General features: G+C 35.7%; 4 protein-coding genes and 1 non-coding gene across 9 annotated transcripts; 4 read left to right on the plus strand and 1 right to left on the minus strand.

Annotated features, from left to right (window-relative positions):
- Nucleotides 1-25,474: 25,474 nt before the first annotated feature.
- On the plus strand, nucleotides 25,475-27,813 carry LOC109156411 (heat shock cognate 70 kDa protein-like). Its single transcript, XM_019304261.1, has 2 exons — nucleotides 25,475-25,859; nucleotides 25,979-27,813. The coding sequence occupies exons 1-2, from the start codon at nucleotides 25,646-25,648 to the stop codon at nucleotides 27,700-27,702; spliced, it is 1,938 nt and encodes a 645-aa protein (XP_019159806.1). The 5' UTR covers nucleotides 25,475-25,645; the 3' UTR covers nucleotides 27,703-27,813.
- A 9,788-nt stretch (nucleotides 27,814-37,601) lies between these two features.
- LOC109156426 (U-box domain-containing protein 13-like) lies at nucleotides 37,602-41,504 on the plus strand. The gene is made up of 4 exons (XM_019304289.1): nucleotides 37,602-38,188; nucleotides 38,718-38,834; nucleotides 39,117-39,563; nucleotides 40,066-41,504. Exons 1-4 carry the CDS (start codon nucleotides 37,919-37,921, stop codon nucleotides 41,206-41,208), a joined length of 1,977 nt encoding a protein of 658 aa, XP_019159834.1. The 5' UTR covers nucleotides 37,602-37,918; the 3' UTR covers nucleotides 41,209-41,504.
- A 7,134-nt stretch (nucleotides 41,505-48,638) lies between these two features.
- On the minus strand, nucleotides 48,639-48,710 carry TRNAH-GUG. The gene has a single exon. It is a non-coding gene; the product is annotated as a tRNA-His (tRNA).
- Nucleotides 48,711-51,680: 2,970 nt separating this feature from the next.
- Nucleotides 51,681-53,683, plus strand: LOC109156413 (actin-97-like). 2 transcript variants are annotated; one of them, XM_019304268.1, is made up of 4 exons: nucleotides 51,681-51,707; nucleotides 52,064-52,141; nucleotides 52,337-53,344; nucleotides 53,431-53,683. In XM_019304268.1, the coding sequence occupies exons 2-4, from the start codon at nucleotides 52,082-52,084 to the stop codon at nucleotides 53,494-53,496; spliced, it is 1,134 nt and encodes a 377-aa protein (XP_019159813.1). In that variant the 5' UTR covers nucleotides 51,681-51,707; nucleotides 52,064-52,081; the 3' UTR covers nucleotides 53,497-53,683. The 2 variants fall into 2 exon arrangements, with proteins under 2 accessions (XP_019159813.1, XP_019159812.1); XM_019304267.1 differs by having other exon boundaries at nucleotides 51,689-51,707; nucleotides 52,054-52,141.
- Nucleotides 53,684-65,838: 12,155 nt separating this feature from the next.
- LOC109156412 (actin-like) lies at nucleotides 65,839-68,612 on the plus strand. Of its 4 annotated transcripts, none has more exons than XM_019304266.1 (5): nucleotides 65,839-65,954; nucleotides 66,470-66,542; nucleotides 67,126-67,519; nucleotides 67,641-68,254; nucleotides 68,340-68,612. In XM_019304266.1, exons 2-5 carry the CDS (start codon nucleotides 66,483-66,485, stop codon nucleotides 68,403-68,405), a joined length of 1,134 nt encoding a protein of 377 aa, XP_019159811.1. In that variant the 5' UTR covers nucleotides 65,839-65,954; nucleotides 66,470-66,482; the 3' UTR covers nucleotides 68,406-68,612. The 4 variants fall into 4 exon arrangements, with proteins under 4 accessions (XP_019159811.1, XP_019159807.1, XP_019159810.1 ...); XM_019304262.1 differs by lacking the exon at nucleotides 65,839-65,954 and adding an exon at nucleotides 65,980-66,075; XM_019304265.1 differs by lacking the exon at nucleotides 65,839-65,954 and adding an exon at nucleotides 66,006-66,111.
- Nucleotides 68,613-72,089: the final 3,477 nt, after the last annotated feature.

The following is a 72,089-nucleotide window of genomic DNA, read 5'->3' on the forward strand; positions in this document are numbered from 1 at the left end:
ATAACGATTCAAATATTCTTAATATATTATAACAAATTCATTCCGTGCATCGCACGAGTGAAAATACTAGCCTTAATAATATAGTACTGTTTTAGGTGAAAAGTTAAAATGGAGGATTTTATTTTTATATATAGTATAGATTTGTAATTATACTTTTTCTACTATTAAATGTCAATCATAATTATTTATTTTTAGTATTTAGACATATTAAACACAATTATCTCTCAACAATATCTGATATTACAATAATGATTATATACTTTTATCATATTATTATTGTAAATGTTATAACATGCAATTACTAATATCAACTTAGAATATAACATATGCCGTGTATCACACGGGAGACATACTAGTATATAATATACACTTGTAACGGAAAGCAATAATGATAAACATAAATATTTGATCGTTACACAATCAATCTTCATAATGTCTACAATAATTAATCTTTACAACATGATATTCTTTTTTTTTTCTACAACAATATAAACTTCACTTATCTATTTACTCATATCATCTATCCAACCACCTGACAATATACAATTACCATCACCTACATACTCTATCACCACCTACATCTACAAATTAGCATCACCACATTATTCATATGATCTACATGTTCACCACTATGACTAGATATAAATTGATGGGGATATGGGACATGGGGGTCCATTTTATTGGAAATTATGGGGTGGTGAAGAAAGAGGTTGGCCCAAGTCTTATTGGGCTAAGGGGATATGACTAGATATAAATTGATGGGGATATGGGACATGGGGGTCCATTTTATTGGAAATTATGGGGTGGTGAAGAAAGAGGTTGGCCCAAGTCTTATTAGGCTAAGGGGACATGGTGGCCCAAAAGGAGGAGAGAGAAAGGGTTTCGGGGAAGAAACCGCCGGCGGCCGGCCGGCGATGTGGCCCGCCGGACTCCCGGCGGCGAGCCTCCGGTCGTCCCGGCGGCGCCCCACCACCGTGGCCAGTGAAGGCTTATGGCCATGGGTAAAATGTAACAAGAAGTGCGCTACTGCCAGTGGGTTTCAAACACAGGACCTCCCGCACAGCAGGCACGAGTCTAACCATCAACTCACGCCATCACATGTGTACCAAGACGTGACAGCATATATTTGTTCCTATAATCTCGGCCGGGCAGCCCGACCACCGGCCGTTGGCCGGCCGGCGACTGGCCGGCGCCGGGTCCCGCCGGCCACCTCAGGCCGCGGCGCGGCCAGCGGGGGCAGTGCGCCCCCCAGATTGTCATTGGCAACCCCCCCCCCCCCCCCCTTCCCGAGGGGGTGCTGGGCGGGTGCGCCGAGCATGGTGGACCGGGGTGGTATGCGCGGGAGTTTTGGAAGTATGGAGAACGTGCCCACTTGCGTAGCGATAAATGGGGAAGTGGGGATGGATTGCATGGGACACATGGACGCCAGAGGAGGAGGGGGGCTTGCTATAAATAGGGGCCCTGGATCTCTAGCTAGGGGCAACTCAGACACGATAAGCACTACAGTCTAGTGGTTTTGGTCTTGTACTCTCAATCCAGTCACCTGGGTTCGATTCCTACCAGTAGCATAGTTCGCTATAGCCCATCCTGTGGGCCTTGTCCTTTGTATTTGGGTCGCTGTTCTTGGGCCTGTACCTCGGGCTTCTATACATATCGTGTTGGGCCTAGCGCCCTACCCCCCGTTCTGTATTCTCTGTACTCGGTTTATGGTGGACCCGGTCCTAATAAAACCATCATAAATATATAATATTTTATATTTTTAATCTACCCATGTTATTTGAAATGATAATAGGTAGGTACTTTTATATTTGGTCATTTTCAAATTTGAATCAGAATACATTTAGAACTACTCAAACATAAATGAATATTACCTATACATATATTCCAAACCCGTTTGACACTACCAATATAATACTCAAAATAACCCTAAACCTATTTAAACCACACTACCAATAGTTCAAAAATTAGGGTGTGTTTGGAAACCTGGAAAATGAGTTCTGGAAATCATTTTCCAAGTTTTCACTGTTTGGATGTGCCTGGAAAATCAAGTCAACGGAAATCATTTTCCGTTGACTTTGGAAAATAGGCTTGTTTTGGAGGAAAATGACTTCCCCTTTTTTTGGGGGGGGAAGTCATTTTCCAACTTTTACACCAACATCACACCACCACCAATATCATCAACACCATACCACCACCACCTCACTACCACCATCACCACCACTACTGCCGTCGTCGCCACCACTATACCACCGCAACCACCGCCACCACACCACCACCATCACACCACCACCACTACCACCACCAACACCATACCACCGCAACCACTACCACCACCAACATCATCAACACCATACTACCACCACCACCGCTGCTACCACCACCACCACCATACCACCACAACTATCGTCGCCGCGACCGCCACCACACCACCAACATCACACCACTACCACTACCACCACCACCACCATACCACCGTCGCCGCCACCACCACCACCATACCACCGCTGCCGCCACCACCACCATACCACCGCTGCCACCACCACCACCATACCACCGCAACCACCACCACCACCACACCAACGCCGCCGCCACCACGATGACCATACCACCGCCGCCGCCACCACCACCATACCATCGCAACCACCATCGCCGCCACCACCACCACCACCATACCACTACAACCACCGCCACCACACCACCACCACCACCATACCACCGCAACCATCGTCGCCACCACCACCACCACCATACCACCGCCACCACACCACCACCATCACACCACCACCACTACCACAACCGCCGTCATCGCCACCACCACCATACCACCGTCGCCGCCACCATCACCACCACCACCATCGCTGCTGCCACCACCATACCACCGCAACCACCGTCGCCGCCACCACCACCACCATACCACCGTTGCGGCTACCACCACCATACCAACGCAACCACCACCAGCATCACACCACCGCCGCCACCACCATGACTATACCACCGCTGCCACCACCACCGCCACCACACCACCACTACCACCACCACTGCCACCACCGTCATACCACCACCAGTTATTGTTATTATTATTATTATTATTATTATTATTATTATTATTATTATTATTATATAACAAATAACACCACTACCACTACACCACCATCACCATAATATTTTTGATATATTATTAGTTATTTTTTTATTATATTTAAAATTATTATTATATTATTATATATTATTATGCAAGTTGTAATATTCTAAATAAAATAATCAAAATGTTTAATTATACAATTCTACTCATTTTCCAGAAAATGAACCAAACACACAAAAATAGTTTTCCAGAATGCAACCAAACACTGGAAAGGAAAATATTTTCCGGAAAATGACTCATTTTCCAGAAAACATTTTCCAGAAGTCATTTTCCTACTTTCCAAACGGACCCTTAATAAGGAAAAATATTGACATAAAAAAAATTCTCAAAAGAGTTACTTCCTAAATTAGTCCCTCGACTATTGAAGTAATATGCAAAAATCATCCCTTAACTATTGAAATTACAATTTTTCCCTTGAATTTAAAAGTCACTTAACGATTAACGGGGGACCAAATTGGGTACAAAATAAATAGTCAAATGACCAAAATAGGTAACTGTTAGGAACAAAGTGTAATGGTTTTGATATGCCAAATTTGTATTTGTAGATCCCCCAATTTTATTTATAGGTCTAGTAGAGTCTTAGACCGTGATCGGGAAATTATTTAAATTAGAAAAGAGAAAAACAGAGGAAGATGCATGAAAATAGAAGAAGAAGATATAAAGCCTAAAATCAAGAATTTGTCTGGAGAAAATGACAAATTGAAGAAGAAGATGAATGATACAATAATTCACGTCAATGCTACTTAAAGAAATATCCCAGAAGAATTTTCGTGAAGAAAATTAAGGTTGGAAGAATGCATGAAATTGACTTGGAGATCAAGCATCTATGAAAAGAAAGGAGTACATCAAATGTGATTGGAGATTTAATCAAAAGCTGTACGGACGAAGTGGATGATGCTTGATATATTATGCGAAATGGCTCAAGTTTAAAACTCACCATCAACAATTTTACAAGGTAAAATTTGAGAAGCCAAATTAAATTAATCTGATGGAGTTGGGCGCTAGTTTAAGCTTTGGGCGCCGATTACAAGTGGAAATTGGGAAGCAAGCAATTCCACTTGGGTGGCAATTGAGATGCAATTGCACTTGGGAGCCAATTTCGAAGTCAAATCAATTCAAATTGGGATTCCACTTGGGTGGCAATTGAGATGCAATGGCACTTGGGAGCCAATTTCGAAGTCAAATCAACAATTCAAATTGGGAGCCAATTTCGAAGTCAAATCAACAATTCAAATTGGGAACCACTTGGGTGGCAATTGAGATGCAATTGCAGTTTGGGAGCCAATTGCAAGTCAAAGTCAATTGAGAGAGAAATTCAAATTGGGTGCCAATTACAAGCCAATTGAAATTGGGTGTCAATTACAAAGGAGAAATTCAAATTGGGATTATAAGCCAATTGAAATTGGGTGTCAATTACAAAGGAGAAATTCAAGTTGGGTGGAAGTTCAAAGCCAGTGAAAATATTCTCACAAGGAAAAATACTAGTTTAACTAGTATGGGATTAAATTGATGAATATTTTTAAATCCCAAAGATACAAGGACCACTTCAGAGCTAATCAAAGAAGCCGTTCTACACCTAGATATTCCCACTCAACGTAAAACCAGAGGAAATATCAGATGAAGTTTGGGAACTCATTTACATGGAGATGAAGATCCATCAAACGGCTAGCTTATCCTTTCTGACATCTTTGCAGAAGATAAGATAAGATCTCTGACAAAAAGATACAAGATTTCAAAAATGAGAGCGTCTCTTTCCAACGGACAGATTCTCATTACCAGCTATAAAATGATGAAGATATGAAGACTTGAAGAAGTGTGAAGAGCAATAGAGCAAGAGCAGAAAATTCGAATCCATAAAAGGATCGAATAGAGCAATTAAGCTTGAAAGAGCATAGAGCAAAAAATCTCATTTGGTACAGAGCATACCAAAAATCTTCAAGTGAGAAGTGAGAAAAGAAAAAGAACTCAGAGAGCTTCAAAAGAGAAATATTCTGAGAGTTCTTAAACAGAGCAAAGCAGAGCAAAAATATCAAGTGCTTTACTTGATATATTCAAAGAAAGAAAACACTCAGAGCTATCAAGAGAAATCATTTCAGAGTGTTTATCTTCATCAAAGAGACCTGCGCATCATTGAAGATCATCTACAGAGTCTCAGAAGTTGGAAGCAAGACAACACTTGTTTTGGAGCAAAACAAGAGAAGAGAGGAAAGTAGCACGGAGCTGTGAAATCCTGGATTGTCACACGGAGCTGTGAGATCCGAAGCAGCAGTGTCGGAGGCACTGAGCGTGATTGGTGTGGGCTTGGTGATCAAAGCACCAGATCACGGGATACGTTTCTACCGGAGTGTGGAAGACGGGGGGGAAAGTAACGCGGAGTCGTGAAATCCTGGGATAGTAGCGCGGCGACGTGAAACCCGAAGCAGCAGTGTGGTGTCACTGGGCGTGATTAGTGCGGGCTTTGTGATCAAAGCACTAGATCACGGAAATTCATTGTATCAGGAACCAAGAAGTGGTAGATATAGTGAATTGCTCTTGGAGATAAGAGCAAGTGGAGTAGGAGGATTACACCACCTCGCGAACCACTATAATTGTCTTGTGTTCTTTACTGCTTTCTTTACTTACCGCTCTTTACATATTCGCTCTACACGAGATATACTGCTCACACAATCTCACACACACTTTATGTTTATTTATTTCCGTTGTGCACCATACTCTAACAATCTAGTTAAGAGTTTTGTTTTATCTCTGGCTTAGCAATTGTTGTGCTGTGCAAAAAGTTTGAAAGTCTATTCACCCCCCCCCCCCCCCCCCTCCTCTAGACTTTCACCTTACCTCTTTTGGGACCAACAATTGGTATCAGAGCCTGTAGCCTATTTGAGTCAGCTTGTACCAACCTTTAGTATTAAAACACGTTGCCCAACTGGGTTAACTGTTTTTGACTGCTAGGCTGATCCATTCTACAAAGTGTGTGAATTGGATTAATCTTTCATATCTCTCGTGATGATGATGAAGAAAGATTTAGCTCAAAATCTATTATTCTCACTTGATAAATTTGATGATTGGAAAGTTCGTATGCAGGTACACTTATCGACCTTACACGATGAAATGTGGGAAGTTATTTCCACTGGCCCTATAGAAATATTAAGAATCAATACGGCGTTTGTCCTATCCCCGGATGCTCCACAGTACGTACAAAAGCCAAAACCGGAATGGACATCGGACGATAGAACGCGGAATAATCTTGACAATATTGCCAAGGATATTCTATTCAAAGCCGTAGATGATACAATATTTCCGAAGATCCGAAAGTGTGCCACTGCCAAAGAAATATGAGAAACTCTCATCAAGATTGGCGAAAGAGGTGAACAAGAAAAAGACAATAAGCTCACAATCGCCATGAAGAAGTTTGAAGATTTCAAAATGCTCTCAAATGAAAGTGTTGCAGACATGGAAGCTCGAATGATCAAAGTTCTTGGAGAGATTAGTGATCTTGGCAAAAATATTAGCCAAAAAGAAATTAATCTCAAAATCCTACGAGACTTACCATCTGCATGGGATATGAAGGTTACGGCTATGCGCGATCACCGAGATCTAAGAATGTTGTCTACAGACAAATTATTTAGTGATCTAAAGGCATATGAGTTCGAAATGAAGGCCAAAGATGATGATGTTCATGAAGCTCGAACAGTCAACCTCCAGGTCAGTAGAAAATAATGTTGATTTTATGATTGACGAACAGTTTGCTCTTTTTGTGAAAAGATTTAAAAGGTTTATGCGAAAAGGAGACAACAAAAATTCTGCTCGTGAAAAATTCATCTCTCGCATAACACAAGAAGAAAAAGTCGAAGAAAACAAGGATTTGTGCTACAATTGCCGCAAACCTGGACATTTTAAAATAAATTGTCCGTATCCGATCGTTAGCAAGTATCAAGGCAAAAATGTTGAATCTACGCCGAACAAATCCGAAAGCAAAAGGTTCAAGCACGACAAAAGAAAAGCTCTCGTTAGCAGCGAACCAAACGAAAATGATGATTCTGAGGATTCATCATCAAGCGATGAAAGTTCATGTTCGGATGATGATACGACGCTAATATGCAAATCAATTGAGTTGAGTACAAGTGAAGATTGTCTTATGGCTCTTGACGCAGAGGAAGAAGAGGTAACATCTAATTCTTTCAATTCTGTTAATTCTTCTTTTTCTCGTGAATCTATTGACAATCTAATGCGAGAATGTCAAGAGATTATGCTCACTCATCCTCAACTCAAGGAGCGCAATAATATTCTAATTCTTGAAAAAGAAGAAATGAATAAAAGTTTGCAAGATGCTTTACTTGAAGTGAGTAAATTGAAGAATGAAAATATTCATCTTCAAGAAGAGTGTAAAGCTAGAGTGGTTAGAGAACATAATCTTAGAGCTACTATTGCTACGTTCACTAATTCGTCTAAAATTATAGATAAAATGGTGAGCATGCAAAAGCCATCAGGAGATAGAACCGGAATTGGTTATGACTCCACATGTTCTCAAACCCCTCAAAATCTGACTAATTCTACTACTACTTTAAATAATGAAGTTCAAGTGGTAAAATTTGTTAAAAGTCAGAATAGCACAATGAGACAAGGACTTGGCTATCAAACAAATGCAAAGTTGAATGTTGAAAGGCCAAAACGATTCTATGATACGGCAAAACAACAAAAATTCAGCAAGCAAAGATATGCCAAAGAGTCAAGTGCAAAAAGATTTCATAGAAAAGAGGGAAGCTTTTCTAGAAATAAAGTTGGGAAATTTCATCCCACTCAAAAAGATTGGTTGTGCAATAGATGTAATACTTTTTATAGACCAAAGCAACCATTCTCTTCCCAGGTGCCAAAATATAAAAATAAGTTTCAAAACCCGGCGCCAAAAATATTTTCTAACATAAGTTATGATTATCGTGTCTCAAATGATTACAAATCGCCTCATCTTAATTCAATAAGATCAAGGTGGGTTTGGTTACCAAAAATCACTAACAGTAAAGGACCCAAGCAAATATGGGTACCTAAAGTTAATTAATCTTTTTTGCAGGATATTTGGTACATCGATAGTGGTTGCTCACGCCACATGACTAGAAATAAATCATATCTAGTGAATATCAAAGAAATCGATGGACCAAAAGTTATATTCGGAGGAAATCAAAATTATGGAATTACAAAAGGAGTTGGCACGATCAAGAAAAATGGTTTGAAGATTGAAGATGTTTCTTTCGTTGAAGGATTGAAATTTAATTTGTTGAGCACTAGTCAATTTTGTGATAAAGGCTATCTTGTAGAATTTTCTAAAGATAATTGCCTAATAAAAAATGAGCTCACAAATGAAATTATTTTATCTGGAAAATGGGGAAAGAATATGTATGTTGTTGATTGGAGCACAAGCAAAGATTCAGTGTGCTTAATGGCCAAAAATTCGAATGAAGCTAATTGGGAATGGCACAGAAAGCTCAACCACTTAAACTTCAAGACTATCAATCAGCTTGCAAAGAAGAATCTAGTAGAAGGCTTGCCAGATATTATATTCAAGAAGGACCAAGTGTGTGATGCATGCCAACGCGGAAAACAAATCAAATCATCATTCAAATCAAAGACACACGAGTCAACGTCAAGACCGCTAAGCTTACTACATATGGACTTATTTGGACCGGTTGATCCAATAAGTGTAAGTGGTAAGAAATATACTCTTGTTGTTGTTGATGATTTTTCCAGGTACACTTGGACCGTGTTTCTCAAGAAGAAAAATGAAGTTGAGCAAGTTCTACCGAAGCTGTTGAAGCAACTACAACATGAGAAAGAATTGCAAATATCAAAAATACGAACGGATCGCGGAACCGAGTTTGTGAATGGAGTTATACAAGCTTTTTGAAATTCACATGGAATTTCTCATCAATTATCTGCCGCAAGAACACCGCAACAAAACGGTGTTGCCGAAAGAAGAAACCGGACGCTCAAAGAAGCCGCACGAGTGATGATTAGTGCTGCCGGTCTCCCGAAACGATATTGGGCGGAAGCTATCAACACTGCTTGTTACACGCAAAATAGAAGCATGATCCATAAGCAGTACAAGAAGACGCCATATGAGCTTTATAAAGGGTGAAAACCAAATATTGGTTATTTTCATATTTTTGGATGCAAATGTTTTATTCATATTAATGATAAATTGCATCTAAAAGCTTTTGATGAGCGTGCAGATGAAGGAATTTTTCTAGGATATTCGACTACCAGCAAGGCGTACAGAGTTTTGAATAAAAGATCAATGGTGGTTGAAGAATCCATACACGTGGTATTTGATGAAAAATCACAGATCAAAAATGATGCACTGGACGAAGAAATTGCACAAAATGGTAACAAGTGTCATATTGATTTTTGTGATACAAATGATACGTGTGAAGATGATGTTTTGCAGGGAATGGATGAGTTGGAAATTAATTCTCTAGAAAATCTCATCCCTCATCTAGAAGAAGTTGGAAATTCCTTAAATAATAATTTTGGGAGTGATGCCGCACGTGAGAATGAGGATGCAATACAAGTTGGTGATTCAATTAGTGATCAAGCTACTGGTGAAGTTGGTGGTCAATTACAAAATGAATTAAATGTGGAAATTCGAACCAACTCTCTCAGTACACAACAAATGGATCCACCCAGTACCATGCATCCATTTGAACCAGATTTAAGATGGCTCAAAAATCACCCTCCAGAATTAATTATTGGGAATATTCATGAAGGCGTGAAAACAAGATCATCTACCATGGAAGCATTGTTCATGTGTTATCTATCTCAGATTGAACCAAAAGAAATTGACGAAGCCCTCAATGATCCGGATTGGATAAATGCTATGCAAGAGGAGCTCGATCAATTCAAAAGAAATGATGTTTGGGAACTTGTTCCAAGACCGGCGAACCACAATGTTGTTGGAACCAAATGGGTCTTCCGGAACAAAGCAAACGAAGAAGGCGTGATTGTTAGGAATAAAGCAAGGCTCGTTGCAAAAGGATACTCTCAAGAAGAAGGAATTGATTTTGATGAAACTTTTGCACCGGTGGCTCGACTTGAAGCAATCAGAATTTTCCTAGCCTACGCCGCACACAAAGATTTCACCGTTTATCAAATGGACGTGAAAAGCGCATTCTTGAATGGTCTACTCGAAGAAGAAGTTTATGTCGAACAACCCCCAGGTTTTGAGGTAAAAGGCGAAGGTGATAAAGTCTACAAACTTAAAAAGGCATTGTATGGGTTGAAACAAGCACCTAGAGCTTGGTATGATACTTTGTCAATGTTCTTAATAAGCTATGGATTCACCAAAGGCCTTGTTGACAAAACTCTATTTAGAATTCAAGATGGTGATCATATTTTATTAGTGCAAATATATGTTGATGATATTATTTTTGGAAGAACTAACAATTCTTTGTGTGAGAAATTTTCGAAGCTTATGCAGAATAAATTCAAAATGAGCATGATGGGTGAATTGAATTACTTCTTGGGCTTACAAGTCAAACAACTGAAAGAAAGAGTATTCATCAATCAAGCAAAGTACACCCGCGACTTGATAAAGAAGTTTGGCCTTAATGGAAAATCATCGATCAAAATTCCAATGAGCACATCAATAAGGCTAGACAAAGATGAAGATGGAAAGGATGTCGATCAAACAAAATATAGAGGAATGATTGGTTCACTTCTATATCTTACTGCAAGCAGGCCGGACATTTCTTATGCTGTGGGCGTGTGTGCAAGATTCCAAGCAAATCCAAAAGAAAGCCACCTCACCGCAACAAAGAAGATCATACGATATTTGAAAGGCACAATCAATGTTGGATTATGGTATCCAAAAGGTACAGATTTTACTCTAACGGGTTTTTCAGATGCGGATTTTGCAGGTTGCAAAATAGACAAAAAAAAACACTTCCGGGATATACCAGTTCTTGGGGGGAAGGCTTGTTTCTTGGTTCAGCAAAAAGCAAAATTCCATTGCAACTAGTACTGCCGAGGCCGAATATATTGCTGCAGGAAGTTGTTGTGCGCAAATTTTGTGGATGAAGCAACAATTGAAGGATTACGGAGTTAATTGTGATTACGTTAGTATTTATTGTGACAATACTAGTGCAATTGCTATCACTCACAATCCGGTGCTTCACTCAAGAACCAAACATATTGACATGCGACATCATTTTATAAGGGATCACGTTGAAAAGAAAAATCTGAAGATCGAATATATCCCTACGGAAAACCAAGTTGCTGATATTCTCACGAAGCCTTTATGCGAAACGAGATTTTCTACCTTAAGGCACGAGTTGGGAATGATCGAAATGAGCTAAGTATCACTGGACTCAATCTCTCTTTTTAAATTGATACTTGTGCTCAAAATAAATTGTTTTATATGAATAAATTGTTTTATGTGTTTATATGCATGTTTTTACTCGAAATTTTTATGTGATAAAACTGCAATATGTGTTAGGATCTTATTTGTGTATTTGCATGTGTTATTTAACGTGAGATCATATGCCATGCAAATTAATTTGATAAAATATGCAATTCGTGATTTATTTGATGTTTTGTATAAATTTGCATGTTTTAATGTGTCAATCAGTTTTTGAGTATGTGTTCATGTTTCTGTAAATTAACTAACTTGTTTGCATGAACAATTTGCTCTAAAAGTGATTTACCGTGTTTGTTTAATAATATATATGTGTTATGTGCAAAATGTGATTTAAAGTGTTAATTGTATGTGTGTTTCGTATATGTGCAGTATATGTGATATAATTTGGAATAAAATGCTTTAGAAATCTATAAGTTAATATTTTTGTCAGTTTCTAAAATATTTTGGAATCTGATTTGTGTGCTAATTTTATAAAGATGTTCCTAAATGTTGATTTGGAATATGAATGTTAATTTTGTTAGTTTCCAAAATGTGTTTAATTTTTGATTGGAAATTACCGTGTATGAGTTTAATATAATTGGTATGTGTGATTAATTATTTGTGGAGTAATTTTTGCTACTAACGAGATGTTTGAGTGTTATTATGTTTGTGGTACACGAATTTGAGAAGGAAATCAGGAGATAAAGGAGGAAAATTTAGAGTTTAATTGGGCATCAAACCTCCACCCATAAACTCCTACCCTTTCTAAACCTCCACCCAACCTAAACCTCCCCCCATAATCCTCTCCTAAATCAAATCTTTCCAAACAAGATTTACACCCTCTCTCAATCGACACCCCCATCTCGCCTGTCAGAAAACTACCTTCCTAATCGATCCCCATAAACAAATCTCAAGGAGATCAGAACCCAAATCCTTCATAAGTGTCTCTTCAAATCTCCACCCTCTACACCTTACGTGCATTGGGTATTTCTAAAGAGGTGTGAGCATTAAATGCTATTGTCTGCTCATGATGACATTTTCTCTTTCCCCGTAACACTCTCTATCAGATGACTCATCTACCCTAAACTCACCCAATCGACACACCTCAACCAAAGGGTACAATTGAGAAGTCTCATCTCTCTCTCTTAAATTCGAAAAACCCCTTCGAGTCATCCTCCTTATATAAACCCCTCACTTATATCTCAAAAACTCTTTCAAGACCTTCAGAAAACCAGAAAACTCTCTCTCAAATTATCTCTCATCGATCAATCGATCTGATCATCATGGCCCAATCTGGAAGAAAGCAAACTGATCCTATTTTTGCCCTCTCTCAACAAGTAACGAATGGGATGGTACTCAATCCTGAGTTTTTCAAACTAGGTTCTACCGACAAGGACACGGCCGAGAAAATTCTTCGAGCTTTAAAAGACTATGGACTGTTTGATTTCTTCACCTACAACTACTTTGGAACCTTTGAAGAAGATGTAGCCGAATTTTATCTACATGCAGTCTTTGAAAAGGACTCTATTAAATCTAAAGTTGGAGGATCAGAAGTTTCGATCACAGAAGATGACATACACAAGTGCTTCAGCTTTCCTGAATCTCAGATAATGCCAGAATCTCACAGCTATGTTGTTCAAAATTTTTGGAATGAGATTCGTGGTCCTACGGCTCCAATTTTCTCTGATATATCCGCTCATAAGAATGTATTGAAGTTTGAATACGAGATGTTGGTGGACATGATTTACAAGATTCTTGAACACAAACTGGGAAGTACTGAAGATTTGACTGCATCGACAGTGTGCCTGATGGACGGAATCATGAAAGGAATAAAATTCAAATGGGCAAAATTTATCTACAGGAAAATGGTTATTTTTGTTCATGCTGCCAAACCAATGAAGAAACCTGCTGTAGTGGATCGATTCTATCAAAATGTTGGATATGGTCTCATCATTGGAGAACTGCTAAGGAAGAAGACAATTCCAATGAGAAAACACAAAAATATTGGAATTTACAGAGCTCTCTTCAGAAAATTCAGTCCTAATTTTGGAAAAAGGTCAAGCCAGAGAAGATGACAAGAAGGTGGGAGTTCTACAAGTTCAAAAACACCTCAGAGTTCCAGACCGAGAAACAGCAAAGCAATCTCAACCTCAAGTAATCAAATGGGATCAAGCAATCGATCAGGAAGAGATCAAGAAGCCATCAGTATGGGTATGGCAGTTGTTCCGATCAAATATGCCGAACCAAACGTGATGGCCGAAGGAGTTGACGATACTATAAGAATGGAATTTGCAGGAGTTGATGTGCAAATTTCGAATGATCTACAAAGAAGACTCTCAAGTCAATCTGCAGCCGAAGGAAGTGCAGGACCTATAGTTTTTGACTCAGCTCTCATTCAAGATGATTCGGAGCTGTTGAAAGAATTGATAATGGTGCAAACTTGGAGAGAATGGAAACTTGAAAGATATCATTCTTTCATGTCAAAAATCACCCCAGATTTGATACGGAGTGAAGATTTTTCCTTGGAATGGTGCGGAACGAACGTGATGCTAGATGCACTCAACATAGATTTAAATCAAGTCTATCACATGAAGTTGCACGAGAAGGCAGCCAGACAAAAAGGAAAAGCACTAATAAAGGGAGGCAGTACGGCTCAAGACAGTTTAGCCGAACAAGAATGACAAAATGAAATTTCACTTCAGTTAGCTCTGCAAAGGTCAGTTTATGACACACATCATTATCCAGGTAACGCATCTCTTGTGGATAATGAAATTTTTGATGAAAGAACTGAAGGGACGGCACTCATTGATGTACCAATCATAAGTACTGAAAATCATATGGACATACCTGTGAAAGTCCATGATGCTTCTTTATTAATATCTGATCTGACCCCCACAACAACTAATGTGAATCTGGAGTGCAATGAACAACTTGTGGGATCCAATGAAGCCGAAGTGTCAGTACGAGAAGTGTCAGAAGAAAGAAGAAGAGATATACCAGTTGAAGTTGCAGTAGAAGTTGCTAATGAGAGTAGACTGCAAATCACAGAGGATTTATCCAGTGTATTGCCGGTACACCATATCGAGTCTACCATACCTATTGTGGAACCTGTTCTAGAAAATGAAGAATTATTTGCAGACAACTACACGAGAACAGAAGTACTACAAGAACAAGTTGGTGATCTAAATCAAGAAGCCGAATCACCTGAAGAAGAAGGGATGCAACTTATTGATACAGTTGTTCTCACAGATCCGAATAGAAGTCCATTCGGATCTCCTCAAAACTTTGTGCAGATGAATGATCAAGATGATGGCATATTTTCATCCTTATTTGCCAAAGTAGCCGAATCCAGTGATGTTGTTTGTCAAACAATTGGAGAAAAGTTGGTTGAACAAAATCAAAAGATGGATCAACAACACACGGATACACGAGTCAATCTGAAGGAATTAATGGAGCATCAAAACATTTTGAAGACCCAGATTGACAAAGCAGAAAGAATTTTGAAAGGAGAATTGACAAAAGGCTTACTTGAAGTGATTCAGCTCATGAAGAAGGAACGAGAAGCAGCTGAAAAGATTAACAACGAACGTCACTTGAGACAGATCAAAGCGATTCAAGATCAAGAAAGCCGAACCAACAAACTTGAAGCTGAACTCGCAGTTACAACAAACAAGTTGGACAACGTGCAAACCGTTTCCATTGAAACACACAACAGTGTTGAAACTGTGAAGGCAAACCAAGACCGAGATTTTAAGACCCTTGCATTTTTGGTTGATAACGCCAAAAGGGGGGAAGAAATTCTCAGTCACTTGGCTTTGCAACAACAACAGCCAGTAATGTCTACTCAAGGTAAAGGCCGAAGCCGCGGACAATCCTCACAAGGACCATCTCAGATTGGTTTTGCTCAGTTCGCGAATCCTAGTCTTGGTACGAGTACATCGAAGGTTGCTGAACAACGTGGCTGGTTTGAATGCTCTAAGGGTACCGCCGCCCAGACAACAATATGGGCTAAGGAAAATCTACCAAGCATGATCAAGAAATGGTCTGCAGCCGATCAAGCCCAATGGATCTCGGAGAAAAATAAAGAAGAAGAAGGCAAAAGGAAAAGAACCGAGATGTGGTATGAACTAAGAGATTTCACCGGAAATATGGGCATGAATCTTGGAGAAGAAAGAAGCTTCGAAGAATGTGTCTTATGGTGGGAAAACGGAGTTCTTCCGGGCAACAATATCAAAGAAGCTTATGGATACTACATGGCCGGACAGCTTACAAAGAAATTTCAGAATGCAAAGTTCAAAGATGATTTCTTCAAGCTCAGAGAACATGTCAAGGAAATTTTGAAGAAAGACTCTGGTGTGAAGAAACCCAGAAGGTAATATGAAAATTCTCTTAAGCTAATATTTTCTCTATTTTCGAACCTCTGTTGCGTTTTTCTCTATAAATTCGAAATATATCAATAATAATTTCCCATGGTCTATTTTGAGTCTTTAATTTTATTTGATTAATGTAATTAGACTTTCGTGAATTAAAAGACAAGAAATATGTCAAACGCACGACAAAATTAAAAATTGATGATGATCAAAATAAAAATAATTCAAGATGCGTTTAGGAGCTTGTCTAAAAATTTAATTCACAAGTTTCTTTTGATTGTGTCTAGAAAACCATTTGTTAAACTCATCTTGGCTTTGTCAAATAAAATTGAGCAAAAAGATTATTTTTCAAAGACTTAAAGCCAATGACTGAGTATAGGTGTTGGCATTATTAAAAGGGGGGAAATTGTTAGGAATAAAGTGTAATGGTTTTGATATGCCAAATTTGTATTTGTAGATCCCCCAATTTTATTTATAGGTCTAGTAGAGTCTTAAACCGTGATCGGGAAATTATTTAAATTAGAAAAGAGAAAAACAGAGGAAGATGCATGAAAATAGAAGAAGAAGATATAAAGCCTAAAATCAAGAATTTGTCTGGAGAAAATGACAAATTGAAGAAGAAGATGAATGATACAATAATTCACGCCAATGCTACTTAAAGAAATATCCCAGAAGAATTTTCGTGAAGAAAATTAAGGTTGGAAGAATGCATGAAATTGACTTGGAGATCAAGCATCTATGAAAAGAAAGGAGTACATCAAATGTGATTGGAGATTTAATCAAAAGCTGTACGGACGAAGTGGATGATGCTTGATATATTATGCTTGGGTGTTGAAATTGGGAAGCAATTCCACTGGAGCAATTGAAAGCACCAGGAGCAGTTTGGGAGCCAATTGCAAGTCAAAGTCAAATTGGGAAGCAATTGAGAGGAGCAATTGAAAGAGCAATTGAAAGCACCAGGAGCAGTTTGGGAGTCAATTGCAAGTCAAAGTCAAATTGGGAAGCAATGGGAGCCAATTGCAAGTCAAAGTCAATTGAGAGAGAAATTCAAATTGGGTGCCAATTACAAGCCAATTGAAATTGGGTGTCAATTACAAAGGAGAAATTCAAATTGGGATTACAAGCCAATTGAAATTGGGTGTCAATTACAAAGGAGAAACCAGGAGCAGTTTGGGAGCCAATTGCAAGTCAAAGTCAATTGAGAGATAAATTCAAATTGGGTGCCAATTACAAGCCAATTGAAATTAGGTGTCAATTACAAAGGAGAAATTCAAATTGGGATTACAAGCCAATTGAAATTGGGTGTCAATTACAAAGGAGAAATTCAAATTGGGTGGAAGTTCAAAGCCAGTTTGAAGTCTGAGAACACCCAGACGTGAAAATGAAGAAGATGAAGATGAACTTACAGTGAAAATATTCTCACAAGGAAAAATACTAGTTTAACTAGTATGAGATTAAATTGATGAATATTTTTAAATCCCAAAGATACAAGAACCACTTCAGAGCTAATCAGAGAAGCCGTTCTACACCCAGATATTCCCACTCAACGTAAAACCAGAGGAAATATCAGATGAAGTTTGGGAACTCATTTACATGGAGATGAAGATCCATCAAACGGCTAGCTTATCCTTTCTGACATCTTTGCAGAAGATAAGATAAGATCTCTGACAAAAAGATACAAGATTTCAAAAATGAGAGCGTCTCTTTCCAACGGACAGATTCTCATTACCAGCTATAAAATGATGAAGATATGAAGACTTGAAGAAGTGTGAAGAGCAATAGAGCAAGAGCAGGAAATTCGAATCCATAAAAGGATCGAATAGAGCAATTAAGCTTGAAAGAGCATAGAGCAAAAAATCTCATTTGGTACAGAGCATACCAAAAATCTTCAAGTGAGAAGTGAGAAAAGAAAAAGAACTCAGAGAGCTTCAAAAGAGAAATATTCTGAGAGTTCTTAAACAGAGCAAAGCAGAGCAAAAATATCAAGTGCTTTACTTGATATATTCAAAGAAAGAAAACACTCAGAGCTATCAAGAGAAATCATTTCAGAGTGTTTATCTTCATCAAAGAGACCTGCGCATCATTGAAGATCATCTACAGAGTCTCAGAAGTTGGAAGCAAGACAACACTTGTTTTGGAGCAAAACAAGAGAAGGGAGGAAAGTAGCACGGAGCTGTGAGATCCGAAGCAGCAGTGTCGGAGGCACTGGGCGTGATTGGTGTGGGCTTGGTGATCAAAGCACCAGATCACGGGATACGTTTCTACCGGAGTGTGGAAGACGGGGGGAAAGTAACGCGGAGTCGTGAAATCCTGGGATAGTAGCGCGGCGACGTGAAACCCGAAGCAGCAGTGTGGTGTCACTGGGCATGATTAGTGCGGGCTTTGTGATCAAAGCACTAGATCACGGAAATTCATTGTATCTTGGAACCAAGAAGTGGTAGATATAGTGAATTGCTCTTGGAGATAAGAGCAAGTGGAGTAGGAGGATTACACCACCTCGCGAACCACTATAATTGTCTTGTGTTCTTTACTGCTTTCTTTACTTACCGCTCTTTACATATTCGCTCTACACGAGATATACTGCTCACACAATCTCACACACACTTTATGTTTATTTATTTCCATTGTGCACCATACTCTAACAATCTAGTTAAGAGTTTTGGTTTATCTCTGGCTTAGCAATTGTTGTGTTGTGCACAAAGTTTGAAAGTCTATTCACCCCCCCCCCCCCCCTCTAGACTTTCACCTTACCTCTTTTGGGACCAACAATAACTTTTAAAGTCAAAGATAAAATTAGGTAAATGTGTATAGTTGAGGGACCAAATCAGGTATTAACTCTTCGAGGATTGTAATTCAATAGAGTTTCAATTTCTCCTAACCAAGACTCTATGGTCTAATGGTACCCGGGTTGGACTTCCATTTGGTTGGAAGGTTACGAGTTCGAACCTCAGTGGAGGTGTTATTGGTTCTTTGTGTTTTAGTAGGTTGAGAAAGTATATGAACAGATACTACAATGTAATAGGGCCAGTAATATTCAAAAAAAAAAAAAAATTCCCAACCAAACTTTGAAAATTACCCCTCCATCATGAGATTGAGTTATTATTATTACACATGAATATTTAAGTCTTTATATCACTTCTTCTCTTTCAATTCCATACACTATAATGGAAATTCTCACTAGTTATATTCATGCTTATGAAACAATGAAATTTGAATTTATACTTTATTCGGTTGGGAAGAAAGCTCACAAGAATATATAATTAGCACAATAAAATAAATAAACAGCACTAAAAGAACACCAAGAATTTTAACGTGGAAAAACCTCCTCAAGGCAAGGAGTAAAAAACCACGGGCACAAGCCAGTAAACCTTCCACTATATAGATAATGGGTACAACAGAGGAGACTTCTCTAATTCAACGATTAGAGGCAACACAATACAAGAGAAAATAACATACCCCGAGGCACAAGAATTTCTACGAAATCCACCAACTTCTTCTCGGCTAATTTTCTCACACTTGTATATCTCACACAAATTTTCTCTCCTCTCTTTTTCTTCTTCTTGAACTCTCTCATATCCAAGGTAGCCAAATCCATGGCCTTTATATAGGCTTTACAAAGCCAACACTTTTGTCTTTTCATTTGCCCACTTTAATCTCCCATTAAGTGGACATGAATGAAGCCATTAATCAAAAAACCTTTCACTTCATCTTCCAAGCTTAATTGTTAAGCTTTTGGTCACCACCCTACCCACATTGATGGGACCATCTAGCAACAAACTCCCCCTCACGCCAATGTGGGAGGGACTTGCATCCCTGCTGCTGAACGACAGATCTCAAGCTTTTCCCTTGGTAATGTCTTTGTTAACATGTCAGACCCATTTTCATTTGTATGGATCTTTACAAGTTGTAACTGGTTCATCTCTAAAACATCTCGTATCCAGTGATATCTTACATCGATATGTTTCGATCTTGAATGGAAAGAGGAATTCTTACCAAGGTGTATAGCACTCTGACTATCACAAAATAACTCATATTTGTCTTGTTTGATCCCGAGTTCTTGAAGAAATTTCTTCACCCATAGCAACTCTTTACAAGCTTCAGTTGCTGCAATAAACTCAGCCTCTTTGGTAGAAAGTGCAACACACTTTTGTAACTTAGACTGCCATGATATTGCCCCCTCTACAAATGTTATTAGATACCCCGAAGTCGACTTTCTAGAGACAATGTCACCTGCCATGTCTGCATCTGTGTATCCAACCAACATAGACTTACTAGAACCAAAACATAGGCATAATTTAGAAGTACCTCTAAGATATCTAAAAATCCATTTAACAGCCATCCAATGTTCCTTGCCAGGATTAGAAAGGAACCTACTGACAACGCCAACTGCATGAGCAATATCTGGCCTTGTACATACCATAGCATACATCAAATTGCCAACTGCTGAATTGTAAGGGACTTGTTGCATACTTGCCTTTTCTTCCTCTGTAGAAGGACTTTGCTTACTACTTAATTTAAAGTGATTAGCAAGAGGAGAACTAACCGCTTTAGCATTGTCCATGTTAAACCTACAAAGTATTTTCTCAATGTACTTCTCCTGAGACAACCACAACTTTCTGGCATTCCTGTCTCGTGTAATTCTTATCCCAAGAATCTGTTTTGCTGGCCCCAAGTCTTTCATAGCAAAAGACTTGCTCAACTGTTCCTTTAGTTGATTAATTTTAGAAGCACTCTTGCCGAAGATCAACATATCATCAACGTACAACAGGAGGATAATAAAATCATCATCAGAGAGTTTTTGAAGGAACACATAATGGTTAGAAGTAGTCTTCATGTAACCTTGCTTCGCCATAACTGACTCAAACTTCTTGTACCACTACTTTGGTGCCTGTTTTAAGCCATATAGGCTCTTCTTTAGCTTACAGACATAGTCCTCTTTTCCCTTGACTTCAAAACCTTCTGGTTGCTCCATGTATATTTCTTCATCCAAATCACCATGAAGAAAAGCAGTCTTTACATCCATTTGCTCAATTTCTAAATCTAGGCTGGCTGCTAGTCCAAGAACAACACGGATGAAAGACATTTTAACAACTGGAGAAAATATCTCATCAAAGTCAATACCTTTTCTCTAGTTGAATTCCTTGACAACCAGTCTAGCTTTGTACCTTGGCCGTGAGGAGTGTTATTCCTGCTTCACTCTATACACCCACTTGTTTGTCAAAGCTCTCTTACCCTTAGGTAGCTTTACCAACTCAAAGGTATTGTTCTCATACAAGGATTTCATCTCATCTTGCATGGCTTCAATCCACTTTTCCTTGTGTTCATCTTCCACAGCTTCAGCATAACATTCTGGTTCACCATTATCAACAAAATTAATTTCATAAATATCAGAAGAGTACCTTGTGGAAGGCTGTCTAACTCTTGAACTTCTTCGAAGCTGAGGTGGAGTTGAAGCTTCTGGAACTAGGAGTTCATCATCATTAATGGGAACATCTGTAACATCTTGTTGCTCAATTTGGTTATCGTCTCCAACCTCTTCAGGAACCACTGTTGGAGGTACTATCTCAGTATCAACTGAGTCACCGTTACGAGAACCCAATTATTTAACCTGGTCAATATCCTCTATGGTCTGATTCTCCACGAACACAGCATCTCGGCTTCTCACAAGCTTCTTTTCAACCGGATCATAAAATCTGTAGTCAAAGTCATCTAGACCATAGCCAATAAACACACACTGTCGTGTCTTAACATCAAGTTTCGATCTTTCATCTTCCGGAATGTGCACAAATGCCTTGCACCCGAAGACACGTAGATAATCATAGGAAACATTATTTCCTGTCCATACCCGATTTGGTATGTCAAACCTTAAAGGAGCACATGGTGAGAGATTCAACACATGCGCAACAGTACTTAGTGCCTCAGCCCAGAATGTCTTTGGTAACTTTGCATGTGACAACAAACATCTAACTCTCTCAATCAAAGTCCTGTTCATCCTCTCAGCAACACCATTTAACTGAGGAGTCTTTGGTGGTGTTTTCTTATGGCGAATACCCTGCTCTACGCAATACCTATTTAGTGGCCCAATATACTTTCCTCTATTATCTGACTTTATGCATTTTAGCTTCTTCCCAGTCTGTCTCTCAACTAGGGCATGAAATTGCTTGAATATGTCCACAACTTGACTTTTATGCCTCAAAGAATAAACTCATAATTTCCTTGAGCAGTCATCAATGAAGGTAACAAAATAGCGAGCACCACCAAGTGACCTAGTTTTGAAAGGTCCACACGCATCAAAGTGTATCAGTTCCAATACCTCTGGTTTCTTCTTAGTCTCAGCAGAACTTTTAAAGGATACTCTGTTCTGCTTCCCTGCTAGACAATGAGCACACCTCATCAAATGAACATTGTTCAACCCAGCTAAGCTCTTTTTTCTGACCAGCATGGACATCCTCTCCTCAAATATATGCGCAAGCCTTTTATGCCATATATCATTCGTATCATCGTTCTTAACCGTATTGACAATATTTCCTGAGATCTTGGCCTGTAAAACATAAAGTGTAGAACACTTTGTGCCTCGAGCCACAACTAGAGAACCTCTTGTGAGTTTCCATTAGCCATTTTGGAAAGTATTACAATACCCTTCATCATCTAATTTTCCAGCAGAAATTAAATTATACCTGATATCTGGAACATGCTTCACATTTTTCAGAAGCAACTTGGTGCCATTGTTGGTTTCTAACTAAACATCGCCAACACCAACAATCTTTGCATTACCATCATTGCCCATTTTCACAACTCCAAAATCACTTGTTGCATAACTAACAAAAAAAATCCTTTCGAGCTGTAGCATGAATGGATGCACCACTATCAATTACCCAGTTTGTATCATGACTTGCCAAATTAATGGCATCTGTGTCACCATCATAAAAGATAAGAAAATCATGTTCAACTGTAGCAGCTACGCTATCATCATCATCACTACCATTATTCTTTTTAGAGTCTTTATTTTTCTGATTTTCTTTCTTCCATAGTCGGCAAAATTTCTTAATATGCCCCTTTTTGTGACAATGATAACATTCAACATTAGCAAATTTATTAGATTTACCTCTACTGTTATCTCTGTTTTTATCTTTACTCCTTGGACCCTTGCTTTGACTTCTCCCCCTATTTGTTGTAGCCAAGACCTCTGAATGTCGAGAGGAAGTACCTTGTGACCTTCGTCTTATCTCTTCATTCAGGACACCACTTTTAACAAGTTCTCATTACAACACCGTTAGGAGCAGAATTAGTTAAAGAAATCTTTAAAGTCTCCCAAGAATCTGGCAATGATGCTAGTACCATAAGAGTAAGGACCTCATCATCAAAATTAACTCCCATACCTGGCAATTGATCAACAATCCCTTGAAATTCATTCAAGTGATCCGCAACAGAACTACCTTCGTTGTATCTCAGCTGCACCAATTTTGTGAGATAAAACAATTTGTTGTTGCCAGTCTTTGAAGCATATAAATCTTCAAGTTTACTCCAAAGTGTCCTTGCATGGGTCTCACTACAAATATGATTATACACATTATCTTCAACAAATTTCCGAATAAAACCACATACCTGTTCATGCTCAAAAACCCACTCTTCATCTGATTTATTTCAGGTTTCTGGGTAGCAAACACGGGTAAATGCAACTTCATCACATATAGTAGATCTTTTATCTTATTCCTCCATATGTGATAATTTGTGCCATTCAAACTTGCAATTCTATTGAACTTTCCTTCCATAACTTCGCACAATAATTAACTTGAACCCGGGCTCTGATACCAGTTGTTGGGAAGAAAGCTCACAAAAATATATAATTAGCACAATAAAATAAATAAACAGCACTAAAATAACACCAAGAATTTTAACGTGGAAAAACCTCCTCAAGGCAAGGAGTAAAAAAACCACGGGCACAAGCCAGTAAACCTTCCACTATATAGATAATGGGTACAACAGAGGAGACTTCTCTAATTCAACGATTAGACGCAACACAATACAAGAGAAAATAACATACCCCGAGGCACAAGAATTTCTACGAAATCCACCAACTTCTTCTCGGCTAATTTTCTCACACTTGTATATCTCACACATATTTTCTCTCCTCTCTTTTTCTTCTTCTTGAACTCTCTCATATCCAAGGTAGCCAAATCCATGGCCTTTATATAGGCTTTACAAAGCCAACTCTTTTGTCTTTTCATTTGTCCACTTTAATCTACCATTAAGTGGACATGAATGAAGCCATTAATCAAAAAACCTTTCACTTCATCTTCCAAGCTTAATTGTTAAGCTTTTGGTCACCACCCTACCCACATTGGTGGGACCATCTAGCAACATATTCTCGCGTTCAAATGAGAACGGCGCGTCTAGGAGAGAACTCAGAGCGCATGACATCTGTCCACGTGTCTAGATCTAACAGATGAGAATCATTGGTTTTTTAAAAAAATGCGATGGCAATTTCGTAAATAATCGAAATCGATGTGCAAGTAAAATGTATTACAAGTGCAAGTAGCAGTTTCATATAGTCAATGTTGCAAAAATCGGGCCTAGGTGCCGCCCGGCCGCGGACGATTTGGCCAGAATTGGCGTCCTCCGCGGTCGGGCGGCTAGGCGGCCGCCTAGACCGCCTAGCTGGCTGAACCGGCCGAACAATTTTCATTTTTTTTTTGTTAAAAAGTGTAGAAACTTTGACAAGGCATAACTTTTGACTCAGTTGTCCATTTTGGACAATATTTTTTCCAAATTGCATATTTTTTCGAGACATATATATTCTTTTTTCAGATCGCGTATATATACATATACATACATACATATATAACTATATCTTTTATATATATATATATATATATATATATATATATATATATATATATAAGATATAATACTATATACATATATCATTGGTATTCACACTATACAACGCAGATGTGGCATACTGTTTTGTTCGAATAATAAAGATTAAATTTCACTTTTGGTCATTTACTATTTATATTTTCAAATTACATGCATGACTGTGTAATTTGTATTACATTTAGTTCTACTGTCTAATTTTATAGCCAATTTTTCGGCTAGTTATTCTCAAAATTTTAACAAGAAGTAATTTTTCGACAATAGTTGGCCGAAAATATTCTTTTAATTAGAATATATTATTTTTTTAAAATTTTTTTAATAATAATTAACTTGAAAATTGAATTATATGATCAAATGTGAATTGTGATACAACTTACATAATTATATATTTAATTTTAAAAATATTAATAGGTAAGAACCAAATTCGATACACTTACGACCAAAAGTGAACTTTTTTTCATAATAAATTAGTTAAGTTGGTCACGTTTTGCAATTTGCTTCCGTACTCATAGTTCTAGAGTGGTCCCTCCTGAATATTCAGATCAAAATCAACGCTTCAGAGTCCATCGTCAAAGTCAGTTTAAACCTAGAAAATTCTCGAACCAACCAGAGCAATGTAGAACTGGGAAAACCGCCCACACAAGAAAAGAAAGAAAGAAACCGGCATGGCACGCGCACCATATCTTCATCCATTCTGGAAAAGAAAGGAAGCTCAGAACATTCTGGAAATCCAGCTCTTCCATTTATAATCTCCCCCACCCTTCCCGTCCCTTGCATTCTCAAATCTTCAGAGCTCATTCGTATTCCACAGATTCCTTGTTTCGTATTTGGCTTTTCGTTTTTTTGTGATTGTTTATTGAGAGAAAAGAAGAAATTATGGCCGGAAAAGGTGAAGGACCGGCGATCGGTATCGACTTGGGCACCACATACTCCTGCGTCGGAGTTTGGCAACACGACCGTGTAGAGATCATAGCCAATGATCAGGGGAACCGAACCACTCCCTCCTATGTCGCCTTCACGGATACTGAGCGTCTCATCGGCGATGCCGCCAAGAACCAGGTCGCCATGAACCCTACTAACACCGTCTTTGGTACGTTCATCTTCTTCTTATTTATTTTATTTAATAATGTTGATAAACATAAGTATAAATGCGTTTTATGTGATTGATTCTGATGTGATTTGGAATTTGTTTAATTGGAATTGATGTAGATGCTAAGCGTTTGATTGGGAGGAGATTCAGCGATCCATCGGTGCAGAGCGACATGAAGTTATGGCCATTCAAGGTGATTGCCGGCCCCGGCGACAAGCCGATGATCGTAGTGAGCTACAAGGGAGAGGAGAAGCAATTCTCGGCAGAGGAAATCTCTTCAATGGTTCTTACAAAGATGAAGGAGATCGCAGAGGCTTTTCTGGGAACCACGGTCAAGAACGCAGTGGTCACGGTCCCTGCTTACTTCAATGACTCGCAGCGACAGGCCACGAAGGACGCCGGCGTTATTTCCGGCCTCAATGTCATGCGTATCATCAACGAGCCCACCGCAGCGGCGATTGCGTACGGGCTGGACAAGAAATCCAGCAGCTCCGGCGAGAAGAACGTGCTGATTTTCGATCTGGGCGGCGGCACTTTCGATGTTTCTCTGCTCACGATTGAGGAGGGGATCTTCGAGGTCAAGGCCACCGCCGGCGACACGCATTTGGGCGGCGAGGATTTCGATAACAGAATGGTGAACCATTTCGTTCAGGAGTTTAAGAGGAAGAACAAGAAGGATATCAGTGGGAATCCCAGGGCTTTGCGGCGGTTGAGAACGGCGTGCGAGAGGGCTAAGAGGACTTTATCCTCCACTGCCCAGACCACCATTGAAATAGATTCTCTGTTTGAAGGGATTGATTTTTACACCACCATTACCAGGGCGAGGTTCGAGGAGCTAAACATGGATTTGTTCAGAAAATGTATGGAGCCGGTGGAGAAGTGCTTGAGGGACGCGAAGATGGATAAGAGCAACGTCGATGATATCGTCCTCGTCGGCGGCTCCACAAGAATCCCCAAGGTCCAGCAATTGTTGCAGGATTTCTTCAACGGGAAGGAGCTCTGCAAGAGCATCAACCCAGACGAAGCCGTGGCCTACGGCGCCGCCGTCCAGGCGGCGATCCTGAGCGGCGAAGGGAACGAAAAGGTTCAAGATTTACTCCTACTCGACGTCACTCCCCTGTCTCTCGGTCTGGAGACCGCCGGCGGGGTCATGACTGTTTTAATCCCCAGAAACACCACCATCCCCACCAAGAAAGAACAAGTTTTCTCCACCTATTCCGACAACCAGCCCGGCGTTCTAATCCAGGTTTACGAGGGGGAAAGAGCCCGGACAAAAGACAACAACTTGCTAGGCAAATTCGAGCTCTCCGGCATCCCGCCGGCCCCGAGAGGCGTCCCGCAGATCACCGTCTGCTTCGACATCGACGCCAACGGGATCCTTAACGTGTCAGCCGAAGACAAGACCACCGGGCAGAAGAACAAGATCACCATCACCAACGACAAGGGCCGGCTGTCCAAGGAGGAGATTGAAAGAATGGTGCAAGAAGCCGAGAAGTACAAGTCGGAGGACGAGGAGGTGAAGAAGAAGGTGGAGGCCAAGAACGCCTTGGAGAATTACGCGTACAACATGAGGAACACCATCAAGGACGAGAAGATCGGCGGGAAGCTGGCGGCGGCGGATAAGAAGAAGATCGAAGACGCGGTGGAAGAAGCCATACGCTGGCTCGACGGGAACCAGCTGGCGGAGGCGGATGAATTTGAAGACAAGATGAAGGAGGTGGAGGGCATCTGTAATCCGATCATAGCGAAGATTTACCAGCAGGGCGGAGATGCCATGCCCATGGATGATGAAGAGGTTCCTCCTGCCAGTGCTGCTGGACCAAAGATTGAAGAGGTTGACTAAAACCAACCAAATTTTCTTCATGCGCCTGGGATGTTGTTTTCATTGTTTTACTTGTGTTATTATGCCATTGATTTTCTTGCTTAATTAATCACCAACCCTTGTTTTGAGGCATTATTAAATGATTATATATAGTTTTTTTTTTTTCCTTACATTACCTAAATCACTTTTTTTCATGTGAATTTAAATCGATAACTTAATCAAAATTGGAAATTAACAAATAATTAATGTACTTTCAAATAATATAATTTTAATGGCAATTTATATCCTACACCACGGCGCGCGTTGCACTATGCGCTCAGATGCAAAACGATGTCGTTTTAATTATTTTTTTTTTGAAATTTTTCGCCCCAGTGAATGGCAGTAGTTTTTTTTTTAAAAAAAAAATTCGATGTTCAAGAATGTATATAATGTTATACTAGAATACACATAATGTTATACATGAATGTACATAATTATATAACAAAATATACATACTCTTTTTAAAAGATAATACACATAATCTAACATAATACATAATAAACATAAACTTTTAACATAATACACATCAACTCTTAACATAATACACACGAATTTTCTGATTCGGATGTACATAATTGTATAAAAAGAATGTACATAATTGTATAAAAAATACACATAACTGTAGGAACCAATACACATAACGTTGTGAACGAATACACATAACGTTGTGAACAAATACACATAATCTCAGCAACTTCCTACCGCGTCTCCCAACACTATCTCAAAACGACGTCGTTTTGGGAGGCGCGCGGCGCACAGTACTATGTGCGCCGTGGTGTAGAATATAACGATTGAATTTTAATATACAAATAATATACCTCATAGAATATTGAAATGTATTATTGCAAATTATTGCAGCACAATGGATCAAGGCCCAAAAAATGTACTCTCTATCTCATTTCATTTTATTATTTATTATTTATTGATTAAATTAACATTTTCTTAATTAAAAAAATTAATTTTTTCTCTTAATATATATTTTTAGTATAAATATATAAATTTTATATTCTAATACTGAATTTAAGATTATAATTTATGTTGAGAAGAAACGAAATAACTTATAAGAAATTGAATTTAAGATTAATTTATAAGAAATTAAATTAAAACTAACAGCAGTCGATCCTCAAAAAAGAACTCCTAACCCAAACATCTCTCCCTCAATCGTTATGCCATGGAACCGTGTTCACCATCCATGGTGAACACAGTTCTAACGGTGTTAGTGCATCGTTATTATTTTTTTTTCCTAATTAATTACGTGACTTTTCTTCTTCATTTTCACATTTCGCGGTTTCACTTTAATTTGAGGTGAGCAATGATTTTGGACATTCATAAATTATGAATTCATGCCTGGACATTCACTTTGGAACCATGCCTACACATTCTCATTCGAAACCATGATTGTTCCTCTGTAGCGCAAGCTTCTTCAACATTCATAAATTATGACTTTTCTGTTATGAGATTATGAATTTTCTGTTATGATATTATGAATTTACAGTACATTCATAATCTCATAACAGAAAATTCATAATCTGACCAAACGCGCGTCATTAACACCATTAGCGATTTTTTTTTTTTTTTTTTACGTAGAAACGGCGCCGTTTGGACCTGTGTTCACCATTCATGGTGAACACGTTTCCAGGGCATAATTTGCCTCTCTCCCTTAGCCGTAAACTATGGTCCAACCTTGTTCCTTTTCCTCATTAAATCATCCCTAAGGACATCCTCAATAGTTGGGGATTTTACCCCAGATTTTTTTGAGCCATAACCATTTGGCCCAATAGACTTGTAGGCCCCATAAGTATCACGGTTCAAAATTTTAAATTCAATCCTAATTCAAAATGACATTCAAATTATCATCACACACATAACATGTTATGTGCCTTTAATTAATAAATTATGTGTTCATTACTATTAAAAAAATTATGCATTACATATTATTGTCTGTAGTTAATAAATTATATATATTATGCAATTAATATATTATGTACCTTTAATTTATTTATAAATATATAATATACTCCGTATAATATATAAATTAAATGTCATTTTAGATCATGTTTACAATCCATTGTTTAATTTGCCGGCATCACCACCCATCAACAAATTTTGCTTTGGTTATGATTGCATTTTTTTATTTTTTTCACAAAAAATAAAATAAAATCGTAACACTAAATTTTAAAACTAATTTTATTTTAAAAGTATTGAATGAATTATTTACTCTAAATCAACAAGTAAAGTATTCGTGATGCCAATTACTACAAAAATTGGCATCACAAATAGTTTTCTTGCCGAACTTTGGAGGTTCCGGGAAGGCCTCACATCTTGGTTATAGATTGCAAGCAGCTGATGACGAACTTCCAAGACTTTGAGCTTGTGCATGTCTTGCGTGAAGAGAACCAATGCGCAGATTTCTTGGCCAATTTAGGGCAGCATTTTGGTTGGGAGACCACGTTCTTGACGGACCCGTCGGCTGGAATAACCTCTCTTCTGGATCGGGATGCGAACATGGTGGCTACAAGCAGAGCTACGTATCTTTTCTGGAGTTCTTTAACTCATCTTTCATCAAAAAAAAAAAAAAAAAAAAAAAAAAAAAAGTATGTGCCCACGTATAAATAAACTATAATGGTTTGGAATAAAGGTCAAATAGGCAATTGAACTACACACCAAAATTTAATTAGACAATTGAACTCAACAAACATGCAATTGGGTCCCTAAACTAATCAATTTCATGCAATTAGTCTAATTTGCAGGTTTTTCAAGTTTCTAACAAGTCACTCCCAAATTTAAAATATTTTTTAAAAAGAGAAAAGGGTCAAATAGGCCCCTAAACTTTACCCCAAAGGTCAATTAGGCACTTAAACTTTAAAAAAGTGTAATTAAACCCTCAAACATGTCAAATTGGATCAATGAAGCCCAAAAATCGATAAATGACCTGTTATTACAGGTCATTTCAATTCCGACGACGAATGTCGGCCACCGGCAAAAAAATCCGACCACCGGCGGCAAAATCCGGCCGTCCGGTCGTCTTTCACTGGAGAAGACGATCTAGATCTGGCCGTCTTCTCCATAATGGAGAATACGGCCGTCTGGTCATCTTCTCCAGTGGAGAAGACGGTCTTCTTCTCCAGTGGAAGATGACCGGACAACCGGATTTTTTCGCCGGTGGTCGGAATTCATCGTCAGAATTGAAATGACCTTTAATAAAAGGTCATTTATCAGTTTTTGGGCTTCATTGATCCAATTTGACATGTTTGAGGGTTTAATTGACTTTTTTAAAGTTTAGGGGCCTAATTGACCTTTGGGGTAAAGTTTAGGGGCCTATTTGACCCTTTTCTCTTATAAAAATAATTATTTAAAATTAAAAATTTAAAAAAAAAAAAAAAAAAACGTCTCCATGCCGAAGACGAAGAATCTCCATGGCCAGAGACGAAGAAGGTTTCTTTGTCTACGGCCATGGAGACGAATCAATGGCCAGAGACGAAGAAACTTCTTCGTCTTCGGCATGGAGACATTTTTTTTTTAATTTTTAATTTTAAATAATTATTTTTAAAAAATATTTTAAATTTGGCGATGACATGTTAGAAACCTGAAAAACCTGCAAATTAAATTAATTGCATAAAATTGGTTAGTTTAGGGACCAAATTGCATGTTTTTTTAGTTCATTGGCCTGCATTTTGTGATTTTGGTGTGTAATTCGATAACTTATTTGACCCTTATTCCATTATATTTTTAAGAGATAATTGCCCTTTTAGTCCCTTCATTGTTGATTATTATGCAATTTAGTCAATCATTTTTAATTTTAATCAATATAATTCTTAATTTTTATCATGTTGCAATTTTTATTTTTATTTTGGAATACTATTGACTCTATTACAAGGTAGTATCTGTTCTATACTTTTTCTAATTATTGCAGCCCAAAGAGTGAATATCCAACCACCGAGGTTCGATCCTGTGACATTCCCTTAAGGAGAGCAATCGTTATACCTTGCACCACGGAGTACACAGCACTGTGCGCCTCGTGCCTCCCAAAACGACGTCATTTTGTTAAGTCAATGTAGGAAGTTGACGCAATTATGTACATTATAGTATACAATTATGTACATTTTTTATACAATTATGTACATTTTTTATACAATTATGCACATTTTTTATTACAATTATGTACATCCGAAACAGGAAATTTATGTGTATTATATTAAGAGTTTATGTGTATTATGTTAAAAGTTTATGTATATTATGCATTATGTTAGATTATGTGTATTATCTTTTCAAAAAAGAGTATGTGTATTTTTTTACAAAATTATGTACATTCTAGTATAAAATTATGTACATTTTAGTATACAATTATTTACATTTTCGAAACATGAGATTTTTTTTTAAGAGAAGTAACAGTGGACACAGGAAAGTGAAATTTTAAACAAAAAATAATAATTCAAAATGACGTCGTTTTGCACCAGAGCGCACAATGAAATGCGCGCCCTGGTGCACGATATAAATTGCCCAAGAAGAGCTACAGAGGTGTCATCTAAGCCCAAGGTGCTTGGCATCATGTTGCAAATTTAATTCTTCCAAGATTTAAAAAAAAAAAAAAAGCAAGAGAAAATGGTCAAATACACCTCTAAACATTACCTGATAAGTCAATTAGGTCCCTAAATTTTAAAAAAGTTTAATTACATTCTTAAACATGTCATATTGAGGCATTTAGATCCAAGAACAGGTAAATGACCTGCAATTGCAGGTCATTTTTTATTCCGACAACCGGTTGCCAACTCCGGCGGAAGGAGACCACTGGTCGCCATCCGCCGGTGAAGGTGACCAGTAGTCGCCTTCTCCATTGGAGAAGTCGACCTCTGGTCGTCCTCTCTAATGGAGAAGGCGACCAGATTTGGTCGTCTTTTCCGGTGATTTTTTTAAAATAGTTTTAGCGGTGGTCAACCTCAATAATTTAATAGTTTTAGCGGATCTCTCATTTGCAATCAACAAACTTTGTGAGTTCATGCACTCTCCAAATACTGAGCATTAGGTGACAAACAAGTTCTAAGGTATGTCAAAGGGACTCTAGACTATGATTTGCGTTTTACAAAATCCGACTCTAATCTACTATACTAATAAGAGCCCAAGAGAGTTAGGCCTATAATGGGTAGAAAAAATGGCGGTCAAATTTTTTAATCAAATGAATGGCTCAGATTGATCAGATTTTAATTTTTCCATAAGATTTCCTAATATATCCTTAATGAATATGATTTTCTGTTAACTTTTTCGTTAAATATTATCTTTTCCGTTAATTTCTGTTAGTTCACCGTTAACTTAATAATTGATTTCAATAAGAAAGGTCTTAGGTTCGAACCTCATCCCAATCAAATTTGACATAATTAGTACTCTATTTTACTCTTATTAAATTATTATTATAATAATTTAGTAGCTACAACAAAAAATAATACATATGCATTTCTTTAATTTAGAATCATGTGCCTACAATGTCTTTATTAAAAAAAGTTATTCATTATCAATAAATTAAATAAGAGAAACAATTTCATTAGTTATATTGTCTTTATTTTTCTCCAATATAAAAATTCTTTAAATTCAAATTCATCAATTGATTATATTCGCTACACTTTCCCTACAATGCCTTTATTAAAAAAAAATATTATTCATTATCAATAAATTAATTAAGAGAAATAATTTTATTAGTTATATTGTCTTTTTTTTTTAAACAGTTATATTGTCTTTATTTCTCTCCAATGTAAAAATTCCTTACATTCAAATTCATCAATTGTATATTATCTTTTTTGTGTAATATTTTTTGATTAAATATCAAAGTTATAATACAAAATAATGCTATATATTTATTTACCAAGTATTTTATTAATACCACGCAAAATTTAAAAAATATAATTAATAAAGCCAAAGTATTCAAATCACACAACAAATTGAAGTGAGAACTACCTCGCAATGTCCTTGTTTGACAATTAGCGGTTAGCGGTTAGCGGATATGATCATCAAATTATATCAACAGTTGGTTAAAAGATATTTGAAAAAAGTCTGTAGTTGTTTAAATTAACATGTAAAATAACCTAAGGGTATAATAATAATAATAATAATAATAATAATAATAATAATAATAATAATAATAATAATAATAATAATAATAATAGTTTAAAAAATATATATATAATTAAGCCAATCATATTAACTAATTTGGGGATCTATTGATAAAAAAGAGTATTCAAATCACACAGCAAATTGAAGTGCGAAACTACCTCGCAATGTCCTTGTTTGGCAATCAGCAATTAGCTCTTCAATATTAGTATATATTTAATATTTTATGCCCTAATTTTTATTTGCTCTCCCTTATATCCCGTATTTGGTTTCAACCATACCTATACAATTATTTTATTGACAATTATAATCCATCTTAATTGACTATATTATCTTGCATTTGTAAACTTAGAATTACCTTTTTAAATACGCAAATTCAACATTCAATTAGTTATGCATGAACAATTTCAATATAATCTTGCCTTTGATATACTTTAGAGTACTTATTTAAAAAAAAATATTGGACATGCATTATCTCAATCGCGCAATGCGCGTAAAAAACTAGTAATATCTATGCTTTCTCGGACTCTGATTGAGTGGAGTGCCCTGATGACGAAATATTCACTAGTGGTTTTGATGTCTTTATTGACAAAAATTTAATCACTTGGACTTGTCGTAAGCAAAAAACAGTAACTAGCTCCTCAACAAAAACAGAATACAAAGTCATAACAATTGTCTCAACAAAAGTAACATGGTTAATTGCTCTCTCATTCGTGAATTTGAACTCACAGTAACAAAACTACCGCGTGAACTTGTTCTCATCGTGGAAACATTCAGTGAATGCGAAAATGACGATGGGTGCTAATGATGTGGATGGTGATGTGAGCATGGCTATACGATAATACGAAAGTAGGACAACAAACTCAAATTTTTTGATTAATTGGACATGAAAAATTTGAAAAAAGGTGTGCTTGAAATATTGTAATACACCTTCGTAAGTTCCAATCTTTTTTATTTGGCCATTGTGATGAAGACAATAATTGCATTTTTTTCTTCTTAAAAGTTGAATCCCTAACTTGAAGATGAAGAATATAATTTTTAGTAGATTTAGAACACATCAACCCTCCATGTTGTAAAAAAAGAATTACACCTGACTTCCAAGTCATCTTTTACTGCTTTTACTTAGAAATTACCTACAAAAAATATCAATTGCACTTTTTGTTTAAGTTAGAATGCATAATTGAAAATTTTTTAAGTTCAAAGTGTTAGTTGCACTATTCTAAATAATTGAAGGATTTATTTGATCCTTATCCCTTTTATTTTTGTCTCCATATCTCAAGAAATGAAACTAACCCTACCAAACTAAATCCACTATGAATAACGCTCCTATGAATATTGCAACATTTTTTATATTTATATATTTGTTACCTCTTTTACATTTATTAATTATGAGTTAATTTCATTTTTGTCTTAGATTTGTATGTGACAATTTACTTTTAGTTTTTTTTTTTTTTTTTTTAGAACATTCCCTTTGATCCTAGTATTATTGTGGTATGACCATTTTTGATCCCCTTTCAACAAAACCGTTTAAATTTTATAAAATATAAGGGCATTTAGGTCTGTAATTATGAATTTTTTTTAAAAATATAAAAATAAAAATATAGTGGGTCAACCCACTCTGTATAACAAAGATCGAAATGTCATTGCATTTAACGACTTTTCAACGATTTTGTTGATGAAGAACAAAAAATGGTCATGCCACAATAATACTCATACAAAATGAGGATGTTCTGAAAAAAAAAAAAAATGACTAAAAGTGAACTGCCACATATATATTTAGAACAAAAAATAGAATTAACTCTATTTTTCTGAAAACAGAATTAACTCTATTAATTATCTATGAATTCACATTTTTAAGATGGTTGCAGTAGGCGCTAGGCGCTAGTCGGGCGGCCAAGCAGCGCCTAGCGCCTAGGCGGAATCTAGGCGGCACTAGGTGGACACCAAAAAATTAAAAAAAATAGTGACAGACTTGTAGTTTGACAATTTTAATGAGGTTGTTTTCAACATTCAATCAAATAACACATTTAAATAAATGAAATAATGATAATTTATAAGTCATAACGTCATAATAATATTAAAATCAATAATTAATGAAAGACGACATCAGTCAAAATCGGACGAAATCGGTCAAAAATGATCAAAATCGGACGAAATTGGTCGACTCGACCGAGTTAGCCGAGTTGACCGACTCGGCCGAGTTTGGCCGCCTTTAGGCCAAAACGGTAATGCTCGGTGCCGCGCTAGCGCCTAGGTGGGCGCCTAGGCGGCCGAGTTTTGCAACTCTGTTTTTAACACACATTAATTAGTCTTGCTTCCAGCGACATGGCCGAGTAGTGGTGAACACTTCTTGTACACAGAAATGTACATACGATGGAGGAGTCTAGAATTACTGTAAAAAATTCAAGATTTACTTATTTTTTATAAGTCTTGGGATAAATTTATAAAATTTAAAATGTAGTCTGACGAAGTAAGAAATTTTAGGTTATACAAAAACGAGTTCTACTATATGAACTTTCAAATTTTACTATCTAAAGTTTATTTTATGATGTGACGGGTATCGATAAATTACTTTTTTTTTATGTAGATTACAATACAAATGTCTATCTCAAAATTTTGTGTGAAAGTAAAAATTTAGAGTAGAAAATAAAAATACGTATAGTATTTTTCAAAAACACATTAATTATATAAAGTATACATCAAGTTGCATCATATCATCTAAAAATAAAGTTGACAGATGTTTCTTAATTCTTATGTTGCATTTTTGACGTGTGGAAGGTAAAAGAAAAGTTCATGCTAGCTGTTATTATAAAGTGTTTTAGGTGTATGACTTTGTAGATTTATTTTAATAATTGAAATTAGTCTTTAATAAAAAAAATCAATCCTTTTTCATATGGTAGTTTTAACAATTAACAGCTTTGCCAATAATAATAATAATAATAATAATAATAAATAACTCGCTAAAATTTCAGCTTTTGGCTCATTGGCTGTCTCTTACCTTACCATCTGCCGATTTAGACTGACAGCTCAATCATGCCATGATTACTCTGATATCATCTGAGGTCCATAGTGTTCTTAAATTTCCAAATTGATCACATATACTTTTTTAACTTTTAAATTATTACTCTCTGTCCCATTTTATCTGTACTATTTATTATTCATTATCAATTACCTCTTTCTTTTTTTGTTTACTTTTAAATATATAAATTGTGTATACTTATACTAAACTTAATATTATGAAAAATTATATTAAAAATAGTTTCGATCAACTCTCGTTAATTGAACCAAACACATAAAGTAAGACGGAAGGAGTATCATTTATGGTCCAAATTAACCACCAATCTTTTAACTATCATATTTTAATTATATATGATTCTATTAAGAGGACCACGACTATTTAAATTTTAAAAATTAAAAAATCATAAATAATTTAAAAGTTAAAAAGTTAGTAAATTTAAATTACAAATAATATACCAGGACTATGTGGTCTAATGGTATCTGGGGTGGACTTCCAAGTGGAAGGTTGTGATTTCGAGCCTTAGTGGAGGCGTTATTGGCTCTTTGTGTTTCAGTAGGTTGAGAAAGTATATGAACAGATACTACAATGTAATAGAGCTAGTAACATTCAAAAAAAAAAAATTACAAATAATATCAATTTAAAAGTTCAAGAATAATTAGTGGACAATTTAAAAAAAATTACAAATAATAATATCAATTTAAAAGTTCAAGAATAATTAGTGGACAATTTAAAAATTTAGGATTAAACGTGAAAATTTGCCATAATAAATCTGTCTTCTTTCTCACCTGACCCCACCTCACATGGTTAAAAAACTCCACCTTTTCTCCTTCCGTTTTTATATTTTTCCATTGCAGCTGGTTCTTCAATGAAGCCAGAGAGCTCCATTAAATCGTAACCCCCGCTTAATCTCTCTCTCATACTCATAGCTACACTTGTGTTGTGGAGTGAGTTTTAGCAGTGACTGAAATGATGGCCGGCGGGTGTATCTCTTCCTTTAAATTTAGCAGCAATGGAGGAGATTGCAATTCATTGGATGATTAGTAATTCGATGGAGTTTTGATTTTGTTTTGAACTGAAAGAATGGAGGAAGAGAAGGCAGCTCTGACGGCGAAGCTTATGGAGCTGGTGAATGAAATATCTGGTGTTTCGGAGTTCAGGTCCACGGTGAAGAAGCAGTACTGTAACCTGGCGAGGCGGCTGAAGCTGTTGACTCCAATGTTCGAAGAGATTAGTGATATCAAAGAAGCCGTCCCTGAATCTTCGTTAAAGGCTCTAGTTTCTTTGAAGGCGGGTCTCCAATCGGCTAAGGATATGCTCAAATTTGGGAGTGAAGGCAGCAAGATTTATCTGGTGCGTTTCTTCACACAAACACCATTTCTTTGTACTTTGATCTTGGATTCGATCGTCCTGTAGTTGTTATCTTAATATGCTTTGATTTGATCAACAATTTAATTTGTGCATAAAAAGAAATGGAAAGGAGAGAAGGTTTTCTTTTGTTTTCTCTATGTTCTCTTTAGGTTAAATTATTGGGGAGTTTATTTTTGGATCTGTGCTTTTGTTTTCTTTTCTTTTTGTTTAGTCATTTGAGCTGTAGCCCTTACTTGGCTATGAATCTAAAAAGGACATAATAATACCTTTTTTTGGGGTATATTTCTCAAATTGTATCTATGAGCTTTTTCTTCTTTAAATTTTGTTGTATGAATTTCTTTTATCAACTGAAAACTCACAAGATGTTTTATCTGTAAATATGTGGAAGTTTGGGGATGCTATAACATTAGCCATTAGGAGAAAGAGAAATGATCTTTTCTAATCACTCTTTGTTGCTACTATGACCATTGAAGTACATAAAAGTAAATAAATACTAATATCCTATTTGCAGGCCTTAGAAAGGGAGCATATCATGAATAAATTCCAAGAGGTGACAGTTCAGCTTGAACAAGCTTTGAGTGGAATTTCTTATGAAAAACTTGACATATCTGATGAAGTTAAAGAACAGGTAGAAAACAGTTCTTCGTGTAGCATTCTTGTTTTTTCTGCAATTAGCTTTCTGAGAACAAGTAGAACAATTAAAATCATTTCTCAGTAAAGTATCCTTTGAATATTGTTAATGAAAGAATGGAATAAGTTATTGTTTCTATATCACACAGACTTTAAGTGATCATACTGATGAATATTGTTTAGCTATAATCAACAAAAGTTCTTTGACAGGAAAGTAGCAAAACTTCAGAATTTTATGCCATCTATTGTTTCTTCTACCTGACTTATTATATTTTTCCAGGTTGAGCTTGTTCTTTCTCAATTCAGAAGAGCGAAAGGAAGAGTTGATACACCCGAGGATGAACTATACGAGGATTTGTTGTCTGTTTATGAAAAGAGCAGCAATGCGGCCACAGACCCAGCTGTATTAAGGAGATTGGTTGAAAGGTTACAACTAACTGGAATAGATGATCTAATGCAAGAATCGCTAACTTTACATGAGATGGTTTCTGCTTCTGGTGGGGATCCAGGGCAGAGGATAGAGAAGATGTCCATGCTATTAAGGAAAATTAAGGATTTTGTGCAAATAGACAATCCTGACGATGATTCCTCGAGGGATAAGTCATCAAGAAGAAGTGGCCAAGCATGTACGGAGCAGAGTTTCAAAGCCCCAGTGATTCCAGATGATTTCCGTTGTCCTATATCTCTGGAGTTGATGAGAGATCCAGTCATTGTTTCAACGGGACAGGTATTATAACTAGTTCTTATTTTTATTCTGAGATTTGTTTGCATAAATATCTTATGCTCTTGCCCTTTTATGACCAAAGAAGTATTTCCTCCAGATTTTGCTCTCCTCTTGCATTTTCATAGAATTTTCACTTCTTTCCATGACTAGCCGTGCTAAAAACTAAAATGCATAAAGAAAAAGTGTAAAAATGGTCAGATTTAATGTAGGGTTCACCATTTTGAGACCATATAAAAGTTCAATGAATTGGGAGGTAACTTTGGTGTAAGAAAGTAATTTTTCTAGTAGTGCAACATACTGTTTCTTCAAACTTTGTAGTGATTGTATGAATCTCAAATGGGAAGTTTGTGGTTATCTAAACTTGTGATCTATTTGCATAGACGATACCCCTTGATGGTCTCATGCCAAATGGACAATGCGGTTCCTACTAGCACAAACCAAAACAGCACTGAAGTCAATTCTTTTTATGTTGGTTCTGATATGTTTCGTTTTTTTTGCACTGCAGACCTATGAACGTTCTTGCATTGAGAAATGGCTGGAAGCAGGAAATAACACTTGCCCAAAGACACAGCAAACCCTCGCTGGCACTACTCTGACACCCAACTATGTTTTGCGCAGCCTTATAGCTCAATGGTGTGAGGCCAATGGGATTGAACCACCCAAACGGCCCTGTGATTCTAAGCCTAGTAAGAAAGCTTCTGTATGTTCACCCGTGGATCGCTCAAAGATAGAAACTCTCCTCTGCAAACTGGCATCTGTCAACCGTGAAGATCAACAGATTGCTGCAGGTGAAATACGGCTTCTTGCTAAGCGAAATACTGACAATCGTGTGGCAATAGCTGAAGCGGGTGCCATTCCTCTGCTTGTCAACCTTCTATCCATTCCTGACTCTCGCATCCAGGAGCATGCAGTTACTGCACTGCTTAACCTTTCCATATGCGAGGACAACAAAGGAAGAATCATATCTTCAGACGCTGTGCCTGGCATTGTCAGTGTGCTCAAAAGGGGCAGTATGGAAGCTCGGGAAAACTCAGCAGCCACTTTATTTAGCCTCTCAGTTGTTGATGAAAACAAGATCACAATTGGTGCTTTGGGAGCAATTCCTCCACTGGTGACACTGCTAAGCGAAGGAACCCAAAGAGGGAAGAAAGATGCTGCAGCCGCGCTTTTTAACCTGTGTATATATCAGGGTAACAAGGGTAAGGCTGTGAGGGCTGGAGTTGTGCCCATACTAATACGCCTGCTAACAGAACCTCAAGGCAGTATGGTGGACGAAGCACTAGCTATGCTCGCGATATTGGCTAGTCATTCTGAAGGGAAGGCAGTTATTGGGTCTGCAATGGTAGTTCCTCTTTTGGTAGATGTTATTGCAAATGGGACTCCTAGGAACAGAGAAAATGCGGCTACTGTTTTGGTGCACCTCTGTTCTGGAGACCAACAGCTTCTAGTAGAAGCTCAAGAACTAGGTGTGACTGCTCCCTTGCTTGATTTAGTACAAAATGGAACCGAAAGGGGAAGGCGAAAGGCCACCCAGTTGCTCGGAAAAATGAACAGATTTATCGAGCAGCAGAAGCAGGTGAAGGTGCATACTCAAACTCAGAATCAGCTATCACTGCCATCCTCCTCAACTACTGCTTTGAGCAGCTGAAAACCATTAGAGATTTGTTTTTATGTTTTTTTCTTTTTTGGTAGGGGATTGGAGGGCTCTGATTTAACAGTTCATCTCAAGCATTCCATGGCTTTTTGGCTTGGTTAGAGTTGGAGGGGGGTGGGGGGGGGGGGGGTGCGAGATTGTTGAGCTAAATGTATACTATCATTATAAAAGGCCATGAGTGTAGTGAGAAAACTGAAAGAAAACCTTGACATGAATGCAACCAACTGTATCATTGCATATACATGAGTGCCCGAACATCATAGGTTATTGGAAAAACATGTTTTCAATGTGTGTGTGTGAGAGAAATTAGAGCTTAATTTGATCATCAATTGAGATTTTTCTCTTTTTGGGATCAAAATTAGGGGTGGCATTTTAGGATTCGGTTCGATTTTTTCTTTTTCGGTTTCAGTTTCGGTATTTTGGTATTTAAAAAATGATACCATTCGATTTAACATTATAATTTGGTTCGGTTTGAAAAAGTTCAGTTTCGGTTTAGAATTTGTTCGGTTTGGTTTAAGAACCCCAATTTTTTTACATTTTCTAATTTTTCAAACACACTACCAAACAATACATATTCACATAGTCCAAATCCAAAGTCTAAACATTTTATATTATATAACAAAGGAATAAGGGTCAAATAGGTCACTCAACTGCACACCAAACTATAATTAGGTCATCGAACTCAAAAAGAATGCAATTGGATCCCTGAACAATACAAACTCATGCAATTCAATCGAAAAAACCTCCTTCGTCTCAGGCCGTCTCCATGGCCGGGGAGACGACCTGAGACGACTCCTTTAGTGTTTAACAGAAAGTTGGGGATGAAGAAGGAAGAAGATTATGGTTTAGGGAGTGAGAAGAAGAGAGAAAAGGGGAATTTGATCTTATTACTTCACATGAAAACTTCCCTTACATTCTAAAGAGACTAAATACAAGCCAAACCTCTACTCCTACTCAGCTAGAAACAGGAGGGAAAAACGCAAAAAACAACGTCGTTTGATGAGTGCTTCAACTAACTCCAACCGCTACTTTTAAACGACGTCGCCTGATCCTTTCCCACCAACAGTTTGCAACTACCTTCTTCCAACGACGTCGCATCATCCTACCTTCCTACTTAGTTCAGACTTCTCTTCACTGCCCTTCTCCTTCCTCTTGCACTCAGCTTCCATACTATTGTGGATTGTTCCTAGGGCTATTACAACACCTCCTCCTCCCGATGATCCTTGTCCCCAAGGATTAAAGGAGGGAAATTGACTCTTAATATGATAATAATCTTCCAATGTTGCCTCCTCTCTAGGTAAGTTGGTCCATTGCACCAAAATTTGTGTCAGTGCTCTGTTGTTTCTCTTTACTAGTTTCTTATTCAGCACAACCAAGGGTTCTGCCAGGATTTGACCCTCCTGCCCAACAACTGGAAGGTCCATTTGAGCCACTATATCTTCTCCAATCTTCTTCTTTAATTGAGACACATGAAAAACAGGATGCAGTAGTGTTCCTGGTGGTAACAGCAACTTGTAGGCTACTTCTCCTACCTTTCTAGTCACTTTGTAAGGACTATAATACTTGGAGGATAGTTTCAAATTGCTCCTATCAGACAAAGACACTTGCTTATAGGGTTGGATCTTGAGGTAGACCCAATCTCCTATCTGAAGAGACCTCTCACTCTTCCCCTTATCAGCCTGAACCTTCTTTCTGTTCTGAGCTTGTGCTAGATTTTCCTTCAAAATTGCCAGTATAACACCTCTCTCTGCTAGCCAATTGAAATCTGTATCCATAGGAATTGACCTGGCAGCTAACAATGGAGGAGGGTAGCCACATAAGGCCTAAAAAGGTGTATATCTGAGGGATGAATGGTAGTTGGTGTTGTACCACCATTCAACCAGATGCAACCACTTACTCCAGCTCTTAGGTTTTTGGAAGGTCATACACCTGAGATAGCTCTCCACACACTTATTTACTCTCTCAGTCTGCCCATCAGTTTGTGGGTGATAGGCAGTGGAGATATTCAGCTTGACTTGCATGTTGTTGAAGAGAGCTTGCCAAAACTTGATTGTAAAGACCTTATCCCTATCTTTGAATAAATGATTTTAGCCCGCATGGGTAGCTCAACTGGTCATAGAGGTGAAACTTTGGAAGAATGACCAGGGATCGAGTCTCACCAGCGGCAGTGTCTCAAAGTGAGGGGGCTCCTTGTGCGGGCAGTGTGGGAGCAACCTCCCGGGCTCCTTGTGCGCAGTGAGCACCGGTCTAGCCTCTGTAGTTCATGTTCAGTAGGGTTGGGGTTCAGCCTTTGGAAGAATAAATGATTTTAGAGTTTCATAAAGTATCGACTAATAGTTTCCCCTGACCTTTGAAAATTATTTTGAATAATCCTATTTTTAACATGATGAGCAATAATATGTAAAAAGATTGATATTTGCTCATTAACAAGCATAATTTTTTTTGGCCTTAACTCTCCTATAGTTTGTAACATTGAACACAACTTTACAAAAGCATATCGATTCATCCTAAGTTGAGATATGCATTATTTATCACAAGAATACATCGTTCGTAACATATACTCTCTAGACCCTAACGTATTAATAATATAAGATTTCACTCATCTTTTATTAGATAAAAAAAAATTGTCAAGCAAGGTAAACATCATCATTATAAATAATAAACTCACAGAAGTACACATATCCAACCACATATGCAACACAGCTACGAATCTTTTTCTTCTTTCAGTACAAGTTATTAAATGCAATCGAGACATAACTGCAAATTCAATTTAAAAATTACAATACTATAACAAGAACTCATACAAAATATATCAAAAACACATATATTTTCGAATACAAATTACAATAAAAAATAAAACAAAAATACTTACAAAATACTAGAAAATAAAATAAAAAAGTTATTCCTGGAGACTCGGGAATAGGTTAATACCGGGGGTAGTAATAGTTATTCCCCCTCTAGGGTAGGGATGCCAATGGGTCGGGGAGGGCTACATCCATCACTCGACCCACCTTATATTTTTTCCACCCACCCCCACCCCAACCCGCATCGGGTGAATTTTTTCAAAACCCACCTCATCCCACCGGGTGCCGGTACCCACCACTTATCATCTTATTATTTTTTCAAAAAATAATATTTAAATTACTTACACATAATAAAATAATAAAATTCATTAGTGATATTAAAACATAAAATAATAGAAATATTTAAATATAATAACTAAATTGTTAGTAGTAGTTTAGATATAAAATAGTAAAAAGATACACGAAGTTATATAAATTTTTATAAATAACTACATACTAGTACATATTTTACTATTATATATATATATATATATATATATATATATATATATATATATATATATATATATATATATATATATATATATATATATATATATATATATATATATATATACACACACACACACACACATATGGTGGGTCGGGTGGGGTTCTAGGCGGGTTTTGTACATAGAACCTGAATCTAACCCGACCCACCGCGGGTTTACATTTTTAAGACCCACCCGACCCACCACCCACCATCACCCAAAAATCTCTATCCATGCGGGGTGGATTCGGGTGGATATCCGCAAGGCGGATTGAAATTGTCATCCCTACTCTAGGGGAATGTGTCATTTCTAGGAACATTGTTCTTGGGAATAGAAACTTTTACCAAACAAAGGACTATGCCTATTACTGGAAATGTTATGCCATTCCAGGCCTATTCCGCGAGTCAAACGTGCCATAAATGTATGGATCATGTACCTGAAATAGATTAGTAGTTGCATAACACACAACATATTGTATGTCTTATTTTACGAATTTATGTTTTCTATTATGAAATTGTGCATATAAGACATATATTATCTATGTATATCATACTTGAGAATAAGTAAATATATAACATGTGTATGTGTCTTGTGTTGTGAGTTTTTGTGTCTCGTGTTATAAAATTCTGTACCTTAAGTGTATTGATTATGTATCTAGAATAAATTAAATTTATGTTGAAACATGAAAAACATGAAACTGCAGAATCGGTTAAAGCTTAAATATCAAAACGACGTAGTTTTGATCCAAGGTCCATAATGCTATGTGGACCCTAGTCCACAATATAAATTGCCTCTCACCAATCATTATTCCATGGATCATGGTCCATAGAGCACTGTGTGAACTTTAAAAAAATACATTTTAATATACTATAAATATATTATTTGAGTAGTGAGAATATATTATTTTATATATTATCAAATAATAATGTACCTTTAGACTTTTAGTATATTAAAAATGTACCTTATATCCATGGTCCACACAGTACTATAAATAAAAAGTACATTTTTAATATACTAAAAGCACAGTATTTGTGTACCAAAAGTACATTATTTAATTTGAAAGTATTCTATGTTATATATTATCAAATAATGTACATTTTTTTTTGAAAGCAAAAGAGGCCGAAATATATTAAATACAATCATAGTCTAATACATGAGAAATAAAATCGAAAGGGACTGAAAAACAGTCCATGCAATCTGTCATAGAAATGGCATTTCTAGCTAAAGTATGAGCTACCATATTCACATATCGCTTGACGAACAAAAAGCCGAGATTAGAGAATTCTCTAGCTATATCCTTAATATCATTAACTAGGAGATCAAGAGAGAATAGAAGAGAGCTGTTATGAATAGCCTTGATCACCTTCGGACAATCAGATTCCACTTGAATTCTATCAAATTTTAGCACATCATCAAATAATATACATTTATTACACAAATAGTGTACTCTTTTTAGCATCATATAATCATATAATAATAAGAACCATCTATTAATTATTAATTTCATTTGTTAATTCTATTATTATTACAATTATTAAAATTGTAATATTAATTAAATAAAATAACATATTAGTAACTAAATAGATTATCTTAATGAACACAGGATTAAAATGTTAAAATATTCATTTATATGTGTGTGCACTTGTTTGCTTGTGTGTTTTTTATTGCCTGTTTTAGAACAAATATTGCAATATATATATATATATATATATATATATATATATATATATATATATATATATATATATATATATATATATATATATATATATATATATATATATATATATATATATATATATATATTGTTTTGTTTTGTTTATAAGTAAGTTTTTGTTAAATGCAGTAAAAAAGAATGTCTATATAATTGTAACTATTTCATATAGTTATTGTGCAAACTTATACAATTAAAAAAAATATTGTAAAATAATATCTTGTATTTAATTAATTTTATATTTTAAAATATATGATAAAATATTGATTAAAGATTAAATATGTTAACATATTATTTGTTTTAATCATATTCATCATTATTTATTTTAAATGTGATCGTTTAAGTTTTTTTTTTTTTTTTTTTTTGAGTGATCTTTTAAGTTTTAATACTTTCAAATATAATGGATAATAACAAAATCATTTTTAACAACATAATGTACTTAAACTAAACAATTATCTATAAATAAGAAAATTCTTTTAAATTAATTAATTTATTAAACATAAACAGAGATTAAATAAATAATTTTTATCACTGCACCTCACAAGTCCAATCGTTATACCGTGCACCAGGGCGCACATAGCAATGTGTGCCTTGCGCCTCCCAAAACGACGTCGTTTTGATAAGTTGTATGGGGTATGTGTATTCAGTTATAAAATTAGATTTGTAGATTGTAGATTGTAGATGTAGATGTAGACATGTGAGTCCATAGCATAATTTTCAAGTTTATAGGGAAGACTAGTTATAATTCGTGAATTGCGCGATTAAATTAATGCCAAACACGAAAATTAAAATAAGTTAATACTTAGTACAATTTTAAAATATTAAATAATTAATATAAAATAATAATGATTATTTTCAATATAATCAAAATGTGTATTTTCAACTTGTAATAATAAAAGTTGTAGTAACAAAGAGTATTGTTATAGAATGTAGATAGTTATAATCAAGAATAAAAATGATGTCCTAACAATTTTCATATTAAAATAAATTAACTCTTCAAAATGCGCATCGTTGTTGTTGTTGTTGTTATTGTTGTTAAAATGTTAGAAATATTTTGTAATGAGTAAGTTAAGAATAATAAATACTTAACGGAAGGATAAACATTCAAAGAAATGTCTTATTATTGCAATGAAAATGTACAATAAGTTATCAATTTACATTATTACACCAACATAACTTTTATTCTCTTACTATATTTATTTTTATTGAAGGATAAACATATGGCATCAGCGTGGTGACAGTTCAATAAGAGAGGTCAAGTCTGTTAAAGAGTAGTTAGAATATATAGTCTTCTTCCTCGTTGTATTCAAGCACTGTTCCACATTCTCAGTTGTAAGAACTCTCTCCAGAAAGTTCAATAACACAAGCGTTCTGTTATGTTTTTCACCTAAATATGTTATAGCTTAGTCTCCTATAATTATTATATATATTTATATTATAGTTAGTAGAAAAAGTGCAATCTTGAATCTGATATAGTTTGTGTTGATATTTGCCTATTTAAGTATGGTGTAATCAGCTACAGTATAGGAGATTAGTTACAATGTAACTAGGGAATGGAAATGAAAATAACCATAACTATGAAGGCAATATATATTGTTTTTGGTAATAAACATATTTATTCTCTATCATTCTTTAACTTTCTTTACTTACATTACTATTTAGTATTTATATTTGAAATTTATCATTGGAATGTCTTAATCTAGGAATTCAAATTTCATCAATATACATCGTTTACAGTTTAAAATTAAAGGCTATGAGCAATACAATTGAGATTGAAGATGTATTATGTGTGGAAGTAATTTTTTGTGCTTATTGGATGGCAACGAGACCAAAGCAATTGTTACATCGTGCATCATGCACCAGGGTGCACAATGCATTGTGTGCTCTAAAAATCCTATGTTTCGTATGTACATAATTGTATAGTAAAATACACATAAACTCTTAACATAATACACCTAATCTCTTAACGTAATACACATAAACTCTTAACATATACACATAACTCTTAGGGCGCACAATGCATCGTGCACCAGATATAATTTGCTAGACCAAAGTTGCACTAAACTTGGGCCTCTATGTGTTTGAGATCTTGTGTAACTTGGATCATATTATTTAAGTACTGAAAGTACATTCTTTTATATAATATACATTCACTACACGAATAATGTACTTTTAATATATTAAAAATGTACATTTTATTATAGTCCACGCAACATTGTGTGGACCATAGTCATGGTCCACACAATAATTTGCCCTGATTAAAGATGAGGTATTGGGGGCCCAGATACGGGGTAACTGGACTGGGGAAATGCAAAATTATATTGGGAGCCCAGATACTTGGTAACTGGACAGGGGAAATGCAAAATTATTAAAATTTGTGGCTGCTGGGATTCGAGCCCAGGTCTCCACGGCCACAACGTGGAATTCTCACCACTAAACTACAGCCACTTTTATGTTTCCTTTTTGAACAATAAAATATCCCTAAGGTAAAAATACATTGGAAAAAAATCAATCAAATTATGGCTGCTAAGATTTGAGCCCAAGTCTGAATAAAAATTTAATTTACACTTGACCTGGTTGGCAAATTTTACTGTTGTCCAAAATGTCGTTGTTTCTACATCTACATCTACATCTACAATTCTAATAAGAGTCAATAATATTAGGTCCTTAACTATAATAAAAGAATGTCAGTAGTATTGTTTCTTAAAATGAATGGTTCATATTATTTTGATTTTAGTATTTTTTTTAATGAATTTTCTTATTTACCTTCTATTATATTATTTTCTTCCCTTAAATAACCTAAATTCCATTCGTATAAACTTTAGTAACGGAATATTCCGTTAACAATTTATTATTTTTAACTTACTCATTAATTTCTATAAGAAAGATCTTAGGTTCGAACCACATCCCAATTAGAGTTGGCATAATTGTTAAACTTATACTACGAATATGTTAAAATTTATTATATATATATATATATATATATATATATATATATATATATATATATATATATATATATAATTTAACATAAATTTTGGTCAAATAATTAATCCAACTAAATACATAACATTCAAAGTTATTTTTGCATTATTGGAATGATTTAGGTCGTTATGGTATTAATATTTTTTGTATATATTTTTATAATGGTACAATTGTACATTACATTACAAATATTATACTATTATTTTTTTTATCGGACAAAATTATTCTTACATCATTGTCAGATCTGCGTGGCCTAACTACAAAGTTGTTGATCATAAATACAATTACACATGGACTCTAAAATGGTAGGACCATTTTCCAAATAATTTACAATGTTAACATCCTACTAGCTCCAATTGCACAAGTTTACACATCAGAATTTTATCAATGCATGAAAACTTCTAAAGAAATTTGTAAGTTAATTTTTACTATATCATTATAACAATATCTATTGTAATCATATATTTTAAATTATAACAATATCTATTGTAATAATATATTTTGAATTATTTATGATCATCCTCTATTGACAGCAATTGTAGCAATTGTCATTGACAAACTATCAAAACAATTTGTCTCAACAAGGAATGAATTTTTTTTTTTTTAAAAAATCATTGATTTCATTATTAAAGTATGTACGACACTTTATTACTTTTATTAAATTAAATAAATTAGTAGCTATAACAAAAAATAATACATATACATTTAATTAATTTAGAATTAGATGTCTATAATGCTTTATTTAAAAAAAAATTATTCATTATTATTAACAAATTTAAAAGAAATATAATTTCATTAGTTATATTATCTTTATTTTCTACAATTAAAAGATTCCTTATCTTCAAATTTATTAATTTATTATATTCACTACATTGTCCATTATTGTCTTATGATCTTTTTACATTATCTTCTAATTAAGTCAAAGTTATAATACAAAACATGTTATATACATTTAGTTACCAAGTATTTTATACAAATATAATAAATATTAATATTTTGTTCAATACTTCCACATGATAACCTATGACACACATCTCACAACACATGAAACATGTAGGGAAAAAACTACAAGTACTAAATATCAATAGGTATTTGTAAGATAAAGAGTTCATATTCTAACTAAAATCTCAGTCATATACATAGAAAGACAAATCTAAAGCTTCCTACACCATAATCTCATTGCATGATGAATCCCTCTATGCTGTCACCAGTAACATAATTGCACAAGACACACTGCGAAAAAAAAAAAAAAAAGACATGTACTGAAGATGAAAACAATGACAATGCTCCCCAAAAGTGAATTAAGAAGAATTAGAGAAATTTAAAACAAAAGTAGTATTTATTTAGACTATCGCTTTAAGACTAAGCATTTAGACTAGTGTTATTACAAAGTTGCAAACATTTATTTTAGTGACAATTATAATCAATCTCTCATATATTATCTTGAATTTATATACTTTAAATTAACGATTTAAATAAACAAACTGAACATTTATTTACCTATGCATAAACATCTCCTACATAATATTGCATTGAGATATTTTGAAATATTTATTTAAAAATAATCATTCGGCATTATCCCATTTGTGCAACCTAGTATTATGTATATATGACATGCAACCTAGACCTCCATCGTCCTCCTTTGTAAGGTTCAAAACTTTAGAAGCAATTACAACATCTACAATTTACAAATATATACTCACTTCGTTCCATTTTATGTGTCTGGTTCGGTTAACGAGGCTTGACTGAAGTTATTTTTAATTCAATTTTTCATAATATTAAGTTTAATATTAATATAAAAAATTTATATATTTAGGAACTACACTAAAAGTACTATTAAACACAAAAAATCAAATTTAAAAACAAGTAAATAATAATAATAAATAAACAAAGAAGAAAGAGTTGATTTGACAAATGAATAGTAATTAGGACATATAAAATGTGAGAGATGGAATATGAATTAAAAAATTTACCCTTCTAATTAGAGACTAACAATGAAGGTTTAAATGGCATGATTTTGATTTAGGGTACAAATATCTGGATCGGATAACATCAATACGAATTGTAGTTAGTAAAAGTTGGAATTTTAATTTAAATATTATTTAAAAATTTGAAAATTTTATAATTTTAAAAGGGTTATTCTATTTACACCACCTATTTTAAAAGTAGGTCAAATAGCTTTATAGGTGGTGTAAATGCCAGCATTAAATATGGTCAAAAATTATTATTTATTTTTCCTTGTGGATTTTGTTTGAGTTGGTTCCCAGATGTGCGGAAATAGGTGTAATGATCTGAGCAGTCAACCACCTGAAAACAACAAACATGTTAGACCACACACGTGCGGCTTGGCCCTTACCAAAACCCAATACAGTTACCACCTTTCCTCTACATAAATTTTCCCCATTCTCACTTTTCCATTTCCCTAAGCTCCAACCTCCACCAACTCACTAACCCTCCAAGGTCCTCTCTGTCTTTCTCTCTCTCTCTCTATATATATATATATGTATGCATGAGAAGATAATGGGGGAAACATACAGTTTCTGCTGATATTTAGTATTGGTTGATGATAATCATTCTACTTAAATTTCTCATAGATAGATCTTGGCAGCTGAAATATCATCCATTTCAGGAGGGCATATATGCATATATGCATGCAGTAGAGAAATAGAGTGCTTAAATTGCATATTTTCTTATATATATAATAATAATAATAGCTTAGCTTTCTCCTATATATCTATGTATATGTTGAAATGAAATCTTAGAATTAATTTGTGGTCTTTTTTAGTTCTCATTTTTAGACTTGCAGTTTTGTACAGTACGTAGCGTAATCAAAGATGGCAGAGAGCGAGGATGTTCAACCACTCGTCTGTGACAATGGTACTGGAATGGTTAAGGTACTAATACAATATTAATTAGCTTTTATGTTGATTCTTTAGAGTTATCAAAATCCGCTATCTTTTCTTTTAAGTAACCTACCTTACCTTCTGTTACATAAGTCAACAATCTGATCAACGTATGTGAAGCTTAATTAGCTTAGGGTTATATATATATATGATATGATATGATGCCATGATTATATGTAATTTAAGGCGGGGTTTGCCGGAGATGATGCACCTCGGGCTGTGTTTCCGAGCATTGTTGGGCGACCGAGGCACACCGGCGTGATGGTGGGAATGGGGCAGAAAGATGCATATGTTGGGGATGAAGCCCAATCCAAAAGAGGTATCTTGACTCTCAAGTACCCAATTGAACATGGGATCGTGAACAACTGGGATGACATGGAGAAGATTTGGCATCACACCTTCTACAATGAGCTCCGCGTGGCCCCAGAAGAGCACCCAGTTCTCCTAACCGAAGCCCCTCTCAACCCAAAGGCCAACCGCGAAAAGATGACCCAAATCATGTTCGAGACCTTCAACACCCCTGCAATGTACGTCGCCATTCAAGCTGTGCTTTCTCTCTACGCCAGTGGTCGCACCACTGGCATTGTGTTGGACTCTGGGGACGGTGTGAGTCACACTGTCCCAATCTACGAAGGATACGCTCTCCCCCACGCCATCCTGCGTATCGATTTAGCGGGCCGTGATCTCACTGACAATCTGATGAAAATCTTAACCGAGCGTGGGTACTCATTTACCACATCAGCGGAGCGTGAAATTGTGAGGGACATGAAGGAGAAGCTGTCATATATAGCTCTAGATTTTGAGCAGGAACTGGAATCGTCGAAAACTAGCTCTTCCGTGGAGAAGAGCTACGAGCTGCCGGACGGGCAGGTGATCACCATCGGCAATGAGCGTTTCCGGTGCCCGGAGGTGCTTTTCCAGCCTTCCATGATTGGAATGGAAGCTGCTGGCATTCATGAAACTACATACAACTCAATCATGAAGTGCGATGTGGACATCAGGAAGGATCTTTATGGAAATATTGTCCTTAGCGGTGGCACCACCATGTTCACTGGGATTGCTGATAGAATGAGCAAGGAAATCACTGCCTTGGCTCCAAGCAGCATGAAGATCAAGGTTGTTGCTCCACCTGAGAGGAAGTATAGTGTCTGGATTGGAGGCTCCATTTTGGCATCTCTGAGTACTTTCCAGCAGGTATCTATCTATACATACATACTAGTATATATGATTCTTAGAATTATTGGTGTTCTATACTCATGGGTTTTGTGTTTGGTATGCAGATGTGGATTGCAAAGGGGGAGTATGATGAATCTGGTCCGTCCATTGTCCACAGAAAGTGCTTCTAAATTTCATATCATCTCTACACTTTTTTGTGCTAAACATATATAGTTTCAATTTTTATTTCCCTGTCGTTTTGCTGGAAAAATTTGCACAAAAATCCCGGTGTAAATTTTTGAACTGTGTTTATTTTTTGAACCTTTACATTTGATATTCTGAGTAAAATTTTCCATATTTTTATTATGTAATGCATAACAACTCAATAGGGTAGCTCAAATGGCAAATGAGCCCTCTTTTGTGAGGAAGAATTTCGGGATAACCTAGGTTCAATTCCCACAACCAGCTTCTGTGCCTGTAATCCTGCTTTTTCATTACTAGTTATAGGCTCTGTTTGGCAGAATTTATTTAGGAGCTTATAGTTTATTTTATACTAATAAGCTATACGCTTTGTTTACTAATAAGCTATAAGTTTTGTTTGATAATGTTCTCAAAATAAACTCGTAGCTAAAAGCTTATTTTGCAACATGACATGACAACATGACATCTTTTACATTTTCCAATTAAAATTTTTTTTTTCTCTTTTCCTTTATCACCAACTTTCACCTATTATTATTATATTATTATTATTATTATAAGATGAAGGAAATTCGCAACAATATTGCTATAACAACTCTTCAGTTATCAACTCCGAACTCCGAACAACTTTTCAGCTTTTTTCAACTAAGTTTGCCAAACATAGCCATAATTGTAAACTTAAAAAAAAAAAAAGTTTAAATCGAATTTAAGGAAAATTCATTTATGCTTTTTGATGCCAGAGAAATGGAAAATTAATTACGCATATATTTTGATAGTCTTAAAAATTTTAATTGATAAATTTAATTAAATTATAATTAAGAACGTATTCAATTTTAAATTATTCAAAATTAGGTCGTTAATTCAAGTGTGTAATTAAAATAACGAATAAAAATTTAACTTATAAATTTGGTCTCAATTATTCAAATTTTGTTAAGACAATTTAGCTTTGGTGAATAATTAATCGTTACGATCGAGCTTTGGTGAAATAGTATCCTGTGTGAGTAATACAATTTCTTTTACGAAGTATGTATTTGATGAAAGCTTATAGTTTATTTTAAGTTACAAATAAACTAGTAATTGTTCACTGTGATGTACGGAATGGACTATTATTAATTTAAAAAATTTATTAATTCAATTTTTGACATTCTTTAAATTAGCAAAGAAAGTAATGGTTGTGGAAATAGAAAAACGTACTTGAGTTCTTTAGTTCAAAATTAATTTTATTAAAAATGTAAGTATAATACATTGTAATATTTAATATTTTTAAAAGTTTATGTTATTATTATGTTGATTTTAAAGTTTATTGTTACTTGTATTATTATTTGAATTTAAATGTGAAATAACTACTTTAATTAAATACAATTTGTAAATAAAATAACAGGCAATATTTGTTGAAAATCTCCACTAAAAAGTTATTCATTTTGAAAAGATTATTTATTTAAGAACTATATTTATTTTATATCTAATTTCTCTCTCTTTTTTTTTTTTTTTATATATATGTAGAATCAAATTAATTATAATTGAGATTTAAATGAATATATACACAAATTGTCAAAATTATATGAAATATAAAATTTTACCAATAAATTTGAACATAATAAACTTTTTTCCCTACTTCATTTTGCTTTAATATATATATATATATATATATATATATATATATATATATATATATATATATAGAGAGAGAGAGAGAGAGAGAGAGAGATAATAAAATATAATTTATAAAATATAAATACACATAATCACTTCAAAAAAATATGTATAAATACATCTACCCACAATTAATGCATTCATACTTGTTAATCTTGTTTCTGTCAAAATGCATTCACACTTTGGAGGGAAAATTCTTTGGTAAAATATAGAGACTTGTTATGTTTGGTAAAATATAGAAAATTTAAAATAATAAATTATTTTGAAATGTGTAAGTAACATTTTAAAATAAGCTCATGACTTTTTTTTTTTTTTTTTTAACTTTTAAAAAAAAAATTAATTTACAAGAATAACACACACCATCAATCTTTCCTTCATTAATCAAAACAATTTTAGTCCCACAAGTATTAACAAAATGACAGTTTTGTCCACATGTTTTATTTCTACTGAGTATTTTGTTTTAGTACCACATGTTGTTTTAGTGTCAAAATTCATCACGTAAGACATGCTGAAATATGAAATTATTGGCGTGATGAATTTTGGTGCTAAAATAATAGTGGTGGGGACGAAAATTTGTACTAAAATAATAGTTGTGCATGAAAATTGGTAAGAATCAAACATGTGGACCAAAACCGTCATTTTACAAATACTTGTGGGATCAAAATTGGTATTTTTTCAAATAATAATATACTATTAATTTATCCATGCGTTGCACAGAATGAATTTGTTATACGGAGTAATATTTTAAGAATATCTAGATCGATATACAATTATATAAATTATAACAACAAATATTATATAGTGCAATTGATGAAATGGGTTTGATCGGTTATCTTTTTTATATTATCCTTGCTTGAATTTGAGCAAATAATTGTCCAATTACTCGTACGATACACAAATAATTTTTTTTATTATATATATTATATATTTAGATAATAAAATTAAATATGAAATTATAAACAATTCTAATATTTGAAAGTGTATATTTATTTGATTATAAGATTAGTGCAAAAGTATCACTCAATTAATTGAATAATATATGACTCGATTGTCCACAACTTAAAAAAAATCGATATGTAATATGATTTATGTAATTATATTATTATTAAAATAAATATATGAAAAAATAGAAAAATAATTTAATTGTAATTATTATAAAAATAATTCATATGACTCATTTTTAGCTTAATTATCATAATAATTATTAGGCAATTATACTAATATCTATACAATTATACTTTAATTTTATACCTTAAATATATTCTTTTTCACCATATCGCATTTACTTTTTTCCTCCACCTCCATATCTAAATAAATTAATTGTAATTATTACTAAAAAATCTAACAACCCATGTTTAATTATAATTATACTAATATCCATGTAATTATTAGCTTAATTAACATAATATTTATTAGTTAATTATTATTAAAAAAAATCCAATGATCAATGATTAATTGTAATTATACTACTATTATTATGTTATTTATTAGTGTAATTACCATAATAATTATTAGTAATTATACTAATATCTGTGTTATTAATTCCAAAATTATCATAATTATTATTAGGTAAATATATTAATATTGTGTAATTATATTATTATACCTTAAGTGTGTGTGTGGGCGGGGGGCTCAAGTGAGAACGGCCACCCAGGAGAGAACTAAGAACCACTCACGGACCTTTACGTGTCCAGATTGATGAATCAGATGTAATTTTAAAAAAAAAACGACGCGGTGACTTTTTCGTAAATAACTCGAATTTTAATGCAAGTAAATGTGTTACAAGTGCAAGTAGTTGGTGCACCTTTGCAAGTAAAGAGTGCAAGTAAAATCACTTACAAGTGCAAGTGATTTACTTTGTTAACATTCGTGCACCTTAGGTGCAACTAATTATAACATTATAATATTAAGTGCACTTAGTATTGTTACTCAGTGTAAATTTTACTTGCACTTGTAATACATTTTACTTGAACTAAGGTACACTATATGAAACTACTACTTACACTTGTAATATATTTTATGCTAAAGTGTCATCCCGCACCATGAACTATTCCTGATTATTCATGCCGCATCATGAATTTTAAAAAGGTATATTTCAAGCCATGAACCAATATTTTTTTTTTCACCTAGACTTTTTTATTGGTTTTCCAGTAATTTGATGACATGGCATGGTAATAAGCTGATGTGGTCTTATTTCTCAGTCCATGTAAGCATTTTTAATTATAAAAAACAAAAAAAAAAAAAAAACTAAACTGTTTCCCTGTTTTTTACCCCCAAACTCTGATGAGCCTGAGCCGGTGATGGAAGACGACCATGACGATGAGGACGACGGTGACAAGGAAGATGGCGCCCGAGCAGCGCAGCCTTGTTGACTTATGTCTCCTTTCAGTCTGCAGGGTTTTTGTTTCTTCATTGGAGGAACCGGAGAACTTCATCGTAATTGGAAGGCTATGAAGCTTTTACTGGAAAGCCAATAGTTAATGAACCGTTATCAGCGAGAGATATGACCGGGCATGGCACACATGTTGCCTCTATTGCAGCTGGATCTGCTGTTGCGAACGCTTATCTTTTCGGATATGCACAGGGTTAAGCCAGAGGCATAGCTACAAAAGCCAGAAAAGCAGTTTACAAAGTTTGCTGGCTCGGAACGTGTACCTATTCCGATATTCTTTCTGGGATGGATCGAGCTGTCGCAGACGGTGTGCACGTGATTTTGATTTCCCTTGGAATTAAAACTAATGCGGGCTACGCTTAAGGTGACAGACATGAGTAAAGAAAATTGTGTATGCAACTGCAGAAAGGCGCCACCAAATGAGCCTGAGTATTGAAACTGGAAATAGTGAGCAAATATTTCAGAAATCAGAAGGCTATTCAAGAGACATGAAGAGGACAGGTAATCTACATTTCCCTCTTCTTTTTCGCCTTCGGTTATCTCTGCTTTAATGTGAAGGAAGTTAAATGCAGGTCCTAAATACTTTAGAAGAAATTCAGGAGAGGCATGATGCAGTAAAAGAAATTGAGAGACAGCTTCTTGACCTTCATCAGATTTATCTAGATTTGGCTGTTGTGGTTGAGTCTTAAGGAGACAGAGTATGCTCTTTTCCAATAAGGCTTCATGATGATTCTTTGGCACAAGAGATTCATTAGGGGAGTCTCATCTACCTACTCTACTTTCTTTAATTGTGCATAGTGCTATACTTAGTGTAGATAGTAGAGATTGTGCTCCTTGTGTTTATTGTGCTATCCTTTCCCCCTTGTTCTTCCTTTTCTTCCACATCGAGAACGATGTATTTTTTAAGTGTGGGGGTGGACAAATTGGGGACATTTTTGAAAATTTGCTTGGATGACTCATTGTGCTTTGTGTTGAATAAATTGCCTTTCTACACTTGAAGTTGTGATTACTCCGTCTTTGTTGGTTTGTGATTTGTCTTGGTGGAACTTGTTACAACTCAACTTGTGATTGATGAGTCAAGGTGTAACACATGATTGATCTATTCTCTTGCCAATGGTCTTGTTAACCCCTTAATAATTGAATAAATTCTTGATCTTGTGTGTTGTGCTTTGCTAGTGAAGGCTTATGTGAGATTCCGGTAATGGTTGCTTTGCTAGAACTTGCATCATTACTCTCCAAGTGAAATCTAAGATTTGCATGTTTTGAAATGATTTAGGCCATTTTTGTTTAGCCCAAGCCTTTAAGCCTACCCTTGTACACATTTGTTTACCCCTAGTTGTCCCCGTTGAGGCTTTTGTGTTTGTTCAATAAGTGCTAAGCACTTAATCTCCTTTGTGTTTGTTCTTCTTGTGTTAAATCTTGTCATTTAACCCTTACCTTAGCCAAAATGTTTCCTTCCACCCTTGAGAGAATAGAGCACTTGTTCTTTTTCTTGGAAGTGATTCTTTTTCTTTTTGGAGCTTGTTTTGTTAGCAACACTCTCTATAATGTTATCTAAGTGTGGTGGTCTTGATTTTATTGATACAGTTTCTTTGTTGTTTTGAAAAAAAAAAAAGAAAAAAAATTATGAGAAAATTGAAAAAAAAAAAAAAAACAAAAAACAAAAGTCATGAAAAGGTGATAAGGAAAAAAAAAAAAAAGAAATGAAAAAGAAGAAGTTGAATAAAAGTTTGATAGTTTGCTTTGAAAATTGTTCTCAACCTCCACTACTTTAGAGTGTTACTTTGTGTTTAGTTGTTAGTTGCTCCTTAGTTCTTTGATGTCTTATTTCTTCCAATCTCAATTGTGAATAAGTGTGAAGTTCTCTCTTTTGTTTGATTTCATTACACCTTCTTTGTCAACCATTCACTCTTAGCCTCATTACAAGCCTAATAAAAGTCCTACTTGATCTTAGCATGCAATCTTAGAGTTGAACTAGTGGGAATATGAAAGGCAAGCCTATGGAATCTCATTCAAAGCCAAGTTTTGCATAATCTCAACTTAGTATTTGTGCGCACTTGATCCTCACGTTCTATAATAATTTTGGTGCTTGGTTATTGGTTTGAGAATAGAACTTGTGTGGAATGCTAAGATGATTCTTGAAACAAGTTGTGTTGTGTCGAGTTGGATTGTGGTTTGTTAAGTTGTGCAAAGTGGGAGTATGATCAACTTCAGTGCTATATTGGTGGTTTAGTCCTTGTTTTTGCTTGAGGACAAGCAAAGGTTTAAGTGTGGGGGAGTTGATAAGAGTCTAAAAGTTTATAATTTCACATTGCATTTAAGCTTATTTTCCTTGTTATTTGTTATATTTTTGCCCAAAGTATAATCATTTAATTCATTTGTGTGTTTATGTGTAATTCTTGATGATTTAGATGAATTGAGTGATTTTTGGGGCATTTTGGATGCTTGTAGAGCCAATGGGAGTCAATGAGAAGCTATGAAGATGGAGAAACACCTTTTAGAGAGCCAAATTATGGTGTGTTTATTGGTCTTGGTCATTTGGACAAACAAAGGTAAAAGTGGAGCAAAAGAGCAAGAAGTTGAAGTTCCCGCACAAATTGTTCACTGCTCAGTTTTTTGATCATATCTCTGCATAGAAATGTCCAAACCAAGTGAATTTTATATCATTGGAAAGCTAACTTGAAGGGATACAACTTTGATTCAAGCACCAAAGGCTAATTCAAACGTTTAAAGTGTGAAAAAGTACCTAAAAGACAGTCTCAGTGCACAGAAAAATCACTGCCTGGTGGCCACGAGTATGGCCACGGCTGTAGCCACACCCGTGGCCAGCCCTATGCACTTTTTGACAGCGCGTTTTTTACCCTTTTAAGGGGATTTTTCCACCCCAAAACACATCTTTAATTACATCTTTCATTCCCCTTTCATTTCTCTAGTTAAGGTTAGTTTAGAATAGCTTAGATTAGTGTAGATTTGTGTTTCCTTTCCATTTCCAAGCTCAAGAACATTGCAAATCTTGGATTTCAAGGCTTCAATAGAGAAGTTTTCTTATTCATCTCTTCTCTTTACATTTCATCAATGCTTTCAATTTCTCTTTTAATATTGTGTATCTATTGTTATATTATGAGTAGCTAAGTGTTTTGTGACTAGGATTTGGTTTGGTTTCTTGCTATTGATGCCTATTTGAGTTGTATTGCATAAATGGGATTATTTAGGTGATCTAGGGTTATTGTGTGAAATGGGTTTGTTGAGAAATTTGTGTATAATTGTTGGATCCCAATTATATGCTTGATTTGGAGTGTGTTTGTTGCTACGAGAGTAGAGCTTGTACACTAGCCACACATTCACACACTTATACCCAATACGAGAGTATTTTGGGTGTTAAGGGGAATCTTTGCCTTGTGTTCTTGTTTGGGCATCCATGGGTTGAATTGTCACGTGAGTGGAGTTCAATGTGAGGTTGCAAGTCCAAATAGCTACGAAAGTGGTATTTGGACACTTTTGTGCATCTCACTTACCCTATGGCTTGATTTAATTCTCTAATCCTTAGTATAATATTTGGCATCTTAGCTTGAATCAACCAAGTCCCGGTCCTTTGTTTTACTTGTCTTATTTGTTATTAGCTTAATCATATCAAATCATCTCCTTATCGATAGATCTAGCTTCTAAAAGGGTAGTTCTAGCTTGTGCTTAACTCCACTTTACATCAATTCCTAACATAACAAGAGCCATCACGAGTGAAACGATATCTAAACCCTATACTTGATGGATGCGTGAAAAATGTCCTCATCACAGACAGAATCCATTCCTATTTCGCTCCTGGGCGAAGCATTCGCACTTGAATGCGATTATATATATATGTATATATATATATCCAGGATGACGTCTTTCAAAAGACGAGTAAGGGACGTGGAGAGGGGTATATATATATATATGTATATACATATACATGTATATATATATATATATATATGTATATATATATATGTATGTATATATATATATATATATATATATATATATACATATATGTATATACATATATATATACATACATATATATATATATACATACATATATATATGTATGTATATATATATATATATATATGTATATACATATACATATATGTATATATATATATATATATATATATATATATATATATACACATATATATGTATATATATATATATATATATATATATATACATATATATATATATATATATATATACCATATCTGGTCGTCTTCCCCACTGGAGAAGGCGGCAGACGGCCGCCTGCCGCCTTCTCCATTGGAGAAGGCTGGAGAAGGCGGCCGTCCGGTCGTCTTCTCCTGTGGAAGAGGACCGGACGGCCGGAAAATTAATTCGCCGGCCGTCGGAATCCGTCACCGGTGGCCGAATTTCGTCGCCGGAATTAAAATGACCGGTAAAAACAGGTTATTTACCAGTTTTTGGGTTTCATTGAACAAATTTAGCATGTTTGATTGTTTAATTGACCTTTTATAAAGTTTAGGGGGCTAATTGACCTTTAGGGTAATGTTTAGGGGTCTATTTGACCCTTTTCTCTTATTATTATTATTATCGTCGTTGTCATCTTCGTTATGCAACAACGATGAAACTAATGAATATATAGCGCGACACTTATGAATAAAATTAAAGTTGAATGTTTTTCTTCTTTCTCTTCGAAGAAAATAGAATGAAAAATTTATATAAATATTTTTACTAATAGCTCAAAATATTAGAAATGTTATTATTATTAAAATTTTATTTTTACTACTCGTAAAAGTCTTTAGAATAATCTAGATTATAAATAAAATAGAGAAAATTTCAATTTTGATCCACTGACTATTGGGGTTGTGTTAATTACAACACTTGACTTTCAAAAATATTTATTTAGTACCTTGACTATGCAATTCTTATCAATTTTGGTCACGCCGGCCAAATTACCGGCTAAATGTGACCGGAAATTTTTAACTCATTAAATCAAAGGGGCAAAAGCGTCATTTCATGTCATTCAAACATCTTCTTCTCCCACAGGCATCCTTCTGGCTTTTCTCCGATCTCCTTCTCCTCTTCGCTGCCGGCTTCCAACTCATTAAATCCGATGACTCTTGCCTTGTCAAAGGCGTCCACAACGATCTCGAGATCACAATTCAAGCTCATCGCTTTCTTTCTCCTTCTTTGATTCTTCTTCCGAAAATGCATGTAAGCTCAGGCTCAGATGAATGCGCAGCTATCTGGGTGGAAACTGGTGGTTGGGGATGTGTTCAGGGCTCCGGAGAGCGTGGAGCTTCTGTGCATGGTGGTGGGATATGGGTGCCAGATTCTGGGAATGGCTGTTGCCACCATTTTCTTTGCAGCTCTTGGGTTCATGTCACCGGCTTCACGGGGCAGCCTGATCACAGGGATGCTGTCATTCTACCGGTTGTTGGGGATTGTGGCAGGCTATATTGGGGTTTGGCTGTTGAATACGATCAAGTGTGGGGATCCAACCGGGTGATTCTCGATTTCATAGAGAGTGTCTTGCTCGAGGTGGTGGTGGAAGTCCTTCTTTGCGTCGGGCTCGGTGGCGCTCTATATCTTCCTCTACTCCATAAACTACCGAGTTTTCGACCTCAAGAGCCTTAGTGGACCTGTCTCAGCGCTTCTCTACTTGGGCTACTCGCTGTTGATGGCGCTGGTTGTCATGCTCGCCACGGGAGCCATCGGCTTCCTCACCACCTTCATGTTCGGGCATCGCCTATTCTCATCTGTCAAGATTGATTGATTGATTCATTCATTCATTATATATAATTGTTTTACTTTTATCTTAGTTTGGTTTAATTTGCAGTGCAATAATGGACAGTAAGTTATTTAGATCAAGTTGCTCTGTTTGTTTGTTTGTCTGGATATTATTATATTGATTACATTGCTGCTGCTGGACTAGAAAGGATTACATTATATTACAGTGGTGCCATGTTTAGCCATATCTCAAGCACCTCAACCCCATAGCCGAAAATTCTGTCGATGGAGCCATGTAAGTGAAGAATCATGTGGAATAAGACGGAATCGACTTTCACGTCGGAAGAAGAAGCAAGGAAGGAGATAGAAAATGATGAGCTTGAATTGTGATCTCGAGCTCGTCGTGGACGCCTTTGACGAGGAAGAGTCATCAGATTTAATGAGTTGGAAGCCGGCAGCGAAGAGGAGGAGATCGGAGAAAAGCGAGAAGGAGGCCGGGGGGAGAAGAGGAGGTTTGAATTACCTGAAATGACGCTTTTGCCCCTTTGATTTAATGAGTTAAAAATTTCCGGTCACATTTGGCCGGTAATTTGGCCGGCGTGATCAAAATTGATAAGAATTGCATAGTCAAGGTACTAAATAAATATTTTTGAAAGTCAAGTGTTGCAATTAACACAGCCCCAATAGTCAGTGGATCAAAATTGAAATTTTCTCAATAAAATATTTACAATACTCCGAGATAAATAACATTTAATTTAACTCTCCAATTTTTTTAATTTTCATTTTTTCGATGAATTATTATTTTTCTTGATGGATTTAATTAATTCGGGGCGGCCCGAATTACTAAACTCGATAAAGAACGTAAATAGTAAAGGCATAAGAATAGATAGACAAACAATGTCATAAGGTCGCGGAGACCGTATATTGTGTTGGGTAATATGGTGGAAAATCCAAAATAATAATCCTACGGAAAGATTATTATTCTATGGGAAAAAATAGAAAAACTGGGAAGAAAAAGGTGGAGAAAACTGGGTAAGGGTTAGCACGAGTTTGAACACAAAGTTCTTTTTCCTTAAAACCTTATTTGCTACCTCCCACAAGTGTTAGGAGCGTTGTAGCCTAGGTTTCCCAGGATAAAACGTGCTACGATTCGAACCCGGTTTCTAGGATAAAACGTGCTACGATTCGAACCCGGTTTCTAGTACTGTAAAATGCTACTGCTCTACCTCAGTTGTCTAGTTGGAATTTGATTTACACCCCCCCCCCTCCCCCTCGCGCGAGAGAGCCTCTATGCTATACAATTCTACAAGCTTCAAAAGAGCTCTTGTATATAAAGGGGGCAAATCCACTTTCCAAACCAATGTGGGACAAAACACACTTTTTCCCTTCATTTCCCAACTCAAATAGGTCTACTTTGAGAATCAATATCTCATTCACCCATTATCCGTTTTGAGCGTACAATATATCAATCTCTTCGTCTTACTACGAAGAACCCGAATCCACTTTGACCCGACTCAAATCAGAAGTGGACCCCACTGGTAATTGTATCACAAAATAGCCACTTAATATGCCATTTTAAGCTATTTTTTCCAACATATTGTATTAAATATCGCTAATAAACTATTACAATGCTTGATTATGACAAAATATGTAAGATAATGTGAATGTGTCTTAATGAGACAAGGTGTGGGGTTTTTATATCAAATAAACCCCCCAACCGCACCCCCTAAATCGGGGGTGGTTGGATCTACCGGTTTGACCACGTCCTGGCCCAAAACCGGGTCCAAAGCGCGCCCGAGCTCATTATGGGGAGGAAGCTCGACCCCAGCTTAGCTCAACATGGACCGGCTCAGCCTAGCCGAGCTCCTTGTGGCCTGAGCTCGGCCTAGCTGAGCTCCTTAGGCCGAGGTGATCACGACCCAAGCACCCTGGGTTGAGGTAGCTTGGGCCGTGGTGCCTTGTGCTAAGGTGCCCCTGGTCCGTCTCCAATAGTTATGTTGTGCAACCGTGTGCACCATGCAAAACGATGTCGTTTTGACTAAAAACGCGCGTCCTATTTAAAAAAAAAAAAATCAGTTTCGATTCCCCTCAACAGCATTATTGTGGATATATAGTTATGAATTATTGTGGATATATAGTTATGAATTCATGGATATTTAGTTCATTCATTGTGGATATTTAGTTCATTCATTGTGGATATTTAGTTCATTCATTCTGGATTTTGTGTTATTCATTCACTGTGGATATATAGTTATGAGTTTGTAGATATATAATTCAAATTATGCACAAAAAAATGCTATTGCCGGGAATCAAACCTGATTTTTTTTTTTTTTAAGTGGAACGCGCGTTTTTAGTCAAAACGACGTCGTTTTTGCAACCGTGTGCACCATACATGATACACACGGTTGCACAGCATAATTTGCGGGTCCGTCTCCTCGAATCGATTCACACAGAGCATAATATATCCATCATCTCTATTTCTTATTTTTTAAACCAAAAAAAAATATAAAAATAAATATATTCTTTATTTTTATTCTTGTTATTTTGTGAGTAGAAGCATTGAAATAGCCTAAAAGGGAGTACAATATAAGCAAAATTGTGGATACAATGAATGGACAAAAAACAATTGCGACCCACGGACCACTCAACGACCCAGATGGTCTAGCCCGACATGTGCGGGTTAACGGGTAATTGGGTTTCGATTACAAAATCCGCTCCATTCTTTGTTTTCTCAATTACTCTCCTCTCTCTTTTCCTCTCCTCTACAGATTCAAATCCTACATACCTCTAAGGTGGAAAGGTTGTTCATTTTAATTTTCCAATTCTCTGTTTTTGGGTATGAGATCTAATGTAATGTCCTCTTTGCATATTCATTTCAATGCTTTTCCATTTTTTTTTGTTTTGTCTTTTTGATTGCATTAAGATTACAAGATGAAAAGGACAAGGTTGCATATTCATAACCTTTCCAATTCAAGAAATGGGAGGTTTTTTCATTTGTGCAATATTTGGTTTTTTAAATTGCTATGTCAAATTTATGGTTCCTTGTTGAAAATGAGAGGATATGGTTGTCATCTATAATTATGTCCATGAGTTGAAGATTTACCTCATAATGTGGAATGTTCAATGCAGAAGGAAATTTTATTGTTAATTTTGTGTAGATTTGTTCTGATTTTAGAGCTTTCAAATTTTTATAGTTTTTGATTGAAGATGGCAGAAGGTGAGGATATTCAGCCGCTTGTTTGTGATAATGGGACTGGAATGGTTAAGGTATCAATAGGATCTTTTATTTGAATCTTTCAAGCATCAATCAAATCAATGTAGATGATAGTATGATATACTCTTTATTACCATCAATGTTGCAAAAATCCCGGCCGGCCGCCTAGCGGATCACCATAATCGGTGATCTAGGCGCCTGGCCGGCTAGGCGGCCAACTCGGCTGCCTAAGTTCCGTCTAGGCCACCTAGGCACTAACTGCCTAGGCCTCCTAGGCACCAACTAGGTCGCCTAGTCGGCCAATTAACTATTGTTCTATTCTTTTTTAAATGAGTTATTTCACTGAAAATAACATCGTTTTGAGAGAAAAACCCTAAATTGTTCAAACTCTAGATGTTTTTTAGGTTAATATTTAATATTTTAGTATTAACTATTAAAGTATTAAATAGTTTATAATTATCAAGTCTTAAAAAATTAAACAAATTCTTTTAAAAATAAAAGATACACGGGCGACTAGGCGCCGATTAATCCCCGCCTAGGCGCTAGGCACTCCCTGAGCTCCCCGTGCCTAGCGATTTTTTCAACCATGATTACCATATATCCATCATTTACTGTCTTTTTGATTCCGATTGTTAGGCTGGATTTGCTGGGGATGATGCTCCCAGGGCTGTGTTTCCAAGTATTGTCGGTCGCCCACGCCACACCGGTGTGATGGTTGGAATGGGCCAGAAAGATGCTTATGTTGGGGATGAAGCTCAATCCAAGCGTGGTATCCTAACTCTCAAGTACCCGATTGAGCATGGCATTGTGAACAATTGGGATGACATGGAGAAGATTTGGCATCATACTTTTTATAATGAACTTCGCGTGGCACCAGAGGAGCACCCCGTGCTGCTAACTGAGGCGCCTCTTAACCCAAAGGCTAACCGTGAGAAGATGACCCAAATCATGTTTGAGACATTTAACGCCCCTGCAATGTATGTTGCCATCCAAGCTGTTCTATCTCTATATGCCAGTGGTCGTACCACAGGTAACCCGTTTTGACCTTTTCTGTTTGTTTGTGTAGTGTTATCTCGTGTTTGAAAATTGGTTGTTGAAATGAAACATGTGTTGGTATTAGATGCTATGTTCTTGTAATTTGTTTGATGCAGGTATTGTGTTGGACTCTGGAGATGGTGTGAGTCACACTGTCCCAATCTATGAAGGATATGCTCTGCCACATGCCATCCTACGTATTGATTTAGCCGGTCGTGATCTCACTGACAATCTGATGAAAATCTTAACCGAGCGTGGGTACTCATTTACCACATCAGCGGAGCGTGAAATTGTGAGGGACATGAAGGAGAAGCTGTCATATATAGCTCTAGATTTTGAACAGGAACTGGAATCGTCAAAAACTAGCTCTTCCGTGGAGAAGAGCTACGAGCTGCCGGACGGGCAGGTGATCACCATCGGCAATGAGCGTTTCCGGTGCCCGGAGGTGCTTTTCCAGCCTTCCATGATCGGAATGGAAGCCGCGGGGATCCACGAGACCACCTACAACTCCATCATGAAGTGCGATGTTGACATCAGGAAGGATCTTTATGGAAATATTGTCCTTAGCGGTGGCACCACCATGTTCACCGGGATTGCTGATAGAATGAGCAAAGAAATCACTGCCCTCGCCCCAAGCAGTATGAAAATCAAGGTTGTTGCTCCACCTGAAAGGAAGTACAGTGTCTGGATTGGAGGCTCCATTTTGGCATCTCTGAGTACTTTCCAGCAGGTGAGTCAGTTCATGCAAATTTCAATTCCCATCCATTTCCCGTTTCTCAAGTTAGATTTTACTTACAATTGTTGTCATGTGGCAGATGTGGATTGCAAAGGCAGAGTATGATGAATCCGGTCCCTCAATTGTCCACAGGAAGTGTTTCTAATTGTTAGAGAAAAAATTTAATTTATCTCTTTTCTTTCTCCCTTATTCGTTTCATCTCCATGTTGTTTGCTATTAGAACAACGGCCGGAGAATGTTTAGAAATGGTAGGATAAAAATCCAGATTCTGGATGTTACTTTTTTGTTTTTCATGTCTGGTTGTTGAACCTTTTCCTATATATATATATATACAGTTAAATCGTTCCGTTTATAATGAATGAATTTGTATAAGCTTTCCCCATTTCCTGCCATTATTAGCATTTTTCTTCCAGATATGTCATTGCTAGCAAAGAAAACGCAAGGGAGGAGCATTGAGCAGAAAATGGGTAATGCTACACATCTATCTACAGTCATCTCCAAAAAATATGGCTTTCAATATAGAATTTAGATATTGATTTTCAGTTTGATGATGCAGGTTATATTATATAGCAGCACAAACAAGTGATATAACATTGCCATGGTGCTTGAGGGCTTGGTTATCCGAGGAAAGAGTGCGGGTGGCACCATTCCTGAAGGAAGCCTCGCAGCTATCGCCACCTTTCTCCACGGTCGAGGCTGCTGACGCGACGTCGTTCACAACATCTGCGGCTGGACGAGAGTCGAGAAGCTCAGACGCGGCCTCTAACGCTGCCACGGCCGCGCTATAGTAATTCGAGCACTGAAAATAAGCCACTGTCAAGTCGGGATGATTATTTGGGTCTGTGAGAAGATCGTTGATCTTCGCACCAGTCGCCAAGGCATTTTCGGCCGCTTCTATGACCGCGGTTTTCAGTAGAGTATCCAGTGACTGAGAAGGACTTGTGACCAGAACTTCAAGGCAGAAATTTGTATCACTGGCTTTGGCACACAGATTCTCTATGGGTTGCTGACTGGTGGTTGGTTTCACAGAGAGAAACAGAAGCCATAGTGTTAGGGTTAGGATGGAAAAGTTGGCCATTGTTTTAGTGGATTGTAATTTGTAATGGAAATTGTTATTGTTAGTGTTTATATAGCGTCAGAGTCATTGAGTGAAATGCTATGCATGGTAAGAAATTAACGTAATCAGAAAGAGAGATTCAGCCAAATCATTGTAAATATATGCTGATGATTATCAGAGGTGAAAGAATATCTCTGGTTAAAAAGTGAGTTGTTGTAAGAATACAGTATTCAAATGTTCATCAAATATTTTATTGGATATGTTTTGTCTAACTAATCCAGAGAGTAAACACATATTAAGAATAATTACATGTGAAATAAGATATTTTAATATCTTACCAAGTTGGTTATCTTCTCCAAACGCGACTGGCGATTGACGATCATTGATCGCTGGTATTTGACATGAATTGGGTCAGATATTTGCCGCAGGTTCGTTGGAATTGGCCGGAGCCTTACAACACGTTTGGTTCACAAAATGAATTTGGAGGGAATAGGAATACGTTTGGTTCACAAAATGAATTTGGAGGGAATAGGAATGCTTCCACATGGAATGGAATAGGTAAGGAATTTGGAGGGAATAGGAATACGTTTGGTTCACAAAATGAATTTGGAGGGAATAGGAATGCTTCCACATGGAATGGAATAGGTAAGGAATAGAATATGAATTGTATTCTGTTGTTTGGTTGGTTGAAGGAATAGACTTTAGTAATTGTATTCCAGTGTTTGGTTGGTTAAAGGAATAGAAATGGAATAGGTTTTAAAGACATAAATACCCTTATACATAATAATAATAATAATAATAATAATAATAATAAATATGATTATGATATATTGAATGTTATATATATATATATATATATATATATATATATATATATATATATATATATATATATATATATATATATAAACTCTCAAGGTTGGTATTTTGAGAAAATACTTTTCTTTTCTCAAAATGCTAATTGCAAATGCTACAAAATGTGTGTGTGTGTGTGTATATATATATATATATATATATATATATATATATATATATATATATATATATAGGGAAGGATTTATATAATACACTATATTTATTAAATAAATATAAATATTATATAATGTGCAAAGGGTATTTTTGGTATTTGTGATATAAAAGTTATTCCCAAGGGCATGGGAATAGCTAATACCAAGGCCCCCCTAGGAATGGCTATTCCCCTTGCGAAGGTTATAGCTCATTCCTAGGCATGCTATTCCCATGGCAAAATGATCCAACCAAACGATAGAATAGGTCTATTCCAAGGAATGTTATTCCATTCCTGACCTATTTCATGAACCAAACATACCCCTTAGGAATGACTATTCACTTTGCGAAGGTAATAGCTCATTCCTAGGCATGCTATTCCCATGGCAAAATGATCCAACCAAACGATGGAATAGGTCTATTCCAAGGAATGTTATTCCATTCCTGACCTATTCCATGAACCAAACATGCCATTAGTGACATGCTATTACAGGTCACCAATAGGTTTGTGAGTTTCATTGCTCCAAAATAATATATTTGTGAGTTTAATTACAACTTTTAAAATTTTAAGAACCTAATTGACTTCTTGGATAAAATTTAGGGTCTTATTTTACCTTTTTCCTCTTTTTTTTTTTTTTTTTGTAAACTGAAAATATTCTTATTAATTATTTAGTTCTATGTGTTTGAATTAATTGGTGGATTTACATAGAATTATTAGAGAATTTGTATTTGTGAAATAAGAATGCAGGGAGGAACAGTGGATAGAAGCTTCAAAGCTTCAGGTTGAAAATAGGAAGCTGACTATCATGAACCTCTTGTTTGAAAATTTGAAAAATAATTTACAAAAAATGACTATTTTTTGAGAAATAATTTAATTTTTTTAATGTTTAGCTGAAAATTATATTCTTTTGTTTGGTTCATTTTTTTTAAATGAACATATTATTTGTTATATAATAATAATAGTAATAATAATAATAATAATAATAATAATAATAATAATAATAATAATAATAAGTGGGAGAAAATTTCAATTTTGGTCATATGATTATATGGGTCTTGTTAATTTCAGTCCTTGACTTTTAAAGTGTCAATTTAGTACCTTAACTATGCAATTTTTGTCACTCCGACCAAATTGCCGGCCAAATCTCCCCGAAAAATTTTAATTTGTTAAAATAATGAGAGTATTTTGATCATTTCACGTCTCTTTTCTTCTTCCCAGACGAGTCCATCCCTTCCACTCCCGTTTCCGGTGAATGCAATGAAGTAAAATGATGGGGAAAGGAAGCTTGATGATATTAAAGATAGGGTTTAGAGGGAGAAAGAACGCCGGAAACGGGAGAGAAAGAGATGGACTCGTTAGAGAAGAAGAAAAGAGGTGTGAAACGACCAAAATATCCTCATTATTTTAACTATTAAAATTTTTCGGCGAAATTTGGCCGACAATTTGACCGGAGTCACTAAAATTGACAAATATTGCATAGTTAAAGTACTAAAATGACACTTTTGAAAGTCAGGGACTGAAATTAACAACACCCTTATAGTCAGATGACCAAAATTGAAATTCCCTCTAATAAGTGGTGGTAATAATAATTTGGAAACTAGTATGAAAAGAGATGAGAGAACAGATAAATATGGAAAACAAATAATCCAAAAAAAGTTTCCGACTAAAAATTTAGAAAAACATTTTCAACCATCTTGGGTTTTTGTTTTTCCGATCCTAATGAATATTTTCTTTTGATTTCAGTTTTCTTTAATACCCAACTTGGT

Source organism: Ipomoea nil, unplaced genomic scaffold, assembly GCF_001879475.1.
Source record: "Ipomoea nil cultivar Tokyo-kokei standard unplaced genomic scaffold, Asagao_1.1 scaffold2705, whole genome shotgun sequence".
NCBI lineage: Eukaryota > Viridiplantae > Streptophyta > Magnoliopsida > Solanales > Convolvulaceae > Ipomoea > Ipomoea nil.

What these genes read in the sequence shown, in the direction of transcription:
- LOC109156411 (XM_019304261.1), top strand. Translation starts at nt 25,646, where the DNA reads ATGGCCGGAAAAGGTGAAGGACCGGCGATCGGTATCGACTTGGGCACC. An exon ending in CCCTACTAACACCGTCTTTG is followed by an intron (nt 25,860 to 25,978) that starts GTACGTTCATCT and finishes GAATTGATGTAG; the next exon opens with ATGCTAAGCGTTTGATTGGG.
- LOC109156426 (XM_019304289.1), top strand. Translation starts at nt 37,919, where the DNA reads ATGGAGGAAGAGAAGGCAGCTCTGACGGCGAAGCTTATGGAGCTGGTG. An exon ending in AAGGCAGCAAGATTTATCTG is followed by an intron (nt 38,189 to 38,717) that starts GTGCGTTTCTTC and finishes TCCTATTTGCAG; the next exon opens with GCCTTAGAAAGGGAGCATAT. An exon ending in CTGATGAAGTTAAAGAACAG is followed by an intron (nt 38,835 to 39,116) that starts GTAGAAAACAGT and finishes ATATTTTTCCAG; the next exon opens with GTTGAGCTTGTTCTTTCTCA.
- LOC109156412 (XM_019304266.1), top strand. Translation starts at nt 66,483, where the DNA reads ATGGCAGAAGGTGAGGATATTCAGCCGCTTGTTTGTGATAATGGGACT. An exon ending in ATGGGACTGGAATGGTTAAG is followed by an intron (nt 66,543 to 67,125) that starts GTATCAATAGGA and finishes TCCGATTGTTAG; the next exon opens with GCTGGATTTGCTGGGGATGA. An exon ending in TGCCAGTGGTCGTACCACAG is followed by an intron (nt 67,520 to 67,640) that starts GTAACCCGTTTT and finishes TGTTTGATGCAG; the next exon opens with GTATTGTGTTGGACTCTGGA.
- LOC109156413 (XM_019304268.1), top strand. Translation starts at nt 52,082, where the DNA reads ATGGCAGAGAGCGAGGATGTTCAACCACTCGTCTGTGACAATGGTACT. An exon ending in ATGGTACTGGAATGGTTAAG is followed by an intron (nt 52,142 to 52,336) that starts GTACTAATACAA and finishes ATGTAATTTAAG; the next exon opens with GCGGGGTTTGCCGGAGATGA. An exon ending in CTCTGAGTACTTTCCAGCAG is followed by an intron (nt 53,345 to 53,430) that starts GTATCTATCTAT and finishes TTTGGTATGCAG; the next exon opens with ATGTGGATTGCAAAGGGGGA.